Source organism: Strongylocentrotus purpuratus, unplaced genomic scaffold (genome assembly GCF_000002235.5).
Source record: "Strongylocentrotus purpuratus isolate Spur 01 unplaced genomic scaffold, Spur_5.0 spur5_scaffold_2, whole genome shotgun sequence".
Lineage (NCBI taxonomy): Eukaryota > Metazoa > Echinodermata > Echinoidea > Camarodonta > Strongylocentrotidae > Strongylocentrotus > Strongylocentrotus purpuratus.
In genome coordinates, this window is record NW_022145605.1 from 41,654,273 (window position 1) to 41,716,330 (window position 62,058).

A 62,058-nucleotide genomic window follows, 5' to 3' on the forward strand; every position below is an offset into this window, starting at 1 on the left:
GTTGACAAGGATGCCTCTTTGGACCGGTTTGCCTAGCTTCCAGTCTCCCTGTCTCCTGTAGAGGATATTTATTGAATTTAACAAAAGGAGAAAGATGTTAAGACTCTAAAGATACAAAAAATAAAGGCGTGCAACATAGGCCTAAATAAATAAGCATGAAGATCCATTCAGTATAAATATCGAGTTCATAGCGTTTCTTGCGACCAAATTATCATTTCAACATAAAATAGGTACCATGTTTCCCTTCCCCATATTTTGTTTCCTCTGTACGGACCCCACTGTCTATAAAAATATGTCTCATGTCCTATGTGGTAGAAATCTGCGTCGAGTTTAATCAGCTAATTAACTGAGGTGTCCACCTATTTACACACGAATGACATTTTATTTATTACATGGAGGGAGGGGGAATTGTGGGAACGGTACCAACATCATTGAGCATTAAAGCCAAAAAGGCGTTATGTAAAAGTGTCGTATGTAATGGTTTTATACCCCTTGGCTTTTTTCTTGGTGAGACTGTATTTATTTAACAATCAGGACCTCTTCATGGGGCATTACGCAAATTTATATTTCATAAGTCACATCAAGTGCCACATTCCAACTATTTTATATCAATTGCGATGAAAACTAACCAAAAAATAATTGCGTACATTTTTGTTATGATCTATCCTTCTCCCCGGATGTCTACTCAATTTAAATGAAGAAAAAAGAAGCTACTTTGTATTAATACGTAGTACACAATGATTAAGGGAGGGTGTCGCTGTATATGGCATCTTGGAGAAAGGATAACAAGATATTACACAATTGCTGATAAAATTATGCGTTTCCCTCATGGTGAGACTGAATTCTCAAGAGTTTTCTTCCTTTTTAAATTCCTCTTCATCTGTTTTTGGTTTTTCTACAGACAGCGGTAACGCTTTTCCCGACGGCTTACGAATCTTGACTACACCCTTTGTGGAAGTTTTGAAATTCATAAATTTAGAGTACCACATAGCGCTTATAACAAGTTTTCAGTTCTCGTGAGTTTTGAATAACATGAATACTTATATTTGTGAACAGGATGTCAAGGGCGATTGCTGTTTGACTCCATTGGTGAACCTGATATTAAATTTTATTTCAAGTATATTTCCCAAAACCGATTTAATAGATCGGGTATTTGGGGTAACAAATTTCGCGTAAAATTGTGCAGACATCGACATCAACACTCATGTCGTCTGTGATGTTCTTGGTCATATTCTCCTTTCATAACCTACAATATTCTCCTCTTAACCTATCGCACATTCAATAATCTGGCTCTATAATTCATTTTACTAAACACCCAAATCCAAATGTCGTTCTGGTTCACGTTTCGTCTAGTAATATAAGGCTTACGGAAATCCAAACTAAAAGAAACGGGGGGGGGGGTAAAGCATTTGTGCCAGCAGCTCCTTCTCTATTGAATAATTTCCCCCTTTCTCTTCAAACATCCAATACCCTTCAAACTGTTATAACCATTCTTAAGACCGTACACTCGCTGGTTACAAGTGAGCTTCCCTTGTTGAACAATGGATATTGAATTACTATGGGGCTTTTATTATATATATAATATATATATATATATATATATATATATATATATATATATAATATATATTATAATATAATAGCCTAATGGTCCACTCCAAATTTATTAAACCGAAACGGAAATTCTTTTTGCCCAATTGATCGTGAGCCCGGCAGCCACTGAGCAGCGCCAGATCGACGTTGCTCTATTTAGAATCGAAATTAATTTATGAGGCACCTTGAGCATTTATAGATATTTTCATTATCATTATTATTTAATATATCATCATCCTTCTTGTCAGTTGCAATTGCACTTGTGCAATTTCTTATTTATTAGTTTATCTGAATAAACTGTTGTTTAAAAATGTATTTGCTTTCTCATGTTAAGTTTTGAAAGGTCCCTGTATTTCCTGCGTTAAAGGTACTTAGCCCATTTGCAGGCCCCCAAATGAAAAGGTTAAATTCCAATGGCATTTGAAAGATAATACTAATTTAGAACTCCCCTTAAAAAGGGGGGGGGGCTTGAAAATGTCTTTAAGTGGGAAAATAACGACTATTAGTTGCCAAATCGACTTACATGTAGGAGCTATAGAGCCAATAAGTAATAATCTTGATTTTCAGACCATTGTACCGCATGGTCGTACGTTTTATGCTGCGCAAAGATTCAATCAGTTTAGTTTTGGCCATTACAAGAGGTAGGTTAAAATTGATGTAGACAAATCCTTTACAGCTCATTTTATGTATGTTATTACCAAAGAAGAAAAAAGCCAGTCACTCACTCAATACTGACAATAGTGTCTGACAGTGAAGTCTAGCAAGTAAACGGGTTTCCTCGCATAATTTGAATATTAGGACACTGCTAACGTTTCAATTTCACAGATAGGACATACATGACATATTCATAATTCCTGCAAAGTCCGACAGAATTTGAGGTTGGCTGCAAAAGGGACATAGTATCTTTAATGTGCTGTCGTTAACAACAACACCAATGGTATAGCTCCGGAGGTGCATATCGAAGTGTATTAAAACTGAATTATGTTTTCAGTTCATAAAATGTTATTAATTACATGAAAATTATCGTTATTAACATATTTTTAGTGGAGCTTCTCAATGATTCGTCACCACTTAATGTCTACCTTCGAAGTGGACTAGTGGAGTAGTCTTGGAACGTCATTTTGAATTCAATGACTGTAAAGAAGATAGGGCGAATGATTCAGGAAAGGTTTTCCGATCTAGGTCAAAAGGCCAGTAAATTTGCTTTCATATCATGTACAATATATCTGAAGTGCTTTGTGTTTCTCTAATGGACATTCGACTACCACTTCATAGAGACAAGACTCTTGCACCGCACTTATCAAGCCTTTCAATGTCATTAATCTAAGTAATATGTTACAATGCATGAAGCTTTTTCTTATCATATACGATTGATGAAAATATGAAAATAAAAAATTGTTCTATCGTTCAACTAATAGGGGACTGAAAAAACAACAACTTCTGTTTTTACATGTACGGTAGTTATACACCATTTTGTACATATCTATCGAACAGTCTTAAAGGCATCGTTTAACAATGTAAATCTAATATGCATGGCCCTACGTGTTATCAGTGCATGTGATATGGTGTAATATTGAAGCCCTAACAAAATTGTGCTTCAAAATGATCATGACGTGCCTCAAAAAGGTAAAATCTTTGAGTGACCGGTTTTCATTTTTCCCAATTGACTTTAGTGGTATAAAAACCGTTGGGAAAACGGTTTTTTGAAATTTCAATTTCCAATCATAAATATCTTGATAATCAGACAGGCGATCGGCTTGTAAAAGTCAGGAGATTCCTGACTGACCCAAATGTTTATAAATATGATTGCAGCATGAGCTAAATCCAGGATTTCGTTTAGAATATGAGGCAAAGATACCCAATCCCTTTAATCATTTTTTTTTATCGCTTGCATAATTTTTTTTTAATTGGAACTCTGACATTTATGTACATGCAGAACTAACTATGTACATCTGTTTTATGATACGTTTGTTTTCATTGTCGGGGCACGGGATTGATTGAGTTTCCGTTGTTTATAAGGCTTTGACAAATTCTTTTCTTATTACATTTAAATGAATATCGAGGAACAAATTGTTCGGTCAAGCCCGGATCCGCCTTCTTAATTACGTACATTCAAAAGGTTACAATAAAAGTTCACAATCAAATGATCACAACATATCTCATGATCTCAGAGAGCCTGCAATCTAAAAACAAATAGGTAATTACAGGTTATCCCAACCTGTGCCGCAAATCTCAAGTGTTCTATGTTCTCCTAATGGACATGTGGCACTCCATAGACATGGTAGAGAAAACACTTAGGCTTCTATCTACCATAGGCAATTAATTACATTGGTGTGACGTCAGTTAAACATTTCGTATTTAGAGAGAGAGAGAGCCAGCCTTGTACCATATACATGTTGGCAATGCTGTTTGCCAGTTACCCTGGCCACGCAGCCAGTTGCGGTTCTGTGGTGGGAAGGGCTCATATCCCCAACATATCTACACGCCACCCCCCCCCCCCCCCTCCAAACAAAAATGTATCGAATACAAAAGAAATTAAGTAAGAGACGTGTATAAAATGAATGCAAGAACTCTAATATCCCCATCCCCTCCCCCTTCCAGAAAAAAAAATCCTAAAACACCGCTCCTCTACACAGGTGATATTTCATAATCTTAGAAGAGTATTGGCTTCTTTGTTTCCCCTTACTTTTTGTCTCGTGTTTCTTCTTCTGTTGATGATGATGATGGTGATGATGATGAGAAATAATAGAAATTCTATCAGAATTTCCTTCAACTTTTATTTTCTATCATTCAGATGCCAATTTATCATTTTAACTTAAGTTGAAAGCCCATATTTCAGTCTCACAGATGCGAGTTGATTCTTCTTGTGAATCATACAATCGGTATATTGACCAAGCCCCCCCCCCCCACCCTCCAACCCAAAGCTGATTATCAACATGTTTCCATCAAGCCAATTATCAGTTGTGAAGTAAGAGTTCATGGGGAACCCCCTCCTCCCTCCCCCTCACACAGATGCCATTAAATAATTTGAATTTGAAACAAGCTAGCGTTCCAGAGTTATCCCGTGGGCTGAATTTTGCCCTTTAAGTTGATCCAAATTTGAAAGTCGTCTCTTTTCTTTTAGTCACGTAACATTTTCAAAGACCTTAGTGTACCTTGAAACACTTTAATGTTATAAGATTCGTAGCTCAACATTAGCGCTCATAAATTTCTGCTTTGTGTGTTTTAGCGCCTCTTCCTCCCAAGGCCCTCTTGTCTGGTTTTCAATCCAATTCTATTTATAATATCACTTGTTAATTTCAGGGTTGCGAGTCTAACAGACTTTTACTGCTTCATTTAAGAGGCTCTTACACCCAAGGGAACCCATTTGTGCAAGTCTTGCATCAAGCAAAATCGAATCGCTGAATTTTTTTCATTTGAATCTTTTGGAAACTGTGAAAGTGCCGGAAAATATAACCGTCTATTGTTTGAATATTCACAATGGCAAACTTCGAAACAAGAAGTGGCACAGTACATTAGCTTTTGAAGACAATACATTGAAAAAAACTCAAATTTGCTATTATAAAGTGCAAAGTACATTATACCGTAGCAAAATAGCAAAAGAATAAACAATCTTTTTGTTTACTGTTTAATTTTATTATTATTATTTAATATTAGTTAACTTCCTATGCTCACTCGCAGGCTTTATAGTTTTTCTTTCACATTTAAATAATCTATTGTCACGGCAATGGGTGACGCAAAACAGTCGTTATATTGCGATTATAAACCGTTCTTGTCTTCAACTACAATGTTGTAATAATGATTTGAGATTGATCAACACAGTTATAAAAATATATACACGTTATCCATCAAAAATAAAATATTTGTCACATTCATTATATGCATACAAATATTTATTTTTTCTTTAACTCTATGGGCAACAGTGTTTGTGTGTTGATGCGTACAATCCAGTCGCTTACCTGCAATACTTGAAGAGAAGTATACGTTTGAATGTCACTCTGAATAGCGGCTTGCAGCAGATGTAAATGATTGGATTAAGGAGACTGTTGAGATAGCCTAACCAGAGAACGAACCGATCAAGAGACTTGGGTATTTGGCAGTTGAGACAGAATGGCTTAATAACGTAGAGAAGAAAGAAAGGAAGCCAACAAACCACAAACGCCCCCATGATGATTCCTAAGAAACAAGGGGGAAAAAGATAGGAAAATTGGCATGATTAATCAGTGTTAAAGGTACTATGTCCCATTTGCAGGCCAAACAAAATTAAAAGGTTGAATTCCAACGGCATTTGAAAGACAATACTAATTTAGAACTTCCCTAAAAAATCAAAATAAAACAAAACAAAAGGTTATCAACATTGATCGTTTCCTTTTTACTACAAAACTATCTGACAAGGGGAAACAAATAAGTTATTCCGATTTTACTTTCTATACTTATTTCAAAATTCTCTAGCTAGCAAAAAAAAAACAATTTAAAATCATTATTTCGGAGATGGAAGGCACATTTTCGGACTTCTGTACTAGGCATGTTGCCTAAATCAGCCTGAAATGTGATACATTTCAAAGAATAATTGATATGATTCCTAAATACATTCGACTAAGAGGCAATAAAGAGAGGATCTGATAACAGAACTATGCTAAGACTTAGATTTGTCTGGATGAAAATCTTGACATTTCCCAGTATCATATAGAACAAGCTACAAAACACTTTTATACGGGATATAATTGTTATTCAAGACCTGTCCAGAAAGAAGAGAAATGGAAATTAAGTGCTCATATACGATTTATAGATAAAATCAGGGATAATTATTCCCTCTGCGGCACGTTTTCCCACCAGTTCTTTAATTTGGACGCACTGCTCAATCACACTGCCTATTACAATATGAAAACGTATTTGATACAGATTGCTTTTAAATTAGTTTCAAGAAGGTCTGAATTCCATGAACTTTTAAATTATTTTGCTCAATCAGGTGAGATGTTAAAAAAAGGTGAAAATAACCTTTTCTTAATATACACGTGTTGATCTATTCAATTTTTTATTTATTTATTTATTTATTGTGGTATAAAAAACATTGTACATGGCAGCCTTTCGGCTGAATTGAGTGCAATTTGCATAAGTAATAACACAAGGATACTGCACAAAATACAATAGTATTAAAAAGTCATTAAAAATAGTACATTCATAACAAACAATTATAGGTACACCTTAGATCAAAGAATATTGATGGTGGGATAACGGAAGTGGGTAATGGATGTGGAAAAATAAGTGTTTTATGATATGACTTGAGAAAATTCATAGGAAGAATATAATAGTTGAATAAATTATGATCAGTGCAAGGAAAAATTATCTGTTTTGCAAGCTTCAAAGTAGGCCTATAATGTCATGTGAGCAAGGTACATGTATATGGAGAACAAAATGGACATATAATTCACCTAAGACGAATGGAGAAATTATAGTTTCACTTCCTATTATTGGCTAATAGAGAATATGGTTGGTAATGCAATATTGAAATTAATATCATCCGTATAAACAAAACATGTACCTTCAGTAAACAATATCATTTTTCATTCAAGCACATCTATAAGATAACAATTTGATTTACGTAAATGCTTAGCATTAAGAACAAGAGATCTGTCTTTACATTATTCCAGTTTTGAATTGAGTAACTTCACAATGAAGGGAAGTGCGCTCTTTCTGTAGCGCTCATTTTTGCATTTTATTTCTGAATAGTCTTTAGCGTTGCGCAGGTTGCGGGAAGTGCGGGAAGCTCGCGTAGGGGGGAGCCAGTGGGACGTTTCCTTTGTGAGGTTACTCGCAAATTTCTTTGTTAAGTGCGGGTAGGCCTATTAGATTTAACACGTGTTTCAATGGGATGACGGTTTAGTGAAGGGATGCACTGGTGTCACATAGCTGATTACTCAAATGGATCGTTTATTGGACAGGAAAACAGATTCATACAATTTCTCAAAAATGGGAAAACAGTTGTTAACCGTCTGTGTCTTTTCTTCATAATTAATTTTAGAAGTATGATATTGAATTGATTTATTCTCAATGATTTTAATTCCAGTGGTAATGATCATGGTGTTCGCGATGTTCGATGTTGACGAGCAATAATTAATTGTGTTAATGATGATTAATGGGAGCTCTACTAAAATGGTGGGGTCTAGGGAGACGCAAAAAGAAGATGACGCCCCTCTTCCAAACCCTCCCGTCCTTCGATCGAAAGCCTTCTTCTGTAGCATTTCATCCAGCGATCACCCACCCCAAACCCTAGTCTACAGGTGTAGACGTACCACAGTTCATGAAACCTGGAGCAGAGCTCTGCTCTGTCAGTCTAATCATTTTTCCCCTTCTCTTTTCTGCTTCATTTAAAATCGCTAATGCAATTTGAATTCGGCGTAATTATTCATAACTGAATGATATACGCCATAAAAGCTAAAACAGCAACAGAATTAGTAGGTCCGTGGTCTGAGTCAGAGCGGAGTAGTCAAGCCTCTCCGTTTCCGTGTCGCGCACCCATGCAATTCAGCTGATAAAATAACACACCCTCAACGTTGCAGTAGAACTTGCCATTCCTCTCATTCTGTGCCCCGATAAAGCACAGAGCCTATGAAGGATGCCTTCACAATATTCTAACAATGCTAACAGTGTTATGCACAACAGTTGATAAGCTAGGCTTTGTGCCTGCAATATATCACCATGACATCAGTACTCTCCCCCAATGACTAAATCAAACCCAGACTACGTCATCGACTACAGCAATGTATTTGTTGGCAACATTGATGGTACTACATTCCATGTGTTCTTTAATGAAGAAAAAAAAACTATTTGTTATCAACCCAATGCTTCCATGGCTGTTCTTATTCATCTCACTATGATGTGTAACGAAGCTTGAGTTTTAGCTTTTCATGAGCCAGTGAACGTAACCACCAACCAAGAGCACAGTGTTTGCATAACCATCAGAGGTGAATCAAAGGGGGTAGGGGGTTTAACCCCCCCCCCCCCCGGGCTGCCAAGTGAAAATGTGATGTGCATAAAAAACGGCATCATATGTCCAGACCCACACAGTAGGCCCATTAGTAGATGTTAGTATATGCCACTTACTTACGGGGTTTCAAAATAGCAAAAAGAAAATCGCGTCGCCGCTATGCGGTTCGAACCCCCCCCCCCCCCCCCCCACCTAAGAAAAATGCTAGATTAGCCCCTGACCATGACAGCGATAATTTTGCTGCCATCACTATTTTGATACGACTTTGTTACCGTGTTCATTCGGGAAAAATGTAATAACAAATGGATTAAAGCCCTGTTAACAAATGCTAATCGGCCAATACATACATATATAAGCTCAATTTACATTTCACCTTAATGAGTATGAGCCTCTCCAGTATCCAGTATGACGAGGGCCATGTTTCACAAAGACTGAAATCGACTAAAGTTAGAATGGAACTATGACAGGCCGGTCATGGCACTGGTTGTTATCACCATCTTTCAGGGACGTGCACACCATGATTACAAATCTAAAGATATTTATTTTTGTGGATAGTTTATTGTTGAAGACAAAAAAAATCATCTGAAGATTTTAATTTCTCGCGCAATTTTATATCTGGTTCAAGATTAAATATGTTATGGGGCATAATCAAGTTTCCTTCCATGGTATGAATTCAAAGTCATTTTTTTTTTCTTCCACACGATATAAATGAAGGAAATGTCAACTCCGGAGATTTGTGACAACGATTTACTCGTCCCTTGAGAGACAAATTGCGGGAGCAACCAACGGCATGAAAGGCCTGCCATAGTTCAAGAATTGTTTTCCTATGAGTACTGCAGGAGACATTTATATATTAATCGTCGTCATAGTATGCCGGGTTATTCATTGACGATAGTGTATCTGAACCCTGTCGTCAGGGACTGGGGGAGGGCATGACACCTTGTCAAGTAAATAGGACACTCTGCTCCTCATGTCTTTTGTGCAGAGGCGACGCTCGGTGGGGGGGCACAGTAATCCAACAAAAACAAACAAATTAAACGGGAAAAACAAGAGAAAAGAAGAAAAACAGAGAGAAAGGAAGAGTTGTGAAATAACATGAAGAGAAAATAATTTAGCTCTCCCCAATCCTTCCATTGTAACGGTATATATGATGCTCTCGCAATTCATTATCCTCATATTTCCATTGCCCGGGGGCCTAGACCTACGCTTCGCCTCTGTCCTATGGAAAGTATCAAAATTTGTCGCCCCCCCCCCACCTGCTCCAACCCTTACCAAATATAGGCCTACATTGAGCTAAAATTGTTAAATACATTACGTGGGCTGTAACCTCCGACAATAGCTTAGATATAAAAATTATCGTCCAGCGATTCTTCTGCACGCATTCATTAATTCCACTTGTGTATAAACAGCGTTCATAATAGGTCCATGTTGTAATATTTGTGGACTATAACAACCATTGTTAAGAACTGGCCTTTGTGATTATGAAAATATGGTATGAATAACATAAGTAAATATGTTCCTGGTTGTCTAGTGCATGTGACTGGGGATTACCAGCGCACCGCTAACGTATTTGCACAATGGCATGTATAGCTGCTTGATGAGAAGTATATGGATTACAGTTGTGGCGGGGAATCCCCACACAATTTGTATAATATATATATACTCATGTTTTTCTACTGTAGTTATTCTCAGAGCCAGTGGCAGTTAGCGACTAGAGTTGTGTTCTTATAAGTCATGCGGTGTTGTCTTAAATTGGAGGCCTTTAGACGAAATCTTTGATAATTAGCCTATTAGAGACCAAATCACATTTCTAGTTTTGATCGAAAGTCACAGGATGGCTGCAGCAAAATCTGTTGAAAAACTTGAGAAGGAGCTGTGTTGTGCGGTCTGTATGCAGGTCCTTACCAGCCCAAGGCATCTCTCTTCATGTGATCATACATTCTGCGAGAAATGCTTGGAAATGGTCGTTTCTTCAGAAGGAGAAGCAAACTCGCGCTTGAAATGTCCGATGTGCCGGAAAACATCGACTCTACCGGGAAAAGGTGTATCAGGCCTCAAGTCTGACCCGCTCACATGTGGAATCCTTGAAGCCCTGAAGACCAAACTGGACTCGAGTAAAAAAGGATGTGATAGCTGTGGGGATACTGAAACTCCACTGATAACCTACTGTAGAGATTGCTTTGAATTTATCTGCCAATCGTGTACCGAGTCCCACGAAAGGATGAAGCTCAAGTATACGAATCATCGCACTGTCCTGCTCTCGGACATCCACAACGGGAAGGTGAAGGTTAGCCCTTTGGAGGATTCTGAAAAGAGGAACCCATCCAAGTGTGCAGAACACTGGGAGTTGATGAGCTACTACTGCAAAACCTGCAAACTTCGCATATGCAGAGACTGCGTTGTTCTAGAACACAATGGGCACGACTGTACAACGTTGCGGCACATTTTCAATGAAATGAAAAAAGAGATAGGACGTCTTCGGGATAGGTGTCAGCAGCGGAAGGAGGAGATGGAATGGAGCATGAATAAGGTCGAGAAGAAAGAGCGAGCCGGTGCAGCTAAAACATTCCAAGAGATGCGAGAAAGCACTGCTGCTGCCACGCTTGCAGCCACGTCGTATCTAAAAGAGGCAGAGGAACAGCTTCTCGCAAAAGTAGGCAAGCTCGAAAGGGCATTCAAACGAAATGTACAGCTCAGCAGAGACCACATTTCAGAGATTACAGACAATATCGAGCGTGTGGTATCACAAGCAGACAGTATCTTAGTAACAAATGAAGCACCTGAGTTTAGTGCTCTACCCGATGACCTCATCAAGAAAATGGAGGAACTCTTAGCAAAGGAATCCAAAGTGGCGGCTGTAGATGACATCTTAGCTCTGAAAGGTACGTCAATACAAAGCCATCATCTTTCACTGACAATGTCCTCCTATGCTGATGTTGTGTTATCTGGAGTTTGGCAAGTAAAGTCCACTCTTAAACTTGGCTCCAAGTCTTCTGCGCCCCGCGTTTTCTGTAACAACAGTCATGTCATCTTGCAAACCAGAAGAAACGTGTACAAAAGACCTCTTGATGGCCAGGAATCTGGATGGAATGACAAACTTCTTAGTGTCCAGAACAACCAGTCTGTCGCAGAAGTGGCAGTTTCGTTTCAAGACCAGGTGATGTATATATCATTTCGAGACAATCTCGAATTGGGAATACGTATGGTACAGCTGTCTGAAATCAACGGCAGAAATGGTAACTACTCTTCTTTTGAGAATATGAAGTCAGTAACTCCATCTTCTTGGTCCACTGACACAGAAATGATGACGACGGATTGCAAAGGACGGATTATCTATGTAGGTAACCAGATGGGACAGACACCACCATTCTCGACACTTTCCAAATCACCACCTGATAAGATCCAGAGAACAGCCAATTTAGCAGGTGCAACTTTCACCGGATATCGTATAGCGTCAGCTGTCCCTGTCCCTGTCCCAACGTCCTATATGTCGACCTGTTTAACTGGAAGTCCGACACTGACCATGGGCATTCCAGGGTCAGGTAAGAAATATATTTGAAAATATAAAGACGAGTACATGCAATTGCAATGTAAAAAAAAACTGTGTGGAAGTGTTTGGAAAGCTAGATCATGTGGTTTACATATGTATTAGTTTGGAATCATCAAAATGATACGGGGGGGGGGTAGTGAGCACTAATTTTTTTTCCCCCAGACAATTCGAAAATCGCATCCCTCACCCTTCCCCCATGAGCACCAGGGGAGGGGGCCCGTCTTTAAAAAAAACAATGAAAAAGGTAAATTTAACGTGTTTTACCCGTTATTCCCCAGGGGTGCCCCCCCCCCCCCCTCTTGATCCGCCTTTTGCTATGAAGTGTTTTAACATGAATACTAAAATGTTAAATTTTATGAGATCAAAGACCGGCAAACATTTCAGATCATAAAACAAGGGAGCACTTAAAGTCATATAGTTAGAATTATTGATGACACAAACAGCACGTTTTTGAAAAATATGAATTTTATAATAATAATAATAATAATAATAATAATAATAATAGTGAACATTTATGATGCTCCATGTCTGTAAAAAAATGACACTCCTGGCGAATAAAATATGTCTTGTAAGTATTACCCCATGTAACATTAATTTGAGAAACAGAAAGGGCTATAGTTTTTTAACAATACGTGAAATTTTTATCGTTAAAGTTAGTAAAACCTATATAAAAGTAATTTTGTTTTTCGTACTGTCCATTTATCATTGTAAGGCTTGTCGTCACCTGATGTGCGAAAGAAAGTTCTAGGAACCGGAAAGAAAACGTCAACGTCAATAACGAAAACAGAACAGAAGACACATTTTGCCGGAAAAAAACGCCTTTTTATTCCAATCCGCAACAGTATACCGACATCGACCCAATAAACATGAGTTTCAGAGATCATATCATGATCCACAAAGTGATAGCTTCGAAGTTCCTTTCGGGGTTGCAAGCGTTGCTGCGGCGAAGACTGGTCAGCTGGCGTTTCTTCGAGAGGACAAGAAAGGCGTCATCATCACTGATGAAGACGGTAGAATCCAGCATGAAATCAAGGAACCTGGCAGGATGTACTTGTCTATCTCCTGCACAGAGAGTGACGCCCTCTACGTTCTATCCTCCTCCTGTGGAAGCCGCACCTTCACGCTCACCAAGCATTCTTTGGATGATGGTGGTCTCCTCGAGTACGTCATCGATCAGCTCGACGCATCCGATGGCGTTACAGTTGATGAAAGGCAGATCATGAGCAATTACGGCGATGACCGTGTTATCGTGATTGTCGGAAAGGAAATTCTGATCTATTCGAGAAAGGAGTGGAGAGTTATTGATGATTATGATAATTACCTGTCTGATGACAGCGACCTGTAGGATTTACAATTGAATACACAATATGGCCTCAAGAAGTGCTGATGAAATCATTTGAGCAAAGTAAACTGTGTGAGCTTGACCAAAGCAATTGAACACTATAAAAGATGTTTTTATAGCACATTTGATTGTAAGAACCAGTTCGTAGAAACAATCTACGTATGAGCAGAATAAAGATTATTTGTACCAAAATTGTAAACACCAACTACTGTATACGTACTCATGAAGGTTATAAAATCATTATGTATTTATGCACTGACAGTACGTTCTATGTATTCAAGAGGGAGCAAACAAAAGCTGGTCATGAAGAACCTCCATCACTTTGACAGTGATTGTTATAAAATGCTCAAAGGGAAATCTCAATGTTTAAAAAGTCTGTAGATATTTGGTGTCGAATTTGTACTAGGTGCTGAATACGAAATGATAATATTAAATTATATTATAGAAAAATGTATTAACAAATCTATTAACATGTATTTTTAACATTTTGTTAAACAACAATTACTATATAGATATCAAATAATAAATCAAACATATCCAAAATGTCAAATATCTTGTTAAAATACATAATTCCAAATGTATATACAATTATACCGTGAACATCTGTATAACACATAAATATTGCATCGAAATATTTCGAGGCAGATTAGATGTGATTAGAAATTAAAAGATTGAAATATTGTGGACTAGCTATATTGTTTCCCAACTGGAAAGACAAAAAGTTTAAACAATCTGACAAAATGAGTGATATAGAGAGGAACACTGCCATTTTTGTTTGAAGTAATTTACAAAGTTAATTTATTCTAAATAATATCAACTGATGCTGTACTTAGAGAGGCAGCAAATTACCCAATTGCCCTATCAGAGTTGTGCTGGTTCCGCACACTGACAAATTGTATGTTTCAAAAGCAAAAATAGCAATAGCCCAGTGGCAAAGCAGTGGTCTCGTAACACGGAAGTTCTGGGGTTGAAGCCAAGTCGATGCTAATGCCCTTTGGTAAAGTCTTGGGTAAGGTATTAATTCTCATTACCAAGTCGGAAAGATCTTAAAGCCGTTTTCTAGCCTAGTAGTTTAATTACAAACACGCACATGCTTTTTGGAGTCTAGAACAAACTATGTTTTCTGGTTAAACGTCAGTCCTTATTGTATGATTATGGGATTTTCTTGACGTTTCACCATTTTTACTGATACACTATCTTCTTTGCTCCTGTCAAGTATTGTTGTATGATAATGGCAGTGTGCTGTCCGTTTGGGGTTGGTCACGTTTAAACGTGTACGTATTAACACAGAGTTAGCGCCCATCAGGCTCTTAACAGACGATATTCTAGCTGCTTTGTCACTTTAATATTATATATAACCGTGAAGTGGTTATGGCCACTATATTGTATTGAACTGACATCTTATATTCTACTTATATATGCATTGGTTCCATTATCACTGTCATATTATAATGTTTGCAGAATAGTGGTACATTTACCATATAACCATTTGCTTATATCCAGGAAATGGATTCAAGATTCCAACCTCATTACACAATACTCATCGTACATTTACATATGTGTGAATAGACCTGTATATACTCAGGTTTGTTCCTACATGCATGTTTTAAACTGGTCATAATTTATGTCAAATTAATTAATCCTGTTTTACTAAGTATGTTACGAGTGCTAGGACAATTACAAAACTTTAAACCCTATTCACTTATACCCCTCCCAGATATATTCCCAGTGGCAATACCCCTCTTACAATTGTTTATAGTTATCTACTTTTAAACATATTATATTTTTAATGTTTTGTTTTATAAATACAAAATTTCTGGTTCTTCCTCCTCTTATAAGTGCTTAATTGTTTCAATATTTGTATCGTGTTTGTATGTTATTCATTCAATGCAGGACTGATACTCTATCATTTCATGATTGTAATGCTTCTTTAATAAGCGAAAAACAACTGTCATGTAAATGTCCTCAGATAGGGGGTGCTTTCAAAAAGAGGAAACAAGCATTATGCGTACCCTAAATAACACTGGTTGGGGGCGGGGTCTGGCTGTTTTATAGGCTCTGGGGATCTTTCCACGACCCCTCTGCGCGCCTGGCCTCTCAAAGCAGTCGATTTAATATTATAAAGCATTCAAGGAATTTCTTCCTACCGGGTACCAGTTTACTTCACCTGAATCGGGAGTGGAAAAGGTAGAATCATTCCTTGTCAAAGGACACTACATTATATATAAAATATTAAAGGGGTGTAGCATGACGAGATTACGTGTCCGTCCCGTGGCCTGACTTGTGACCAATCGGGTATTCACGTGCGTGCAACATACGCGAAACAGAAGCGTGAGCTAGGAGAACTTCGGTCTGCTTCGCGAACCCTAGCGCGCTGACCGTTAATCAAGTCCATTCGTTTACGTTCAGTTGTCAAAAAGAAATCGAAAATGGCGTTAACCAGTATTTGCCGTGCTACACCGGCCCGTTTAATATGTCTCTCTTTATTGGTCAGATTTCAATTTAAACTTTCGCCATTTTTCCCCTCTTATTTATCTGCTTTCATACAAGTGAACTTACAAGGGTTAGCTATATATTCATTAACTTGAACAACTATACATGTATAACGTGAAAAATAAGTTGCTCTTTAATAGCCCCTTAAAATGTCGTAGCCAACTTCTTGTATATGTATATGTTTGTTTCAAATTACGTTTAGTTTTTATATCAATTTAAGGCTGACTGACACAATACATGAAGAAATGTTAATAAAATCATGTCAATTTATCTTCATTTCATCATTTTTTTTTCATCCACATGTATTTGGAACTTTTTACTTCTTTCCGAGTTCATCACTTTAATTGTTGAATTGTAATACATTTCATTAAACAGTGAGTATTAGGTTACTTCGATTCAATGGAAATTATTCATCATCAATTCATATATAACTCAAGATTATCTTTAAATATTCATCTCATGGTAACCATTGCGACAATATGACACATACCTCTGTTTCCTGTTTGTCAACTCTAGCATATCAAGTTTGGAATATTGCGAAATTTGGCAGGGGTTTTCAACAATGGAAGGAAATGAGAGTTCAACAACGAGCTTCCTGTATAAGGGAACGAAAATGTGGGTAACTGCATCATGTATATTCCTTAAGAGAAAGAACATACATATTTCTGTACATGACACAACTGTCTAAAGTGGTTAAAAACACTACGAAAGTCCTCCTTGTTAATTGTCTCTGTACTACTAGTTCAATTAACAAGGAGGACTATCGTAGTATTTTAATCATTTCAGACTTTAATGCTGTTAAAGGGGAAGTCCACCTTGATATTGAGTTGGTTTTTACAGGTCCGCACTGGCGTACTGGTGGGGGGGGGGGGCTTGGGGGCGCCAGCCTCCCCCCTCCCAAATGAAATTGAACCATGACTTATTTTCAATTCCATATACAGGGAATGTATAAATGTTCGTGATATCACATGATTTTCAACAAAATGCGTGTTTCTGTTGCAAACTGACACATTCCCAAATGGCCAGGAAGAGCATATGGTTTGTTACAGTCACTAAGGGGCCGTGGTCACTAACAGTAACACTAGTAAAAAAAAATCCTATCCGGAAGCAACTGTGACAAGCACTACCGGGCGTTCCATACATACATCATGTAACACTGCACATGCACAGTTAAGGGGCCCAGTGGGGAAATTGAATTCAGACAAGATTAAGAGGAGTGAACGGTACAACGAATCGTCTTCTTTCTTTAATAATTTAATGAAGTGTCAAAGCTTCCGCGCTTTGCGCGGGAGGGGAAACTGAATTCAGACAAGAACACGTTACAACGAATCGTCTTCTTTCTCTTATAATTTAATGAAACGTGAAAGCTTCCGCGCATCGCGCGGGATGGGCGAATATGAATTCAGACAAGGATTAAGAGTAAAAAATTAATGAAACGTCAGAGTTTCCGCGCATCGCGCGAGATGGACGAAAATGAATCCAGCAAAGATTAAGTGTCGGAACCGGTACAATGAATCGTCTTCTTTCTTTATTAATTTAATGAAGTGTCAAAGCTTCCGCGCTTCGCGCGGGAGGGGAAAACTGAATTCAGACAAGAACACGATACAACGAATCGTCTTCTTTCTCTAACAATTTAATGAAACGTGAAAGCTTCCGCGCTTCGCACGGGATGGGCGAAAATGAATTCAGACAAGGATTAAGAGTAATAATTTATTGTAACGTCAAAGCTGCCGTGCTTCACGCGGGAGTGGGGGGGGGGGGAATTGGATCCAAACAAGAATTAAGAGTCGAGAACGGTACAACGGATCGTCTTCTTTTCCTAATAATTTAATGAAGTGTCAAAGTGCCGGTGGACATTAATGCGCCAAATATGGTTCTCAAATTGCAAAAGATCCTACTCTTGGAAGGGGTAGGAAAAAGCAATTTTACGTCATATTACTCAAGAAAGTGCCTGAAAATGCGTCTAATGTGGTTCTAAAATTGCAAATGCTTCTTACCTTGGGAGGGGGCCAGAACCCCCTCCCAGACCCACCCCCGCTTGGTTGCTTCGCTCCCTCGCCGCTAAAAGCCTCATTCTGTCGCTTCATCGTTTTACATATATTTAACCCCATGCCATTTTGTGCCCCCCCCCCCCCCGGTAAGAAATTCCTGGATCCGCCACTGCTGCCCATGCATGTCAGAGGGGTGCTGCGGATTTTTCTTTGTCAGCCCCCCCCCTCTATACATTACATAACATAACATAAACTTTCATTTTCTTGGTTATTGATGATGAATTAGATTTGTTTTATAGTATAACAAACATATTTGCAACAATTATATCTAGGGTGCATGTACCACGGGAAATTTTCTTTAGACCAAAAATATATATTTCTGGATTTTTATTAGATAGGTCACAGGGTTGCCAATTCGTGTCTGATTGATAACAACTTCAAAAAATTCATAACTTCTTATTTGTATTCGGAATTTGCTTCCAACTTTCACTGACCTGTTCCTCTTGCTTTTCTGCTTCTATTGAAACCACCTTGATATTAGGGTGGACTTCCCCTCTAATGTTAAATTTGAGGACAATAATTACATTGTAAAAGAGACTGTCTGGGGCTCGTTCCTAGAAACCAACGACAAGACAGTCATCACTTTATCCGCCAACTACGGAGATGTCTCTGATCTTCCTAAACCGTTTCACGAAGAGCTTACTAGCTAGTATCTCGTGAGATCGATACTATCGGCGAGAAGAGGAGCCCAAACTTAGCCTTAGTCGCAATACCACCGGATTATTACAAAATTAATATTAGGGAAAATGCAATTATTTAAATGAATTAGTAATATAAAAGATTGAAAATGATACCAAGAAATAAGAGATGCAATATACTTCCAAATGTATGTAGATTGTACAATAGAAGTACTTTTAACATATAATTGTGAGTATTTCATTATATGACCGGTGAATCAGTTTGGTTCTTGAGATGGGTACCCCCCGGATATTTTAGTTTGATAGTTTATAAAAATACACCAATATATTATTTTTAGAAAAATACGATGTAATGAACTTTATGTCCAATGTTTTAGGTATCAGTTGAATAATCAATTGACAAAACTTCAACATTCCAAAGGTTAAAACACATGTTTTAAACTGTGCATTTTACACATTTGAAGAAAAAAAAGCAATATGGGTCTGAAAACTAAAGAATACACTTCAAACTATGGCTTGCATGCTGTGGCAAAATAGCTATCCTTTCGACGATTTTACAATGTGAAAAGAAACGCGTATTATCAGTTTATTTAAGTGGAAAAAACCTAAAATATAAACATGGCATATTTTCAACAGATTCTCTAATGTAAAAAATGATAACTTCCTGTTTAAGTGAATGTGTTGATAAATCATAGTTGTAGGATTTATTGTCCTTTTTTGCCAGCCATAGTCTACCCAATAAATGACATGTGATGGCGCTGCCCATCGACTAAATAGTTATGACAGAGATACGACGGTGTCAGAGGCGTCATAACTCCTTAGTCAGGATGTTGTCGTTGATCTTGGCAAAGAGGGCTTGGTGAAACACGTAGCGGACAAGTTGCTCACTAACGCTGATTTAGTCGAGAAGTTAGACTTATGACGGTTTGTAGGAACGGGCCCCTGGGAGGAGGCAACTGGAAAAATGTTGATTATGCAATACATATGGAATACTATATCATGTAAGGTTTATGAATGATCAAGACAGGCGCGGACCCAGGATTTCTTAGGGTTGGGGGACTAAATTTGAAATCAATTTGAAATTAAGTGTGCTGAAATTTGAAATCGTGCCGGGCAATATTTTGCACAGGGGGGGGGGGGGGGGGGGGGGGGGGGGGGGGTTAGTGAACACTATTTTTTTTTTGACCCTCGAAAATTTGAAAAATCGCAGCCCCCCCCCCCCCCCCCCCCCCCCCCCCCCCCCCCCCCCCCCTCTTGAGCGAAACATTGCCCGGCACGATCTTGAGCACCAGGGGGGGGGGGCTATCTCCATAAAAAAGGTGAAATTAACGAGCCCTCAGAAGCACAGGGGTTTTATACATCAAATTATCGTCAGATGTACATATTTTATACCGTATTTGTGACACTGGCAGGTCACGAATTGGTGTGGGGTCCAGGGGGTGGAGCCCCCGAAAGCTCAGGGGTTTTGGGCAATAAATTACTGTCAGATGAGCATGATTTTATACCTTAGTTATGACACTGGCAGGTCACGAATTGGCGTGGTGTCAAGGGGGCGGAGCCCCAGAAGCTCAGGCGTTTTGGGCAATAAATTACTGTCAGATGAGCATGATTTTATACCTTAGTTATGACAATGGCAGGTCACGAATTGGCATGGGATTCCAGGGGGCGGAGCCCCGGTAGGTCAGGAGTGTTATGCAATTTATTACAGTCAGATGTCAGATGAGCATCTAGGGGCCCGCCTTAGGGCCATTGATTGGGTTCGGGGGGGGGGGCAAAGCCCCGGAAGCTCAGGGCTTTAGGCATTTAATTACGTCAGATGAGCATAATTATACCTTATTTGTGACACTGACAAGTCACGAATCGGTGTAGGGTCCAGGGGGCGGAGCCCCCGGAAGCTCAGGGGTTTTGGGCAATAAATAACGGTCAGATGAGCATATTTTAAACCTTATTTGTGACGCTGGCAGGTCGCAATTTGGTGTGGGGTCCATGGTGCAGAGCCCCAAGAAGCCCAGGGGTTTTGGGCAATAAATAAATGTCAGATGAGCATGCTTTTATACCTTATTTGGTGACACTGGGAGGTCGCGAATTGGCGAAGGGTCCAGGGGAGGAGCCCCAAGAAGCTCAGGGGTTTAATACATTAAATTATCGTCAGATGAGCATATTGTATACCTTATTTGTGACACTGGTAGGTCACGAAATGGCGTGGGGTCCAGGGGAGGAGGAGCCCAAGAAGCTCAAGGGTTTTATACATTAAATTATCGTCAGATGAGCATATCGTATACCTTATTTGTGACACTGGTAGGTCACGAATTGGCGTGGGGTCCAGGGGGCGGAGCCCCCGGAAGTTCGGGGATTTGGGGCAATAAATTATTGTCAGATGAGCATGATTTTATACCTTAGTTGTGACACTGGCAGGTCACGAATTGCCGTGGGGTCCAGGGAGCGGAGCCCCCGGAAGTTTAGGGGTTTTGGGCAATAAATTATTGTCAGATAAGCATGCTTTTGTACCTTATTTTGTGACAATGGTAGGTCGGGAATTGGCGTGGGGTCCAGGGTGCCGAGCCCCAAGAAGCTCAGGGGTTTTGGGCATTAAATAACGGTCAGATGAGCATATGTTTATATCTATTTGTGACACTAGCAGGACACAAATTGGTGTTGGGTCTGGGGGGAGGAGCCCCAAGAAGCTCAGGGGTTTTATCCATTAAATTATAATAATAATAATAACTAGAAATTTAATTCGTCATGGGGACGAATTAGGTGGTCTGTCTTCAATTTTCATGATCATTGACAAGTCAAAAAGTAAAACAAAATTCAAGAAAAAAAATTGTTGGAGACGCCCGGACTCGAACCAGGGACCTCGAGGTCGGAAGTCAAGTGCGTTACCGATATACCAAAACATTTCCCATGGAGATTACACGTAAACGGAAAATAGTTCTCAAATCCCACTTTGTTCGTGAAATATGAGCATGATCCCGGCATCTGATCGAAAGATAAAGGGCATACCATTGATAGCTCATTGTCTCAGCTACAACATACTCAAAGCTCAGCGTAAACAAAGATAAAACGACGGAGATATTGCTCGCGAAAGACAAGAATGTAGAATCCAGTTTTGAGAAAAAGTCATGTCCCGTAGAGAATACACGCAAAATGTAAAAGATTGACATGCCTCCTTTAATCGCAAAAATACGCCATGATGCCTTTGTCAAAATGAAATATCGTGGTGACTGCATTTGTAGAGAATATTCTAAGGTAGAACATATCAAAATTTGAAAGAAAATTGATCAATATTTGCAGAGATACAATCAATTTTCCAAAAATCTGCTGACGTCATAATATGAAAATTGAAATTTTGAGTTCGGAGGCCATTATGATGACGTCATGAGTTAATTGAGGGTCAAATGAAACATGAAATCATATCTCCGATTCATACTCTATCAAAATATGAAAAAAAACTTGGGGTCACCTTGCATCCTAAAGCGCTACAATGGATTTTGTACAGGCATGTTTTTGCCCATGTATGCTATGTATTACAAAAGCTCGCGCGCACGGTAATTATCTTAAACGGACGCTCATTCCGTTATTAATGGGCAGAAACAGTTGAACAAGGTATCAAAATGCTTGAAAAAATGTGCCAAATATGATGACAGAAAAAATTTGGCGATTCTATGTTGGAAGATGCAATTACGCGCGAAAACGCGCGCGCATGTGCGTGCGCGCGTTTTTTTGCAAAATGCTTAAAATGGCCTGAAACGTATGCAAAATTAATTTGGAACGAATTTGAGCATTTTAAAATTTTAATGCGCGCGTACGTGCGCGTCGAGGTGCGCGCGCGGAATTTGCTAACATTTTTAGTTGACCTTTGACCTGAAGTTGATGTATACCAAATATGGTTGATTTTTGATGACTCGTTATCGAGATATGATAATGACCTGATGTTTACAAAATGGCGCCTGGATGACGTCACGATGACCTAATGACCTTGAAAAAGTAAATTAGACTTGAAATCATAGGGCTTGATGACTGACAAAAATTTGAAGGAAATTGACTATGTCGATTTCGAGTAAACGTGTGCACAAAAAAGTGTACGGAAGAAATAAAAATAAAGAAAGAAAGAAAGAAAGAAAGAAAGAAAATTCTAGCGAAATCAATAGGTGATCTGTCGTTGACAGACCACCTAATAATAGCCTAATAGTCCACTCAAAATTTTATTAAGCCGAAACGGAAAATCTCTTTTGCCCAATTGATCATGAGCCCGGCAGCCCACTTAGCAGCGCCAGATCGACGTTGCTCTATCCCTTATTGTTGAACGCCAAACAAGGTAGCAACAACTCCCATCTTTTAACGTCTTTTGGTATGACGCGGCCGGGGTTCGAACCCACGACCTCCCGGTTGTGAGGCGGACGCTCTACTGACTGAGCCAACATTATCGTCAGATGAGCATATTGTATACCTTATTTGTGACACTGGTAGGTCACGAATTGGCGTGGGGTCCAGGGGGCAGAACCCTCGGAAGTTCAGGGGTTTTGGGCAATAAATTAGTGTCAGATGAACATGATTTAATACCTTAGTTGTGACACTGGCAGGTTACGAATTGGCGTGGGGTCCAGGGGGCGGAGCTCCAGGAAGTTCAGGGGTTTGGGGCAATAAATAACTGTCAGATGAGCATGCTTTTATACCCTTTTATACGTTAAATTATCGTCAGGTGAGCAGATTGTACACCTTATTTGTGACACTGGTAGGTCACGAATTGACGTGGGGTCCAGGGTGCGGAGCCCCAAGAAGCCCAGGGGTTTTCGGCAATAAATAACGGTCAGATGAGCATATGTTTATATCTATTTGTTACACTGGCAGCACACAAATTTGTGTTGGGTCCAGGGGGCGGAGCCCCAAGAAGCTCAGGGGTTTTATAAATAAATTATCGTCAGTTTAGGCAAGTTTAGGGGTTTGGGGCAATTAATAACTGTCAGATGAGCATGCTTTTATACCTTATTTGGTGACACTGGGAGGTCGCGAATTGGCGAAGGGTCCAGGGGAGGAGCCCCGGAAGTTCAGAGGTTTTGGGCAATAAATAACTGTCAGATGAGCATGCTTTTATGCCCTAGTTGTGACACTGCCAGGTCACGAATTGGCTTGGGGTCCGGGGGCAAAGCCCTCAGAAGCTCAGGGGTTTTATACGTTAACCTTTCCCTCCTCTCCTCCAGTGTGGGAAGGTCAAGAACATTGAGGGCATCATCATAACTCGTGTATCTTTGGCCAAGCATGAGGCGACACGCTCGTTTCTGAATTCTCTCTATCAGTTTCTTGTCTGCCCAAGTCAGACCTGAATGCAGTATTCGACTTTCGGGCGCACGTACGAACAATACACAACTTTCAGATCCTCAACAGGTAGCCGAAAACCTTTCAAGATACGCATCATGTGCAGCCTCATGCTTGCCACCTTGACCATTTCTGTGACATGATATGACCATTTTAAGTCCTCCTGTACAAACACACCCAAAAGTTTAACTAGTTGTACTTCACTCATTACCAGGTCACCAATTTTTACCTTTGGGACGATTGCCTGGTTTCTCATGAACTGAATGTTTATGACGACACATTTTGCTAGGGTTCAGTTTCATGCTATTGTCTTTGGTCCATTTCTCAAGTTCATTTACCACTTCTTGGATTTTGGGTTGATCCGTTGCCTTCCTACATTCAAGCAGGGAGAGGTCGTCGACGTATTTCCAACACTGAACATCACTGTCCTTGAACACGTCGTTGATAATGCAGAGAAAGATAAGCGGCCCAAGTCGAGTGCCCTGTGGGGCACCTGATGAGACTCCATCCAGTCAGAGAGCTGTGACATGTAGCGCACACATTGTTCTCGATTGGAAAGGAAGCTGGAAATCCATGCCACCAAAGACGGGGATGCCCCCATTTCGAGTAGTTTCCTAACCGTTAGTCCATGATAAATCCTGTCGAAAGCTTTGCTGAAATCTGTAGCCACCAGTGTTGTGACCGTTTTCGGATTTTCGGCATTCCGATGGATGGTATTTAGTATATCTATCAGATAATGTGCAGTCTATAACTATACAATACATGTGTTTAAACTGCTGTTTCTTGCAGCTTTCATAAATTTTGAAATTCATAGTGTTTTTTGAAATTGTATAAGGTTTTACTCTGTGAATTGTATCATTAAATGAAACATCTTTACTCAAGATGAAATGTTGTTCAATGATTCTTCTACTTGTACCTTTTTGTTTTATCTTAAATGAATATTTAACACAATTCAAAACTAACGTAGTTTTTCATATTTATATAACTGTACATAAACATACTAGAATATGAAAAGGAAATTATTACATATTTAAATTTTGTATAGATATTTCACGCTTCTAATTATGTATTAACTACAGTAAAAAAAAAAATATATAAAAAATGACGCACTTTTTACATTCTAGCATGTCAAACAGGTGACATTAAGTGTGGGCCTCTTCACATGTTACACTGTTCATATCTACGTCTTCATCAATTCACTATTTTGAAGAAAAATATTCTTGACATTGACAACTTCCATCAGACCTAAACAAAAAGCAGGTTGTATTGCCCTTTGCGACCGACCCAAAAATCTTAAAATCTACGGTCGTTTTTTTTTAACCGTTTTTTATAAGAAAAAAATTATTAAAGCATTCAAAACTGAGAAACATCAGCCCAAAGACGGAGTGGGAAAAAAAAGTTTAAAAGAGTGGGGAAAATAGATTTCCGACCGACCGACCAATGTTTTAGCACCTAAAGGGCCTCATATAATAGTGGTGTATCAAACGATTTAAAAAAGGGGATGCGATTCCTTGTTCATCGCACACGTTCATTAATCCCTAATCGTATTTTTTTTTCTTGGGGGGGGGGGAGCAGCGGGCATCAAACTTCGACTACAGTCTTTATGGATATGTCACTGTTTCTCGTATCTAAAAGATGAGTTGTGATGCTGAAATAAACTTATAAAATACAAATTGTTAGAAATTACTGAATATACACTATTGCCTGTCACTCTTCCTGTGAGGGGAATCGGGTTGTTATTGAAAGTCGCATTAGAATGATTATTTTCCTTCCGAAATGGCGATGAATCAGAGAGAGGGAGAGAGAGTGAGAGAAATAGAGAGTGAGGGAGAAAGAGAGAGTGAGGTAGGTTGAGAGAGAGAGAGAGAGAGAGAAAGAGAGGGGGAGGGAGAGAGAAAGAAACGACGAGGCAATGAGTGTTCGTGGGAAAAACCAAGCGCACAATCCCAGCGTTTTAAGGTATAGACCAGTTCTGGTCATGCGATTGCATTGTGAAAGAAACGTTGTGTAATCGATCAGAAAAGGTTGATCATATAGCTCTAGCATACGAGTATTGGTGTGTACTGCAAGGTTCTAGAATCATCAAAATGATACGAAATTTGACCCAGTCTTGGTAAAGTTACAAGCACTGTACACATAAAGATGTATATGGGACTAGGCGATATCTATCCAGTCCGGATGGATATAATAATTTACCAAATATACCGATTAGTAGGCGGTTTCCCGGCAAAATTTGTATCATCACGTATTATACAAAACATTTTATTTTACATGATTGGTAATAAGAGCTTCCATTTCATTTTTTGAGAGGGAGGCGTTTCCAAAACTGGTCTATACCTTTAACGAAATCGGAAGGTACTATTAGGTCGGAAGTTCAATTACGTACATGTATATCTGCTGTGATACTAAATGGTATTATCATGTGACAACAGAACAAGTGTGTACTTTACAACAGACTGTTTTTCGTTTTGCCCATTGGCCTACAATGTTTACATTTCTATATCTCACATTTGGACCCTGTGTGCCTATAGCTAGCAGGAGTTAATTAGACATTAACAAGTTGCTTGATCATAAAATATGCACACGGTGATGTAACGAAGGGAGCATTTTGAGAACTGAGATATCTAAATCGTTGAACTCCATTACAGGGTTCCTCAGACACTGCACATGATGTGAGTATAATGGGATAGAATGTTGCTGACTTCTTGCTAAAGGTTAGGTGCCATGTTTTGGACCAATGTTGTACAAGAGAACATACGTGTCGTACCAACAATAATATCATTCATGTATTGTAAATAAATGCGTGGGACTATGTAGCTACTATCAACATCCTTTAGAGTAAAATCTTGGGTGTCAAATTTAGTGTAATTACACATTTTCTTCTCTCAAACTCTGCTCTTTTTCTGAACTCATGCTGAAATTAACTCCTGCTCTCAAATAACAGCTTAGTGTAATTAAAAGAAGACAGGAATAAGATGATGCCTTTGGTACCGGGAAAGGGGGTTTAATAGAAGCTGAGCATGTAATACATTGTTCATGTGTATATTTAATATTCTGATTATCATTCAAAAACTTACAATAAATATTGATGCATTATCATCATATCGGTGAAGGAGATAAATAATCTAGTAAACATGATATACTTGTGTATTATCTGATCAGGTATTCCACATTTCGACGGTAGGCTGGGTGAATCAGATTCTATAGATTTTGTTTTTAATTGTTATATTACCGGGCCATCGCAATAGTATAATTAACACACTTTGACAGCTGTTGACACTGTAAGAGTTAAAATTAGACTCATTCCCTACTTGTATTTGTCACAATACGCCATTTTCGTAATGTAACGAAATTTAAAGCATACGTCTATGTGAAGTGCCTCAATACAAATTATTTCATTCACCTGATAAGAATAATATTAATTCAATAGACAGAATCCAAACTGCATACATTAGTTGTTGTCAGGTTGGACAAACATTATGGATTGACCTACCTAGCAACACTTATATATATGCAGTTGCATTCTGCCTATTGAAATACTATTATTCCTATCAGGTGAATGAAATAACTTGTATTGAGCCACTTCACAAGCACTTATGCATTAAAATTGGTAACATTACGAAAATGGCCTATTACTATTTGTTTTTCTAGTCTCCCCATACATATTCATTTCACATCATTTGCATATTTAATTCATCCATTCATCTCCACCATGCGTTTTATTCATTTCACATCATTTGCATATTCATTTCATCCATTTATCTCCACCACATAGCAACTCTTAAAACAGGTGGTATCTTCTCTTCTCATTTACATATTTCCACGTTTTACTTGTCATTGGTTCTCTTCTCCTTTCCTTGAATATTTCGTTTTAGTCTTAAATCCTATTTTGATATTGGTTGATAATATATTTTTAATTTGAATATACTTTGCATGAGGCTGCACATGGACAAAATGCTACATGTACAATTAAACACATTCATAGCTGGACTGGACTTACACTGTGTGAGAGGTATCAATTTGGAGCTCTATATGTTAGAGACTTAGGAGAGAGGATTTGTGAGTTTAGGCCCGGTCCCACTGCACTTACGGATGCAAAGAGGATGTAAAACGTAAACAAATCTTGCCATCCGTTGGAAAAACGCTATGCATCCGCTGTGTACTCATTGCATACGTGTTTCATACGCTCTATCCTTCGAGCATCCGTCCACTGTGATTTCATCCGCGCAAAAAGTTTTGAGCTGCACAAAACTTTTAGAACGGATGAACTTCCGCCGTGTACGATGTAAATCCGCGACAAATACGAGCAACAAACGTTCTATGTCCGTTATCATCGGTTAAACGTCCGCTATATCCTCTCTGCATCCTCTGGGCATCCTTGCAACTCACATCCGCTGCAGCTGAAAACGGAAAGAGGGAGGAAAGATAAGGTACATGGAACGTCTATACATCGTTAGTAGCACGGAAATAGAAAGGATGTAAGCGTATGCATCTCGTATATAAAGTATTCAAAGCTGTCATCCACTTCCATCCGCTTTCCTCCGCTAGGCTTCCGATGAACATCCGTTTAACATCCCCGCTACATACTACCTACGTCCGTTATTTTCCGTTCTGTTTTCGCAAATTTTCGCAAATTTTGTCCATTTCTAGAGCGGATGAAAACGGATGGAGCCACCCGCGAAATTTTGCTCGTCCGCTGTGTCCTTTATGCATACGTTTTGTGTCCATCGGCCAGTGGGACCGGGCCATTTGGCAGTGGTCTGTATGATTGGTGTTTAATACAGTGATTGATTGACAAGAGATTATTTATTAATTTACAGCACATTCGCTCATTTTACGGATTTCTTTGTTTCCTACTAGACACGTGTCAGCATTATGGCCTCTGCAAGGAAACATCTGAGAGACAGTCTGATATGTCCAATCTGCATGGGTCTTCTTACCAAGCCGAAGCTTCTACCTTGCTCACACACATTTTGCGAAGATTGTTTAACCGAAGTCCACTCTACTCAAGCTTGGCCCGATCAGATACCGTGCCCTGTGTGTCGCTCTGTTGCACCTGTATCCTACAATAACGTATCCTACTTTCCGACCAATCAAATTGCCAAGTCCCTTGTAGAAGTTTTCAAGGGGGGATCGGACAAGAGGAGAACGGCCTATTTAACGAATGGCGCTTCTTCTGGCCAACGTTGCACCGTGTGTGATGCTGATGATCAAGAACTTGCTACCTTCTACTGTCAGCATTGTTCAGAATTCCTCTGCGATTATTGTCTTGAGCAACACAAAAGGTTTAGGAAGAATGTCTTCCACGAGCTTGTTAGTGCTAGAGACATCGCGTCAGGGGAAATCAGAATACAACTTGCGTGTCCAGAACATCCTCGAGAACTGCAGCAGTTCGTGTGTATCACAAAGTCATGTCTGGTTCGTATCTGTAGTAGGTGTTTGGAAGTGGGTCACCAGCCTGGCAGGCATAAGGTCATTGGAATTGAAGAGTATGAAGAGGGCCACAAAGCAGCAGTTGATTCTTTGCAGGAAAAAATAGAACAGAAAACTGCTTTGATACAGAGACAATCGTCTTTTGTGGAGGAGCGGATTGGCAAGGTTGAAAATATTATCGGTCAACGAAGGCAAGAAATCAAGAATGTCTTTGAGGGCGCTGTTCGGCGAATACGACGAAGGAAAGATCAACTGCTTGAAGAGTGCAACACCTATCAGAGATCGCTCTGCGAAGATCTGGAAGGAATCATCCAGTGCCACGATGACTTCCTTGAAAACCTATCAGCCAATGCTTCTGTAGTCACTGAAGAGTGTACTTCTCGACGCTCAGACCAGTCGTTGTCTGAGCGTGTCGCACGAGTTGGTGAGCTTGAGGCTCTCGTGAAAAGAGACAACCCGGATGCATCTCTTGCTGAATCAATAGCACGCCGTGCTAAACTCCTGACCTTTCACCAAGCTGCAGAGTCCGTGGGTCTTGACCTTGGAACTGTTCGGGTCAAGAACTGGGAGCTTGTGAGATTTTATGAAGGTGTGACATGTTTGGCCGCGCGCCTGTGGCAACTTTTGTGTGATCTCTTTCGATTACTTGCTAAATTTGTACTTTTCATTGTAATTTTAAATGTGTTGTTATTTTGTTTTATGAATGTCCGTTCTGTTTAGATTAGAAATTATATTGTATATTGTGATTTTGAAAATGCACATCAATATTTTCTTTTATTTTGTGTGTGTCTTTTATCTCTATAGTGAAGAAAGAAGTATATGTAATTAGTAGTAAATGTTGAAGTGAAGGTCTGGAATGAGCCATATTAATGGCAGGGAGTTATTATGCCAGCTATGCCAGGGATTATTGTGCTGGCAAAAGTATTATGTTGATAAATAGGATGGTATGACTAAGCACCTGTTTCGGGTTCCACACATTTCGTGTACATAGAGGGTTGGTACAGTCTGAGACTTTGCCACACCTCAATTTTGAAGCCAAGAGGCATACAGGATTTGGTTCTGCTCTGCAGATATTGCGGATTTGTTTATGATTTCCCCTTGGGCAGAAATTGCTGAGTTTCTTTTAATGTCAAGAGACAGACGGTTTGGGTTCTGTTTAGCAGAAATGGCTGATATATTTGAGTGTTTTGATAATGCAATCATTGGTAAGCGATTTGAATGTTATATTTTACATTGTATCACTTAGTTATTTGTTAATGTATGATGGCATTATATAAATGTCAGGGAAATATAGCTATGAAGCTGTGAAAGATAGTTTAATTCCAGTCGTTCTATGTTAATACAATGAATAAGTATATATATATATATATATATGTCAATTAATGTTTAGAGTATGAACACTGACTAGAAAATGTATGTATGCACTCTGAAATTAAGATAGCGCACGATGTTGGGACCACGTCCGACCTCGAAACCTGGTAGCATTTATTTTCCGTTTGATTAAAAACAAACATTACAATAAAAGTATATACAAAAGTATGAATGAAACGGCTGGATAACCAATATACAGCTATGCCAGGCACGACACTACTAGTCTTCCATGGGGTCCAGAAAGAGCCAATTGTTTTAGTGGGCTGTAAAGTGCCTGGAGCTTATTAAACCTTTCGCAAGAACGTACAGACATTTGGTTCAACGTCACCGGCAATGACTAGGGAACAACTAATGGTGAGCTGTATCATACCATCTTGATTTTGCTACAAATGAAACTTTTGAGACATACAGCGAAAGAAATCGTGGAAAAGTAGTGACGACGACATGAGTTATAACTACAAGCGAAATTGATTGTCATTATTGAATGATATACGCGTTGGATGTGTCGAATGTCCTGAGACGTCTTACGGTTAAATTGGTTAATATCCGAAGAGTATTTGGATTGCCATTGACTGACTTGAACATGAATTAAAGAGAGGCATGTTTAATTTTTCTTAGAGACTCTCTGAAGCAGGGGAGATTTGAATTCACTTTTGGAAATGACGTTGGTCATTTTTTTTTTCTTCTTTTCTTTGTAATGACAAATGTACATTATTGTAAATTGTAATTCTAATATTTTTGTTTGTTATTATAATTACTCTTTTATACATGTACTATCTTGTGTTTACTATGTCATTTTTTCTGTAAAGCGCTTCGAGCAATTCGTTGGATGTTGCGCTATATAAAAGACAATTGTATGTATGTATGTATGTATTGTGTTTTTTTTTTAAATGAAACAAAAGTAGTTTTGAGTTGAAAAGAAATTTAATTAAGGAGGTACATATTTTTGGATATTGACATGTATCTACTATACAGGTCTGTGCACGTTAAAAGAGCATGGGATGCAAAGTGAATTATTGGGGGATATATCGAGGTTACTGCAGGACCTAATCCCAGTGAATTGAGTTTATAAAAAGAAAAGCTACAGAAGTGTAGGGGAATGTAGGTCAATTACAGAACCGAGTTTCAGATAGTCAAAGGAGGAGAGGAGGAGTAGTAGAGTTGCAACAAGACTTGCAAGTCTAGAGTTAATAATCTGATTTCCATGTTATATTTGAAGTGTAACCCCATAGGTTAACTCTGGGGGTAATATTCACATATTTGTGTTGGGCTTGTTTATATTTTGGTTGAAATATCAGAACTTATTGTCTTTGTTTTTTCAAAACCAGAATAAAGTGAGGGTATTGCTGTTTTCATCATTTTAAGTACAGTTCAAATGTCCGAATGTTCTTTATCATGATTGTAATTTTCAATATCCTGGCATTGATGCCATTTTCAAGCTATTCTATTATGCAACTGATTATAACAAATTGTACATCCATACATATTACACTACAGTATATTTAATTAGTGGTGCTTCCTTTGTAGTCTTCTGACTTTTGTCCTGAGTTATTTAGACAATAAAACCGAAGTCTGATTGATTTGAATTCTTCGTCTATTCAGTGTCTTTATTTCTATAGCCTCTCCTCTTTATATTCTACACAAGCATACACCTCCCCCCCCCCCCCCCCCCCCCCCCCCCCACCATGGGTGTCGATCTGTAACTAATACCTATTCATCAGGGGGGATGATCTATTCATTCACCCCCCCCCCCCCCCCTGATGAATAGGTATTACGTAAGGATCGACACCCATGCCCCCCCCCCACACACACACAACCACACACACACACGCAACCCACATCCATGCGTCCCCGAATATGTGTGTCCATTGGCCGATAGTTGTCGCTTTCTATGCAAATATCTAAAAATACAAGTGTATTCCTGTTGGTGTGCTGTCCTGCATACATATTGTAAGATACTAATCTCTGTTTGTGAGGACATTTTTGTTTTAGTTGACGATCGGAGTATGACGTCAGAAGCGATGTTTTTTTGGTTGAATTTTTGGTCTGCCGAGTGGGGGCGTAACAATTTAGCTGCAAATGATTCTCAATTTTGGGAAAAGTCATCCTTCTGATTGCGATCAATATTTAGTATTTCCAGACAAGCCCAATGTTGTGAGTATAATTTGAACATATGATGTTGATAATTGATAACTAGCCGTCAGTTTGAGTTGGGTGTTGGTTTTATACAGTTCATAGTTTTCAGATAATTGATGTATAAAATTTGTTATGAAAGTGATTCGTACGCACAGTAACTTTTATGATGCATTACACGTGCAGTTACATAATACCGTGCATGTGTGTAGTGCTATGGGGATAGTCTGTTGTACAGACCGTGTTGTGTTATTTTAATATCATTTATATATAGGCAGTTGTATAAAGTGACAGAATGTAGATAAATTCTGGTAACTGTAGACATGTATATATATAGAGGAATATAGGGTAATATGTGTAGAGCCAAAAGGGTTAGTGTTTTATCATGCACACAAATATTAGTGAACAAAGGAAATTGAAGCAGCCATATTAGGGTATCTTAAAGGTTTTTATTCATCTGCTATAAGGAAATAGAACATACTAATTAGTGGGCATTGATATTTCATTTTGGAACAGTATAATATGTAATTTCAGTAAACGTGCATTAATCATATAACTCATTTGATGCAAGATTATTTGTAAACACAGTTGAAAATCGACATATTATTTATGATTGTTTATAATTCTGATTAAATTTCAGGTTGAACCGCCTTTTGTGAACGGTATCGCATCATGCTTGAAATTGTCGCTATTTATTGAAGTGCAGTCAGTCCGATTGGTTGGTTATACGCTACATTAAGTTCAACAACAGTGCTTTAAGTCAACATGAGCGATATGTCCCATCAAGAGTCCGTCAAGCCCGGGGATTCAGCAAGCCAGACTGGCAAGAGCAGCACGAGCAGTACCTCCAGAGCTAGAGTCAAAGCAATGGTGAAGAGAGCGGCCTTGGCAGCCCAGGCAGCAGCTCTCCATCAACAACAAGCTCTTGAACTGGAGGAGTTTAAGCTGAAGCAGAGAAGGAGTAAGCTTGAGCTACAGACAAGACTCAGCATGGCAAAAGCTGAGGAAGAGGTTTTCTCCCAGCATGGAGAGAGCATGACTGCTGCTGCAAATGAAGATGTCTCCCAACAAAGAGGGGCCTTGACGACGGAGCCTAGCGTGGCTATAGATTTAGAGAAGGCTGTCTACCAGCTGAGACAGCCCTCAAAGGTGCAACCTAACAGGGTCAGCACTACAGACAAGGACTTCTCCCAGCATGGAGAGAGCATGACTGCTGCTGCAGGTGAAGATGTCTCTCAACGAAGAGGGGCCTTGACGACGGAGCCCAGCATGGCTACAGATTTAGAGAAGGGTGTCTACCAGCTGAGACGGCCCTCAGAGTTGCAACCCAACATGGTCAGCGCTACTGTAACAGACAAGGACTTCTCCCAGCATGGAGAGCCCTTGAAGTATGATACCACCACTAATCAGAGTGAAACCACAGAACAGAATGGCTCCATACTAACTGGGTCAGAAGCATGTTATGGAATCGCCATAGGGGCCGGTATGCGATGTGTACTTCCCATAGGTCCAGTGCATGTTCAGGCAGCAGATGGAGATAGATGTGTTCTTACCTACGCTTTACTGGAGTCTGATTCGACCACTTCCTTCTGCACAGAGAGCCCGGTAAGGAAAGTGTCATCACAGGGGGAAGAGCGCATACTTTCCATATCAACCTTGGACAATCCTGATGGAAGGATCCAGATTCAAGATGTGAGTCGTATGGTCGACACAGGTCTCATGACAGATAGAGTGAAGCTTCAGAAGGTTTTCACGAACAGGAAGACCGACATATGCAGCAACCACATGGCCAGTATGCGAGACTTAGAAGGATGGCAGCATTTCGAAGGGCTGGATCTATCATTTGCCTGCGGACAAGAAGTGGGACTCCTAATAGGGCAAGATGCACCATTTGCTCTGATGCCCTTAGAGGTTCGTAGAGGAAAGGGAGAAGATGAGCTGTTTGCTATACGTACTGTACTTGGATGGTCCCTGCATGGCCCTGCTGCTGCTATTCCAGACAATAAAGGAATGTCGGTGAAGGACAGAAAGGCACTTGACATACAGAATGAAGGGAAGTGCAAAGAGATGGAACAGTACCAGTTTCACATACCCTTCAAGGAGAAACGACCTACATGTAGCTTGACAGACAACCAATGGGTAGCAGAACAAAGGTTGCGGAGTCTCAGAAGGAAGCTAGGTAGAGATCACGCTCTGCACTACAAGTACACTGAAGGTTGTGTCGAGGAGGTGGAAGAGCAAGATTGTCAACCAGGTGACGTAACATGTCGATACCTCCCTCATCATCCAGGTTTACGATTTGGTACTGTCAGTCGACGAGCACTCACACCGCAATGTTTGGCCTTTGGGAAGAGTCCTTCAGACATGGCCAGAAGAGAAAGGCTTCGATCGACAGTGTGAAGTGAAGACCTGAACCAGCGTACTGAGGGGAGACCGGTTACAAAGCTCTATTTAATTTGGAGGCAGATTCTTGAAGACATTTTAGTGTTTCTAAGATGAGGGGTCAAGCCTAGCGCTGTCCCGTGCCAATTGTAGAGGTATTTGTGTTTTGTGTTCTTAAAACCAGAAAGCGGAACTGACATCGATCCTTTTTCGCTTATTAGAGTATCATTGATCAGTCAAGAAATTAAGGAATTTTTGTGCTTCAGCATCAGGGACAAAGTGTCAACATTTGAGCAACTTTCAGAGAATTTTTAGAGACTTTGGTTAGAAATTTGAGGAAAGGACAGCGTTTCAGAAGAAGTTCTAAGTAAGAGAAAAAACTGTTGTCAGACAAAGTTGATATTTAGTCATAAGAGGAAATACATATTATTCTGATCCTCTAATAACTCAGAGAATGTCAAAGAACAAGATTTTAGACGAAAATGGATTATACCATTATGCAGGACTGACATGGTGTAATTTATGTTTGCATGATATTGGAAAGTAAATGTTTTTGTTTTTCAATCTTCTAAACAAACTCTATATTCATTAGAAATGGTAAATGTGATTTTCCTTTATATTCATATGATGAATGCATTTGTATATATGTATTCTATATTAGGTTCATTTCCAGAGGAGAAAGCTTAAAGTTGCAGAATACATTCCAGTTATACGTGTTGATGATATGTCGTTTATTACTGTTTCCATGACAACCAAATTACATGGCGTTGGCTATTTGGTAGAATATGTAATACCAGAATCGATAATGTCATATATGCAGATTGTGCATAGAAAGATTGAAATGGTATATCTAGATTTATGTATTTGTCTATGTAGGGACTTGGAAGTTTCGACTAGGAAAATTTATATTTTTAGCAGATAATGTCTTGTGAAGTTATATTTGGGTACAACAACATGACTCTATGTGTACTGGAATTGGTATGTGAATTCAATTCAGTTTTAAACAGTATCTGTGAAATCGTACATAGTGTTGATTACAGAATCAATATTTCCTTTTATTGGGTGACACATAACAAGATTTCTCTTTTAGTTTGTATGGGATTGAAAGAAGTGGTTGTAGTGGTAACAGTTGCCAACAGAGATTTTTTAGAGTGAAATTTTGGTTTTCATATTTTAATGTGAGAATTTATAAAGTTAATTTATTGAAGCATGTTATACATTGATACAGGTAGTATGGCAACCAACTTTGTTGTAAGTTTATTTGAAAAGGAAGTTGTAGTCCTTTTTGGTGTTGTAACAAGGAAATCTAGACATGAACAACTTTTTTCTTTTTCGTTTGCAAAGAAAGTTGTTTGGTTGCTTAGGTTGTTCATGAAAATTAATGTAAATTAGTTTATTTGTTAATTGGTGCATGAAGGCATTCAGTATAGATAGCTATGTTTTAAATTTTGGGATTCTTTTGGAATTTTGGATAAATATATACCTGTAAGTCCAGGTTGAGAATAAGAAGAGATTAGAGAAGTAAATGTTCAGTAAAATCTTCACATTTAGGGGCCGGAATGTAAGATACTAATCTCTGTTTGTGAGGACATTTTTTGTTTTAGTTGACGATCGGAGTATGACGTCAGAAGCGATGTTTTTTTGGTTGAATTTTGGTCTGCCGAGTGGGGGCGTAACAATTTAGCTGCAAATGATTCTCAATTTGGGAAAAGTCATCCTTCTGATTGCGATCAATATTTAGTATTTCCAGACAAGCCCAATGTTGTGAGTATAATTTGAACATATGATGTTGATAATTGATAACTAGCCGTCAGTTTGAGTTGGGTGTTGGTTTTATACAGTTCATAGTTTTCAGATAATTGATGTATAAAATTTGTTATGAAAGTGATTCGTACGCACAGTAACTTTTATGATGCATTACACGTGCAGTTACATAATACCGTGCATGTGTGTAGTGCTATGGGGATAGTCTGTTGTACAGACCGTGTTGTGTTATTTTAATATCATTTATATATAGGCAGTTGTATAAAGTGACAGAATGTAGATAAATTCTGGTAACTGTAGACATGTATATATATAGAGGAATATAGGGTAATATGTGTAGAGCCAAAAGGGTTAGTGTTTTATCATGCACACAAATATTAGTGAACAAAGGAAATTGAAGCAGCCATATTAGGGTATCTTAAAGGTTTTTATTCATCTGCTATAAGGAAATAGAACATACTAATTAGTGGGCATTGATATTTCATTTTGGAACAGTATAATATGTAATTTCAGTAAACGTGCATTAATCATATAACTCATTTGATGCAAGATTATTTGTAAACACAGTTGAAAATCGACATATTATTTATGATTGTTTATAATTCTGATTAAATTTCAGGTTGAACCGCCTTTTGTGAACGGTATCGCATCATGCTTGAAATTGTCGCTATTTATTGAAGTGCAGTCAGTCCGATTGGTTGGTTATACGCTACACATATCATAATAATGTTAACTTCTGACTTTGTTTCATAGATTTTTAAATATTTTTTTGAAATATTTGTTTTTCAAACTTGCTAAGCTCCACCCCATAAACCTCAAGATCTCATTCCCCTTGTGACATCATCTGTCAGTCATCAATGAGCTAACTTGAGAAAGTGGCATGTAACTTTGCCAAAGTTGACCACCTGTTACAATACCACGAACAATAGCAACATATAAGTTGCTATGTCAGACTTGTCAGACTAAACTAATATTCTAGAATAGACAATGGTATGTTATTTCCCCCAGCTTAGCACACGTTCATTTAATAGAATTGCATGCTTCCATACATAATATGTACAATACATCATCATTGCCTTTATCTTCCTGGTGATGCTACAGCATGTCTGACATATCAAATTGCATGTTGCTATTGTATAACATATCTAGGAAACTACTTGCGTACAGAGATTAATACTTTAAAACTATTAATTAAGAATAGATGTTTTCACAGAGTGATGTGTACAAATCTCGCCATTCTAGGGCTCATATAAAAAAAAAAAAAAAAAAAAATCTTGGAAAGCTGGCTCATAAGGGTTATCACAGAGAAACCAATAAGTGTTTGATGATACCCAAAATGTGTGTATCTTGTCCGGTGACCTCAAACGTCAGCGTTTCTTTTACTTTTCAGATCTATTAAAGCTTATACTTGACGGCAAGATGGACCTCACTGTTAAAGGTTCGGTGACTTTGATGTGCAGTGCTGCATACAACTTATATTCCGTTATTCAAACATATGTATATATTTTATAGATTTTTAAATAATTTCTTTAATAAATTTCTCAGATCAGCTGAGTTCCAGCCGAAGAAAAATGCTCCAGATTTCATTAACCTTGTGACATCAGCAGCGGGCTTTAAACTTTGACTACAGTCTTTATGGATATGTCACTGTTCCTCGTATATAAAAGATGAGTTGTGTTGCTGAAATAAATTTATAAAATACAAATTGTTAGAAATGACTGAATATACATTATTGCCTGTCACTCGATCTTCCTGTTAGGGGAATCGGGTTATTGAGAGTCGCAATAGAATTATTATTTTTCTCCTGAAATGGTGATGAATCAGAGGCAGGGAGAGAGAGTGACAGAAAGAGACAGTAAAGGATAGAGAGAGAGATAGATAGAGATAGAGAAAGAGAGAGAGAGAGAGAGAGAGAGAGGGGGAGAGAAACGGAGAGACAATGAGTGTTCGTAGGAAAAACAAAGCTCACCATCCCAGGGTTTAACGAAAGCGAAAGGTCGGAAGTTCAACGACGTACATGTATATCTTTCATGATAATAAATGGAACTATCATGTAACAACTACAGAACTAGTGGCTACTTTTACAACATACTGCTTATCCCTTTGCCAAAACAATGCTTGTATTTTTATATCTCGCATTTGGACCCTTTGTGCCTATAGCTAGCTGGAGTTAATTAGAAACTAACGAGTTCCTTGATCACAATTATGCACACGGTGATAACCGAGGGAGCATTTTGAAAACTGAGATAGCTAAACATTGAACTCCACTACATGGTTCCTCAAACACTGCACATGCCGTGAGTATAACGGGATATAATGGTGCTGACTTCCTGCTTAATATGAGGTGGCATGTTTCAGGTCAATGTTGTACGAGAGATATGCGTTAACGTACCAACAATATATTTCATAAATGTAATGTTAATGCGTGGGACTTTGTAATGCAGGAAGTATATGCAAATACATAGTCTCCTCGTCCCTTGACAGCTTAAAGGTACTATGTCCCATTTGTAGTCCAAACAAATTATAAGGTTAACTTCCAACGGCATTTGAAAGATATTACTAATTTTATAGAACATCCCTCAAAACAAAAGGGCTTGAAAAGGTCTTTTTATGGGAAAATAACGACCGTTAGTTGTCGAATCGAATTTAGCGAGCGCGCTCGTTTAATTAAATAGTCTGATCTTCAGACCCTTGTACTGAATGGTCGTACGTTTTGTGCTGCGCAAAGATTCATTCATTTAATTAAGGCTATTCCAAGAAGTGTGTTATTGATGTAGACAAATGCTCATGTTCCCTTTACAGCTCATTTTATTTATGTTATTACAAAAAACAAACAAAAAGTCAGTCAGTCACGCAATACTGTCTGACAGTGAAGTCTAGAGAGTAAACAGGTACCATTGTATAATTTGAAGTCTAGGACACTGAGCACATAACGTTTAAATTTCACAGATAGGACATACATGACATATTCATAATTCCTGCAAAGTTCTACAGAATTTGATGTTGGCCTCAAAAGGAATACACTATCTTTAATGTCACTTCCACGGTGAAAAAGTACAGTCTCCTTATTTTAGCCACCATCACTATCCTTTAGAGTAAAATCTTGGGTGTAAACTTCATTCAATGTAAAGTTGTGAATTTCCTTCTCTCTAACTCTGCTCTTTTGCTGAACTAATGCTGAAATCAACTTATAAACTCTTGGTCTGAAATAAACAGATTAGTCTAATTAAAAGAAGCGGAATTTTTTTTGAAAAAGGTGTCTTTAGTACCGGGAAAAGGGGTGGTTGGAGGCTGAGCATCTAATACATTGTTCATCTTTGTTTTGTTTTTCTGGTTATAATTCAAATACTTTAACAATAAATATTGAGACATTATTATCTCATCGCTAAGGGAGATAGAACTAATCTAGTAATAATATTGGGCTTGTGCATTATCTGATCAAGTATTCCACATTTCGACGTGATGCAAAGGTTACTGTTTTTCATTCTCGGATGTGTGAATCAGAGTCATGAAATTTATTTTTTTATTGTTATATTACCAGGCGATACAAATTGTATCATTAACGAACTTTATTGAAAGGGAAGTGCATGTCATTGGCACATTCGCTCATTTCAAGAATGTCTTTGTTTCTTACCAGACACATGTCTACATAATGGCCTCTACAAGGCAACACCTGCCAGACAGTCTGCAATGTCCAATCTGCAAGGATCTTCTCACCAAGCCGAAGCTTCTACCTTGCAAACACACATTCTGTGAAGGTTGTCTAACCAAACTCCACTCAACTCAAGCACTGGGCGATCGGATAATGTGCGATGTGTGTCAATCTGTAGCACCTCTATCCAACAATAAAGTATCCAACTTTCCAACCAATGAAATTGCCGAGTCCCTTGTAGAAAATTTTAAAGAGAAATCGGACAAGGTTAAGGGTAGGGCATTTTCCAGGAAAAAATAGAACAGGAAACTGTTGTGATACAGAGCCACTCGTCGATCCTTTGAGAAGGAACATTATTGGCATGGTTCAAAATATCATCGGTCAACGAAGGCAAGAGATCGAGAATGTCTACTGGGCGCTCTCAAACGAATAAGACACAGAAAAGCTAGATCAACTGCTTGAAGAGTGCAACATCTACCAGAGATCGCTCTGCAAAGATCTGGAAGGTATCACTCAGTGTAACGATGACTTCCTTGAGAACCTATCAGCCAAGGTTAATGTAGTCACCGGAGAGTCTACTGCTCAACGTTCAGACCAGTCGTTGCCTGAGCGTGTCGCGCGAGTTGGTGAGCTTGAGGCTGTCGTGGAAGGACTGCATCTCTTTCTGAATCTATTTTCAAGACAAAATGTGATCGTCCTATTTAAACTACCCTATAGTCACACTGACAAGACCGACAAAAGACACATAACAGAACAAACGAACAATTTTAACTCCGTGAAAGGCTAAAAATCTGGGATGTAAAGAAGTTGGGTGTGAGCAGAGTCGTCATGGTGGTTTGTAGAAATGTATTAGGTCTTGAAGACATAATCGTACGGTAATATGTTGTGACCCAATGGTTCTAAGTCTCTAGTTAACGAAGCGTGACGTCATACGGGCCGAGTCATCAATGTTGCTGGTTCCAAACAATTTTTTTGCTAAACATTGGTTGGTGATCACAACAGCCCCAAACATTGAACTCGCCCTGCTCCAGCCTGTTGCTTGAATGATTTTGCGGTGAACCTCATGCACAGGTTGTTGTTTAGAACCAGTAACCGGGACGATGAGCGAGTATGACGTTAGTACTTCGGTACTATATTGTCTGAGTGTCGTTATTCTTGTTGGTATTACCGATAATGCTAAAAGAATCGGTTAATCACTTGCATGCATCGCGCAACGCATTTGTGCACGTATGTGACCGCGGGCAATTAGAATACGTCAATAACGTAAAATCTCAAGACACGAATGTACTGTTATGAAGATAACTGAACTGGAATATCTAGCCTTAGTAAGAGACAGATTGCCCGTAAGTGATAAGAGTTTGATATAATGCGTGCATGCACAATATGATTATCGGTAGTATGTCTATCATCCTTTACAAACCAATTATCCCTTCTCAAAACTATATTTCCGGCTGATAGTCTCTCATTCTCTGTGTGTATCTCTCTCTCTCTCTCTCTCATGATTTTAATTCTTTCAGTACTATCACAATACGATTAGAAATGATATTATGATTACATATACCAAAGATATCAATTTTTCTTTTTTTTTAATACCGTTTATAATGTAGATTTTACCTTCCCCACTTTTCAGTTTCAGTTTTGGCTCCTATCAATGAATATATTCCTTTTGCAATTTATTTCATCATTTTCAGTACAGTTCAAATGTCCGAATGTTCGAGCTACTCTAATTATATACTGATTATTACGAATTGTACATCCACATGACTGTACTACACTACAATCTATTCCAATAATGGTGCTTTCATTGTAGTCAGGACAGCATTGGTCTCATTGCTGTATTGGTCTTATTGCTTGTGGGAGAAACTACCCCCCCCCCCCCCCTCACATTCTCTTCAAATGATGGTTGATTTTATTCTACCTACTTGAAAAATATCTTAATCTTCTGTAGCTATCCAGGTTTATGCATATCCATACTTATTATGAATAAGGATGCAAATTATGGTATTTGAAGCTTAGATATTGGCTGGATCATTAAACCTCTTGACTTTCAGGGCGGAGTTCGAAATGATGGTTTTGGATCACAATGAGTATGGATCAATGCACACTCGACACAACTAAATGTTTTCATTCAAATAACAAAAAAATCTGTCAAAAAAAATTCGAAAACTCGAGTTGTTATCAATGGCCTACGCAACGTGTACAGATGGAGGCGTTAACAGAAAGAGAGAGAGAGAGAGAGAGAGAGAGAGAGAGAGAGAGAGACGGGTAGACAAGGAGTGCTCCTTGGGGAAAACCCAGCGCACAATCCCAGCGTTTAACGGAATCGAATTGTACAATAAAGTCGGAAGTTAAATAACTTCTATGAAAATAAATGGTTTTATCATGTGACAACTACAGAACAGGTGTCTACTTTTGCATTAGACTGCTTATCGTTTTGCCCAACCAATGGTTATATTAATATATCTCGCCTTTGGACCCTTTGTGCTTATAGCTAGCTGGAGTTGATTCGAAATGAACAAGTTGCTTAATCATAATTATGCACTCGGTGATTAACGAAGGGAGCGTTTTGAGAACTGAGATAGCTAAGCCAGTGAACTCCACTACATGGTACCTCGAACACTGCGTATGCTGTGAGTACCCAACTTCCTGGTATAAAGGGATATTACGTTGCTGACTATGTGTTAGGCCAATGTTGTACAGGAGCACAAACGTTGACGTACCAATAATATTTATCATAAATGTATTGTTAATGCGTAGGACTATGTAGTGTATGGAGTATATGCAAATACATAGCCTCCGCGTCCCATGGCAGCTTAATGTCACTTCCATGGTGATAGAACTACTGTCTTCTTAATCTTAGCCAACATCACCATCCTTTGATGAATCATTAGATTTATTTATACATTTTAACCAGGTCAAAGAAACTGTATAATTAAGGACTTTTCGATTTGCCCGTCGACAGCTTTGACTGCAACGTGTGACGTTATTTTAAGGCACTGCGCATGCGTCACGTCGTCTCAGTCGGCGATCGAGAATGCGTCAACCTTGATTTTCCTAAATCTAGTACGGTACAAGTATATGCCGCGTTCGCTTAAAATATACAGTTCCTCAGGTAGACAAAGGAAGATATCCCTTCCCTGCTATTATGTAAAAATGTGTAGAACAGGTGTCACATGCATATTCACCTATTCTACACATTTTTACATAATAGCAGTGAAGGGATGTTCTACCACAGCAACAGACCAGTTTCGTAATGTAACCAAATTTAATGCATACGTCTTTGTGAAGTACCTCAATACAAATTATTTCATTCACCTGATAAGAATAATAATATTTCAATAGTCAGAATGCAACTACATATATTAAGTGTTGCTAGGTAGGTCAAGCCATAATGTTTGTCCAACCTGGCAACAACTAATGTATGACGTTCGGATTCTGTCTATTAAAATACTATTATTCTTATCAGGTGAATAAAATAATTTGTATTGAGGCACTTTACAAAGAATTATGCATTACATTTGGTTACATTTCGAAAGTCGCCTATTGTTGAGGGTAGAATGAGGAACTGTATATTTTGTCCTCTTTCTTTGTTCGCCATGTTCACAGTGTTACTTCCTGCATGCATGTATATCGTCGAGTGCAATCTAAAAGATTTCTAATTGTAGTCAACATGGGCAGTTGAGTACGTTGACACGCATGATCAGTCGGCGTTCGTCGTGTTCTCGTCTACTCAATCTAAAAGTCCCTATTAATAAACTTCATTGACAGGGTAGTGTCGTTGGCACATTCTCGATTTTTTTAAAGGATTCCTTTGTTTCTTAATACCAGACACATATCAGCATAATGGCCTCTGCAAGGCAACTTCTGATAGACAGTCTGCAATGTCCAATCTGCAAGGGTCTTCTCACCAAGCCGAAGCTCCTACCTTGCTCGCACACATTCTGTGAAGGTTGTCTAACCAAACTCCACTCAACTCAAGTTCTGGGCGATCGGATAACGTGCGCTGTGTGTAGCTCGGTTGCACCTCTGTCCAAAAATAACGTATCCAACTTTTCAACCAATCAAATTGCCCAGTCCCTTGTAGAAGATTTCAAAGAGAGATCGGTCAAGAAGAGAATGACCGATGTAACGGATGGCGGTTCCTCTGGCCAACGATGCACCGTGTGTGATGCTGATGATCAAGGGCTTGCTACCTTCTACTGTCAGCATTGTTCAGAATTCCTCTGCGACTCTTGTCTTGAGCAGCACAAAAGGTTTAAGAAGTATGTCTTTCACGAGCTTGTTAGTGCTAGAGACATCGCATCAGGGGAAATCAGAAAACAACTTGCATGTACAGAACATCCCAGAGAACTGCAGCAGTTCGTGTGTATCACATGTCAGGCGCGCATCTGTTGTAGGTGTTTGGAAGTGGGTCATATGCCTGACAGGCATGATGTAATCGGAATTGAAGTGTATGAAGAGGGCCACAAAGCAGCAGTTGATCTTTTGCAGGAACAAATAGAACAGAAAACCACTGTGATACAGAGCCACTCGTCCTTTGTGAAGGAGCAGATTGGCATAGTTCTAAAAAGTATCGGTCAACGAAGGCAAGAAATCGAAAATGTCTTTGAGGGAGCTGTCGAACGAATACGACGAAGGAAAGATCAACTGCTTGAAGACTGCAACACCTTTGAGAGAACGCCATGTAAAGATCTTGAAGGAATCATCCAGTGTAACGATGACTTCCTTGAGAACCTATCAGCTAAGGTTTCTGTAGTCACCGACGAGTCTACAGCTCAACGCGTAGACCAGTCGTTGCCCGAGCGTGTTGCACGAGTTGATGAGCTGGAGGCTCTCGTGAAAGGAGACAACCCTGATTCATCTCTTCCTGAATCTATAGCACTCCGTGCAGAATTCCTGACCTTCCAACAAGCTGCAGAGTCCAAGGGTCTTGACCTTGGAACTGTTCAGTTGGCTATTGCAACCAGGAATGCAGACATCAGAGATAATGCACCCCTGTGGAAGCTTGCGTGTGAGCTCTCTCCTTTCCTTGTAAGTTGCGTGGCATATTTCTTTTTTTCTTATTGTATCGGACATTGGTCAAATTGTCCTTACCTCCCCTCTCTGGGATGTGCTTTTTTCAACAGTTCTTATTTTGCCTATGATGACTCTTTTATGGTCTTCACAAAAGACACATCCAGCAAGCATGAGCCACTATTCAACGGAAGAACTGATTGTCTTGAATAATCGGATTCCAAAAAAACAATAAGAAAAGGATTTTCCCTCTATTGATGCATCATTTAAGGTTCTTAGGTACAAAGAGAATACCAGCCACATGAAGAGGGTTCGGGCTGGAAGGACCAAGGGTCGCCCTTATCTTCAGTCTCTGTCACTCTAGCAAGTCATTAAGCCGGCCGATGAATGCAATGTTTAATTTGGATTTCTGACGGCCCGGTGGTGAAATTTTTATTCCAAAACAGGTTTGCAATTTCTTATATATCCGTTCTTCTCAATGGCTGATATGTTCTACGTCATTAGCAGCTTTGATTTTGTATTGCTTTGCCTCACTATTTATAAAGGCAAAAAACTGAATAAACTGTGACTTGAACACACAACTCTAAGATTGTATTACGCTGACCTTAGCGATTGAGCCAACGATGGGTTAATGAAAAGTGATTCTGCATGATTTCTATAACCCTATCTTTCACCCTAACGGTTACGTCATTGCTAATGACGTAACATATCAGCCAATCAGATGACCGGAAATATTAGCATTGGCAAACCTGTTTGGGAAGAAAAAAATTAGCGGCCCGGTGTGTTAGGACAAAAAATTAAATCATGAATGTATATTGCCATTTTGAAAATGCACATAATTTTTTTTTATTTTAGGTGTGTCTTTGATCTCAATCGGGAGAGATATGTATTAAATTGAACATAGAACTATGTGAATGATGAAGTGAAGATCTGGAATGTGTCATTGATGGTAGAGAGTTAATCAATTCAGCTCTGTCAGGTATTATTGTGCTGGCCTTATCTAATATAGTGGTGATAGGAAAGGCAGCCATGCAACTCATGTTGATCTAGTTTTGGGATGAACCGTTTAAATGAATTGACCGTATTTGTAGCTGGGAAGATTACATTTCAGAGTGTTACTTGTAATGATTTGGTTTCGGTGAAATCTGACCGCCCATTGTTACAATCTAGGCCAGGCCTTCTCAACTAGTTAAATAGAAGTGCCAAAACAAAAATGTATTGAGGTTGAAGTGCCAACCTGTTTGTTTGGTGACTGTGTTGCGAGGGAGCGTAGCGACCGAGCCGATACTGGGTGGGGTCCATGGGGCGAAGCCCCCGGAAGCTAGTGGATTTTAGGGCTTATTTAAGGCCCAGATGTGGCATTTTAAAACCTTTTTGTTCCATAAAACATCAATCATATTTTCATATTGATTTGAAATAATTAGTACAATTCCGGGCTAAAATCTACACTGGAAGTTAAGTTAAGTTAATTTATATGTAGTTATTTTGGTGCAATAAACACGGAAAATGTCAAAATCAAGTGAAAATCAAACAAAATGGCTTACTTACATTTTGGGCTCAACTTCGACTACGACTTTTGGATTTGCTGAGTTTTTTAATTTTGAAATATATTTTTTAAATTTTTTTCTTTCTTTAATTTTTAATTTTTAATTTTTATTTATTTTGTATTTATGTTTGGAACAGCCACGCGCCTTTCCGACTGACCGCAAGCGCCACAAGTGGCGCGCGCGCCGCCAGTTGAGAAGGCCTGATCTAGGCAATGATTATAATTCACATTTTTAAAGGTCACATACACATATACCCGTTTATCATTGTAATAAAACAGTTTATTGTTCTTTGCAATGTACCCTGCAGGATTTAGGAGTGGGTAGCGGGAGGGGTTGGCGGGATCGAGAGGGTGACAGGAGGGGGCGGTGAGATTAGGGGGAGATCGATAAGGAAGATATTGCATCTGTATATTACTATGATTGAAAATTGATATTGTATGTAAATAAATATGATTTTTCTTGGCTTTTTGTACCATTGGAAGAAGAAACCATTTTGAAAATGGTCTTGAAATCGGCTATTGGCCAACCGTTTGTCTATACTTTACACATTTACTTACTTTCTTATCATTTGAAATGTGTGTATATGTATGTTTTTATAACTTGTTTGTACTCATGTATTTCGGGATAAAACAGTCAAAAAACAATATTACTTCCATTGCCTCTTGTACAGTAGAAATAAAAGCAAAAGCAAAGTTATTAGCAAAAAAAAATGTACCTTTATTGTTTGTATAATGGTTGTTTTGTGGCTGATGGTATTGAAAGCCTATACGAATCATTGTTTTTATTGATGTATTTACATGCTTTTGAACCACTGTCTATTCAGGAAAACCTACTTGATATGGTATACATTCTTTGTGGCTATTCTCGTAAAGTGCACTAGTCGCTAGTCGTTTGATTTTCTTGCTTCATTTATCTCTGTGGGTTTTTTGCCTGGAAATTAAATAACTGAATAAATGAAATCACCTTTTTCTTTACAATTAGGCTTGTCCTACATGTCGAGTTTTGATTGTTTAACACGTGTTGCTTCCCATTATATTCTTTTGTGATATACAAAAAACTTGTCCCCATCTCATCAAGACCGATCAGAGACATCAATCTGTAAATCCTGTCAGGGTATATTGAGTCAAAAAGAGGTGACTTTGAGAGTAAACATCTTTAAGGTTGATCAGGAGAGGAAGCTCTGAAGAGATGGCAAGTCAATGCTCACGCAAAACTAGCCACTGTCAGACAGGTAGCCTTTCTAGCCAGGTCCTACAACACACATTTCTTCCTATAGGAAACAATTGTGGTGGTGGTGTGTGTGTGTGTGTGTGTGTGTGTGTGTGTGTGTATTTGGATGTTTACAGACGTATATCAATCAGATATGATTATTTACGACCTTTAACGTCACAGTCCGAAAGACGCGACTCAGATTTAAACCGAGGTCGTCTGAGCCAGCTTGTAGGCGGCTGACCAAGTGAACGTGCCGCTAGACCAACTCAAATCTCCCTATTTCTGTAGAAGATGAGTTGCCTGATGCTGAAATAAATTTACAAAATACATGTACAAATTGTTAGAAATAACTAAATATACATTATCGGAGAATCGCGTTGAAAAGAGCCATACTTAAGCTTGTCATCTTGCACTCATCAAAGTAAAACGCAACAATGAAACAGAAAGCCGAACTCGAACAATATAAACGGAAACTAAATATACATTATTGCCTCTCACTCTTCCTGTTAGGGGAATGGAAACAAATTTGACATTTGAGCTTTTAAAACTGCTGGCTTGCTGGGATATGAATATAGACGAGACTCAATACCTAATTATATTTAGTTTGTGGGAGAAACTATTTTTCACCATTCTCAAATAATGGATGATTTTATTCTACCGACTTGTCAAATATCATAATCTTCGGAAGGTAGTATACCTAATATAGGATTATGCATGCCCATGGCATTATGAATATAGATGCGCATTATGCTATTTGTAGCTTATATATATAGGCTAATACAATACAAATATTTGGCTTTCAGGGCAAAGTCGAAATAACGATTTTGGATCACAATGAGTACGGATTCATTCACAATCGACACGATTACTTTATCAATTTAATAAAGAAAAATAATCTGCCAACAGCCCAATAACTTTGAAAACTCGAGTCGTTACCAATGACCTACGCAACGTGTAGAGATGGAGACGTTAACTTATAGAGAGAGAGAGGGAGAGAGAGAGGGGGAGAGAGAGAGAGAGAAGGAGAGAGAGAGAGAGAAGGAGAGAGAGAGAGAGAAGGAGAGAGAGAGAGAGAGAGAGAACCGGAGACACAATGGCCCGAATTCACAAAGGAGGGCCGTTGAGAGTTCGTGCATGGGGAAAACCACAATCCAAGCGTCGAAATTAATTGGTACAATAAAGTCGGAAGTTCAATAACTTACAGGTATAACTTCATAATAATGAATTGTATTATCATGTGACAACTACAGAACTAGTGTCTACTTTTACATCAGACTGTTTATCGTTTCATCTCGCCTTAGTACCCTTTGTGCCTATAGCTAGCTGGCGTCAAGTTAATTAGAATTGAACAAGTTGCTTGATCATAATTATGCACACGGTGATAACGAGGGGAGCTTTTTGAGAACTGAGATAAAATATAGCTAAACCGTAAAACATGCTGTGAGTATAATGGGATATATTGGTTCTGACTTCCTGCTAAATGTTAGGTGCCATTTTAGGCCAATGTTGTACGGGAAAACATATGTGTCGTACCAACAATATATATCATATGTATTGTTAATGCGTGGGACTATATTATAGAGCAGGGACTATATGCAAATACATAGTCTCTTTGTCTTATGGCAGCTTAATGTCCCTTCCATAATGGTATAAGTACGGTCTTCTTAATCTTAGCTACCATCACCATCTTTTAGAGTAAAATATCGGATGTAAACTTTAGTGTAAACATCATCCAGTGTGTGTGTTCTTCTCTCAAACTCGGCTCTTTTGCTGAAATTCATGCAGAAATCAACTTAAAATTTCTTACTCACAAATGAATAGCTTAGTCTAATGAAAAGGAGACAGAAATAAGATGATGTCTTAAGTACCTGGAAATGGGGGTGGGGGGGGGGGGGGGCTGAAGGCTGAGCATGTTATAGATTGTTCATCTGTATATTCAATTTTCTGATTATCATTTAAATATGTTAACAATAAATATTGATGCATTATTAACGCTGAAGAAGATTGAAATAATCTAGTAAAAATGTTAGACTTATCTGATCAAGTATTCCACATTTCGACGTAATGCAGAGATTACTGTTTTTCATTCACGGTTGGGTGAATCAGAGTCGTTAGATTTATTAATTTATTATTATATTACGAGGCCATAACAATTGTATCAAAAATGTTATTGAAAGGGAAGTGTCGTTGACACATTCGCTCATTTCAAGAATTTCTTTGTTTCTTACCAGACATATGTCAGCATAATGGCCTTAGCAAGGAAACATCTGACAGACAACCTGATATGTCCAATCTGCATGGATCTCCTCACCAAGCCGAAGCTTCTACCTTGCTCACACACATTCTGTGAAGGTTGTCTAACGCAACTCCACTCATCTCAAGCTCTGGGTAATCAGATAAAGTGCGTTGTGTGTCTCTTTGTTGCTCCTTTGTCCAACAATAACGTATCCAGCTTTCCAACCAATCAAATTGCCCAGTCCCTTGCAGAAGATTTCAAAACGAGATCGGACAAGAGGAGAGCGACCAATACAGCGGGTGGCGCTTCCTCTGATCAACTTTGTACCGTGTGTGATGATGTTGATCAAGGACTTGCTACCTTCTACTGTCAGCATTGTGCAGAATTCCTCTGCGACTCTTGTCTTGAGCAGCACAAAAGGTTTAAGAAATATGTCGTCCACGAGCTCGTTAGTGCTAGAGACATCGCGTCAGGGGAAATCAGAATACAACTTGCGTGTACAGAACATCTTCGAGAACTGCAGCAGTTCGTGTGTATCACATGTCAGGTTCGCATCTGTTGTAGGTGTTTGGAAGTGGGTCATATGCCTGACAGGCATGATGTAATCGGAATTGAAGTGTATGAAGAGGGCCACAAAGCAGCAGTTGATCTTTTGCAGGAGAAAATAGAACGGAAAACTGCTGCGATACAGAGCCACTCGTCCTTTGTGAAGGAGCAGATTGGCATGGTTCTAAAAAGTATCGGTCAACGAAGGCAAGAAATCGAAAATGTCTTTGAGGGAGCTGTCGAACGAATACGACGAAGGAAAGATCAACTGCTTGAAGACTGCAACACCTTTGAGAGAACGCCATGTGAAGATCTTGAAGGAATCATCCAGTGTAACAATGACTTCCTTGAGAACCTATCAGCTAAGGTTTCTGTAGTCACCGAAGAGTCTACAGCTCAACGCGTAGACCAGTCGTTGCCCGAGCGTGTCGCACGAGTTGGTGAGCTTGAGGCTCTCGTGAAAGGAGACAACCCTGATTCATCTCTTCCTGAATCTATAGCACTCCGTGCAGAATCCCTGACCTTCCAACAAGCTGCAGAGTCCAAGGGTCTTGACCTTGGAACTGTTCAGTTGACTATTGCAACCAGGAATGCAGACATCAGAGATAATGCACCCCTGTGGCAGCTTGCGTGTGAGCTCTCTCCTTTCCTTGTAAGTTGCGTGGCATATTTCTTTTTTTCTTATTGTATCGGACATTGGTCAAATTGTCCTTACCTCCCCTCTCTGGGATGTGCTTTTTGCAACAGTTCTTATTTTGCCTATGATGACTCTTTTATGGTCTTCACAAAAGACACATTCAGCAAGCATGAGTCACTATTCAACGGAAGAACTGATTGTCTTGTATAACCGGATTCCAGAAAACAATAGGAAAAGGATTCTCCCTCTATTAATGCATCATTTAAGGTTCTTAGGTACAAAGAGAATACCAGCCACATGAAGAGGGTTCGTGCTGAAAGGACCAAGGATCGCCCTTTCACTCAGTCTCTGTCACTCTACCAAGTCATTAAGCCGGCCGATGAATGCAATGTTTAATTTGGATTTCTGACGGCCCGGTGTGTTAAGACAAACAATTATATCATGAAATGTATATTGTCACTTTGAAAATGCATATAATTTTTTTTATTTTTGGTGTGTCTTTGATCTCAATCGAGACAGATAAGTATATATTGAACATAGAAGTATATGAATGTTGAAGTGAAGTTCTGGAATGTGCCATTGATGGTAGAGAGTTAATCAATTCAGCTTTGTCAGGAATTATTCTGCTGGCCTTATCTAATATTGTGGTGATAAAAAGGAAGATAAAGCTCTCTAACTGGATTCTATCGGAGTCACACCGATGAAAATACCGATTGAATTTTCCTTATGTTAACAAAGGTGAAACCGCAGTTTTCCCTCTGTCACTTTCTAACTGCCGGTGAAATTCACTCGCTGTGGCGCGCCTTTGCCGGAAGTGAAGAATTATTGCGTAATTATGAAGCCCGCGCTCCATCTAGCTAGCATGCAGCATGTTCAACCATAAGTCAACAAACACAGCTGGTTACGATAAAGCGTGCGTATACTGCGACCTTTGACCGTTTTAATCGCTGTTTTAATCGCCCTTTTCTCCCGAACGCTTTCTTACTGGCCGTTTCATCGGTGTCACACCGATAGAATGATAATTTCTCTTCTTTTCATCGGCTATTTAATCGCCTTTTTCTCCTCTGTTGCTTTCTAACTGGCCGTTTCATCGGATGCGTCCGGATGCATCCGATGAAAATCAGTGCAGTTAGAAAAGGGTTTAAGCACCTGTTTTAGGTTCTGCACATACAGTGTAGAGGGTTAGTAGGGTCTAAGAGCTTGCCACACCTCAATTTTGAAGCCAAGAGGCAAAAAAATGTTGGTTCTGCTCTGCAGATATTGCTGATGTTCTCATGGTTTTCTTCCTGGGGAGAAATTCCTGGGTTTCTTTTAAAGTCAAATGACAGACGACTTTGGTTCTCACTGCTCAGCAGAAATGGCTGATATTTTGGCAAAATTGATTGTCATTGTTGGATGATATACGCTTTGCATGTGTCAGTTGTCCTAAGACGTCTTACGGTTTAATAATTCGCATCATATCCGAAGAGTATTTGGATTGCCATTGACTGACTTGAACATTATTTACAGAGAGCCATGCGTAACATTTCTTAGAGACTCTTTGAAGCAGAGTGGACTTGAATTCTATTTTGAAAATGATATTGCCCATTTTGTGTTGTTCTTTTTTTTGTAATGACAAATGTACAATATTGTGGTTTCTTTTAAGATGAAACAAAAAGAGGTTTCAGGTTGAAAAGAAATTGTACTGAAAAGGTACATATTTTTGGATTTTAAGATGTGTATCAACTTCAGGTACGTACAGGTTAAAAGAGCAAAGGATGCGAAGTGAATCATTTGGGGATATAACTAGGTTAGTTCAGGACCTAATCTCAGTGAATTGAGTTATGTGTGAGACATACCAAGGGAAGCTAGAGAAGTGTGGGGAATATAGGTCAATTACAGGACCAAGTTTCTGAGAGTCAAAGGAGGAGAGGAGGAGTAGGAGTTACAACAAGACTTGCAATTCTCGAGTTGATAATCTAATTTCGATGTTATATATTTTGAATTGCAACCCCAGAACTTTTAGTGATATTTACATATTTGTGTTGGGCCTTGTTTATATTTTTGATAGCAATAACAGAACTTATTGTCTTTGTTATGAGCAAGGACTGGTGTATTTTCTTTTAAAACCAGAATAAAGTGAGGGTATTGCTGTTTTCATCATTTAAAGTACGGTTCAAATGTCCGAATGTTCTTTATCATGATTTGTACTTTTTATTTTACTGGCGTTTCATTTTCAAACCATTCGGATTACATGCAACTGAATATTACAGATTGTACATCCACATGTATTACACTGCAATAAATTCAAATAGTGGTACTTCTATCGTAGTAAGAACAGCATTGGTCTCCTGACTTTTGTCATGCGTTATTTTGACAATAAAACCGAAGTCTGGTCGAATTGAATTGATTTGATTTGATTTATTGGTTTCTGCATCTTTTTTCTTTTTTTTCAACATACATTTTCATGAACATAATATGGTTTGATACAATATTTAAGTGTATATAATTTTATACATATAATAAACGAAATAAACAAATATATTGAATGCGAAATTAACATACATTAGATGCAGGAGGGCTACAGAAATAAGCAAAGTAGCTTAACGTGCCGGCAGCCCTTAACTTAGATACAACAATTTATTTTTAAAAAAAGAGTGACTTCCAGAGAAGAAAAGGAAAGAGGAGAGAAGGAGCGTTGGTAATAATTCAATAAATCTAATACATCTGCTGATTGAACGCAAGTTCATTCACGGATGGATAAACGATGCTAGGTCATGGACGATTACACATTATTGTTGAATGTACAGTCACTGTACACACGAACATGAATGCAGTAGAATTACACACGGCAGGATCAATTCTCCCTCCATTCATTATTTCTCTAGCCTCTCCTCTTTATATTCTAAACAAGAATACACCCCCCCCCCCACACACACACACACACACACACACACACACACACACATAACCCACCTCCACGCGTCCCCAAATAAGTGCCCATTAGCCGATAGTTGTCACTTTCTATGCAAATGTTGAAGGGCCTGGCCTCGAAGACGTACCATATGGGTTTTTCAGCGAGATTAACCCCAATGTATTCAATGGTATTTGGCCAGGTCTTTAATCGACATGAATTGACAATATTGGCTTAAATATTGCAATTTTCACAGAGGAATTTCCCCATTATTCTCATTTAATGAATATCACGTATTGTTGCAAAATAACAACGTTCCGATTATATTAAGAGCAATAGACTTTTGTCTCAATATTTGTTTATTCATTTAAGAATTCACTCTGGTATAGTTACGTAACAATGAGGTGTCACAGAATTTGTAGCAAAAGTGGTTATCTAGAAATACTGATATTACCATTTGTACCATAGTGCCATAATTGTTCAGTTGATATGTTTTACTCTTAAACGATTCTGTCACATAACAAACATTATTTATACATGTAGTTTCAAAAGTAGCAATACAAACAGTTCATGAATTATATAGCTTTTATGTAAATATGAATAAAAAAATATTTTATTCAATAGCACAGTGCCACTGTTTCTACCGTCCGTTTGATTTCTTAGGAAGTTCTCATTTATGATAATTGCAAGCCTGATCAAAGTTTACATCATATTTGTTTGCCATGAAGATGAGAATCAGCTGTCATATTATAATTTCCCTTTTGTTTCGGTATCAAGATTTTAATGCAAACACGGGAGTTTGATAAAGTTCAGGGGGCTTTAAACACACAATCCCAGAGATAGAGAGAGGAAAAGACAGAAACTGAGAGACAATAAGTGTTCTTGGGGAAAACCAAGCGCTCAATCCCAGCGTTTAACGAAATCGAAACATACAATTAAGTTGAAAGTTCAATAACATACCTGTATAATCGTCTATGGTAAATAATGGTATTATCATGTGACAACTACAGATCAAGTGGCTACTTATACAATAGACTGATTATCGTTTTGCTTAAACAATGTTTATATTTCTATATCTCGCCTATGGACCCTTTGTACCTAAAGCTAGCTGGAGTTAATTAGAAATGAAGAGGTTAATTGCTTGATCATAATAATGCACACGGTGATAACCGAGGGAGCATTTTGAGAACTGAGATAGCTAAACCAGTTAACTCTCCACCACATGGTTCTTCGGACCATGAACATGTTCGGACACTGCACATGCTGTGAGTATAACGGGATATAATGTTGCTGACTTCCTGCTAAATATTAGGTGCTATTTTTTAGGTCAATGCTGTATGGGAGAACATACGTTGACGTACCAACAATAAATATCATGAATGTATTGTTAATGCGTGGGACTATGTAGTGCAGGGAGTTATGTAAATGCATAGTCTCCTCGTCTCATGGCAGCTTAGTTTCACTTCCATGATTATAGAAATACGGTCTCCTTAATCTTAGCCACCATCACCGTTCTTTATAGTAAAATTTTGGGTGCAAACTTAAGTGTAAACACCATCCAGTGTAAACTTATAAATGTTCTTCTCTCAAACGCTGCTCTTTTGCTTTACTCATCCTGAAATCCCGGCCCCCCACTCAGGTTTCGAAATTACCGCATGCGTGTTGCCAAAATGTCCGGTAAAGGGGTACTTTTCGTGCGACAAAGTCCGGCCCGAGAATTGTAAAAAAAGGGGTGTATTTGACTTTTCACCCAGAGATTTTTTAAAAAGGGGGTGTTTTTCTCTTTTTTTCCTCATCTCTTTGGAATCCTGAGAAATTATTCCGAATTTAGGGGGGTACATTGAGCATTTTTCCCAATTTAGGGGGGTCTCCAAGGCAGGACAAGCCCGCGAAAAGCCCGCGAAAGGGGGGTTCGGAAATGTTGGCAGTCCTCAGATAGGGGGTGCTTTCAAAAAGAGGGAACGAGCATATGCGTACCCTAAATAACACTGAGTGGGGGGGGCTGGGCCTGAAATTAAGTTATAAACAACTTAGTCTAATGAAAAGGAGACGGAAATAAAGTGATGTCTTTGGTACTTGGAAGTGGGGGTGGGGTTGGATGCTGAGCATGTAATACATTGCTCATCTGTATATATATATATTCTGATTATCATTCAAATACGTTATCACTAAGTATTGATGCATTATTACCATAACGCGGAAGGAGATAGAAATCGTCAAGTATTCCCAATTCGACGTGACTCAGAGAATACCGTTTTTCATTCACGGTTGGATGAATCATAGTCAATGGATTTATCTATTACTTGTTATATTACCAGGCCGTAGAAATTGTATAATTAACAAACTTTAATGACAGGGAAGTGTCGTTGGCACATTCGCTCAATATCAAAAATTTCTTTGTTTCCTACCAGACACATGTCAACATAATGGCCTCTGCAAAGCAACATCTGACAGACAGTCTGCAATGTCCAATCTGCAAGGATCTTCTCACCAAGCCAAAGCTCTTACCTTGCTCACACACTTTCTGTGAGGGTTGTCTAACCCAACTCCACTCAACTCAAGATCTGGGTGATCGGATAACGTGCGCTGTGTGTCGCTCTAGCGCACCTGTGTTCAACAATAACGTATCAAACTTTCCAACCAATCAAATTGTCCAGTCCCTTGTAGAAGATTTCAAAGAGAGATCGGACAGGAAGAGAACGGCCGATTCAACTGACCAACGTTGCACCGTGTGTGATGCTGATGATCAAGGACTTGCTACCTTCTACTGTCAGCATTGTTCAGAATTCCTCTGCGACTCTTGTCTTGAGCAGCACAAAAGGTTTAAGAAGAATATCTTCCACGGGCTCGTTAGTGCTAGAGACATCGCGTCGTCCGGGAAATCAGAATACAACTTGCGTGTCCAGAACATCCTCAAGAACTGCAGCAGTTCGTGTGTATCACATGTCTGGTTCGCATCTGTTTTAGGTGTTTGGAAGTGGGTCACCAGCCTGACGGGCATGAGTTCATCGGAATTGAAGAGTATGAAGAGAGCCACAAAGCAGCAGTTGATCTTTTGCATGAAAAAATAGAAAAGAAAACTGCTGTGATACAGAGCCACACGTCCTTTGTGAAGGAGCAGATTGGCATGGTTCAAACTATCATCGGTAAACGAAGGCAAGAAATCAAGAATGTCTTTCAGGGCGCTGTCGAACAAATACGACAAAGGGAAGATCAACTACTTGAAGAGTGCAACACTTATCAGAGATCGCTCTGCGAAAATCTGGAAGGTATCATCGAGTGTCATGATGACTTCCTTGAGCACCTATCAGCCAAGGTTTCTTTAGTCACCGAAGAGTCTACTTCTCAACGCGCAGACCAGCCGTTGCCTGAGCGTGTCGCTCGAGTTGGTGAGCTTGAAGCTCTCGTGAAAGAAGACAATCCTGATGCATCTTTTGCTAAATCTATAGCGCTCCGTGCAGAATTATTGATCTTTCAACAAGTTCCTGATTCCAAGGGTCTTGACCTTGGACCTGTTCAGGTTAAAGACTGGGAGCTTCGAGAAACAATGAGTTTTGATGGAGGTGTGACCTGTTTGGCTGCGACGCCCGATGGACATTCGGCTATTGCAACAAGGAATGGAGCAACCGGAGAGAATTCGTCTCTGTGGCAACTTGTGTGTGATTTTCCTTATTTCCCTGTTGTATATCTCTTTTTTATTGGAATTTTATATTGGTCGAATTGCCTTCCGCTCTAAAATTCACTGGGTTTATATTTTCTGAGTTTGCACTTCGGGATTGTGTAGTTTGATAGATATATTTTGTCTGTTGAATACATTGTCATTGTTGAATGATAAACGTTTTGGATAGATGTGTCGATTGTCCTAAAAGACGTCCTGCTGTCAAGTCGGATTATATCCGGAGAGTATCTGGATTGCCATTGACTGACTTGAACATAATTAACAGAGAGTCATGCGTAATATTTCTTAGAGACTCGCTGGAGCAGAGTAGACTTGAATTCTATTTTGAGAAAAAGGGAAGGTAGAGAAATGTGGGGGAATATAGGTCAATTACAGGACCAAATTTCAGAGTGTCGAAGGAGGAGAGGAGGAGTAAGAGTTACAAGGACACTTGCAATTCTCGAGTTAATCTGATTTCAATGTCACATTTGAAGTGCAACCCTAGAGGTTAACTTTTGGAGATATTTACATATTTGTGTTGGGCCTTTTTTAAATATTTTTAGGTTTAAATATTAGAACTTATTTTGTTTGTTATAAGCAGGGACTCGTGTATTTTCTTTTAACAAATGCCCCATTTCCATTCTCACAAGTGCATGTCTTCATCTCTGTTAAGTGTCCCTTTTCAGGTGCAAGAAGTGTCCCATTTTCACCTCTGATCATTGCCCTTTTTTACTTTGACACGAGCACCTTTCTGTTCTAATAACTGTCCTTTTCCCTTTTGATGTGTGCCTACTTTTCTGTACTTTTACTTTCTCCATAACATGCAACCCTAATTCAAAGCGACTTAGGGCCCCTTTATTTTTGATTTTCCCTCGCCATTTATAGTTATTATAATCATGTTGTTTATAAAAGAACTGTTTAGTCTGTCTGCATTAGACTGTGCTTTAAACTCATCGGGTTTGTTTTTTGTCCTCTTTATAAGATGCTCTGCGACCCACAACTCTTGAAGAAAATGTGCCCGCTCGCTTCGCTCGTTCCTAAATTGACAATTAGACCATGACACCCAACTGCAAAGTATTTTGCCTAAGCAGTGCCTTGTACCACGTAAAGAGATATACAAATATTGATGTCATCCCTTGTAGTGTAATCACAATCACGACTATGTAGGGGTATATATCAATGTCCCAAAATAGTGTATGTTCACTTGGAGGTTTCCCGTTGTAGGTGCCCCCTTTTTTTCTCTCCAGAAAGTTTTGTCGCCCCCCCCCCCCCACGCTTTGCCGCCTCTCACTACTTCTACTACTGCTTCTACGTATTATTTAAAAACTGATTTCCAGATTATAGGAAAGGCAGCCATGCAACTCATGTTGATCTAGTTTTGGGATGAACCGTTTAAATGAATTGACCGTATTTGTAGCAGGGAAGATTACATTTCAGAGTGTTACTTGTAATGATTTGGTTTCTGTGAAATCTGACCGCACATTGTTACAATGTAGGCAATGATTATAATTAACATTTTTAAAGGTCACATACTTATTAAGTGTAAAAATGAAATGATTTTTCAGTGGATGCATTCATCATATGTTTTTTATATTAATATAAATACCCGTTTATCAGTGTAATAAAACTGTTTATTGTTCTTTGCAATGTACCCTTCAGGATTTGGGAGTGGGTAGCGGGAGGGGTTGGTGGAATCGAGAGGGTGGCAGGAGGGGGTGTTGAGAAAAAGGGGGAGATCGATAAGGAGGATAGTGCATTTTTAAATTACTATGATCGAAAATTGATATTATATGTAAATAAATATGATTTTTCTTTGCTTTTGGTACCATTGGAAGAAGAAACCATTTTGAAAATGTTCCTGAAATCGGCTATCCAATCGTTTGTCTATACGTTACACATTTACTAACTTTCTTATCATTTGAAATGTGTTGTATAAGTATGTTTTTATAACTTGTATGTATTCATGTATTTCAGGATAAAAACAGTCAAAAAACAATATTACTTCCATTGCCTCTTGTACAGTAATAATAAAAGCAAAAGCAAAGTTATTAGCAAAAAAAATGTACCTTTATTGTTTGTATAATGGTTGTTTTGTGGCTGATGGTATTGAAAGCCTATACGAATCATTGTTTTTATTGATGTATTTACATGCTTTTGAACCACTGTCTATTCAGGAAAACCTACTTGATATGGTATACATTCTTTGTGGCTATTCTCGTAAAGTGCACTAGTCGCTAGTCGTTTGATTTTCTTGCTTCATTTATCTCTGTGGGTTTTTTGCCTGGAAATTAAATAACTGAATAAATGAAATCACCTTTTTCTTTACAATTAGGCTTGTCCTACATGTCGAGTTTTGATTGTTTGACACGTGTTGCTTCCCTGTGTCCATATATTCTTTTGTGATATACAAAAATCTTGTACCCATCTCATGAAGACCGATCAGAGACATCAATCTGTAAATCCTGTCAGGGTATATTGAGTCAAAAAGAGGTGACTTTGAGAGTAAACATCTTTAAGGTTGATCAGGAGAGGAAGCTCTGAAGAGATGGCAAGTCAATGCTCACGCAAAACTAGCCACTATCAGACAGGTAGCCTTTCTAGCCAGGTCCTACAACACACATTTCTTCCTATAGGAAACAATTGTGGTGGTGGTGGTGGTGGTGTGTGTGTGTGTGTGTGTGTGTGTGTGTGTGTGTATTTGGATGTTTACAGACGTATATCAATCAGATATGATTATTTACGACCTTTAACGTCACAGTCCGAAAGACGCGACCCAGATTTAAACCGAGGTCGTCTGAGCCAGTTTGTAGGCGGGGCGCGTTCATGCTTGATTTTGACGGCCAGAATCAGGCATCTGTTACGCGTTTAGTTTAAAACACGCTTGCGTTCATGCTCACTTTTGTAGAATCACCGAAAAACGGCGATCACGATCGCCGATCGTAAGCTCACAAAAAGATGCGTTTACAATTTGTAAACGCGTTTAAATGGGGTCAACGCACTGACCTCTAGTGGGTCTACGTAGCATGCACAGTGAAGGTTTGCGAATCCAGCTGGAAGACCAATTAAGGCCACACACTGAGAATTGCCTGGGGGAGCCAGAGAAGTAAGCATGAACACTACATCGTGGAACTGCGATCACGATGAGCGTTTACGATGAGCGTTTCAGATCGCTCATTCTGCCTTCAAAATTTAAGCATGAACGTAGCCCAAGTGAACGTGCCGCTAGACCAACTCAAATCTCCCTGTTTCTGTAGAAGATGAGTTGCCTGATGCTGAAATAAATTTATAAAATACATGTACAAATTGTTAGAAATAACTAAATATACGTTATTGGAGAATCGCGTTGAAAAGAGCCATACTTAAGCTTGTCATCTTGCACTCATTAAAGTAAAACGCAAGAATGAAACAGATAGCCGAACTCGAACAATATAAACGGAAACTAAATATACATTATTGCCTCTCACTCTTCCTGTTAGGGGAATGGAAACAGATATGACATTTGAGATTTTAAAACTGCAGGCTTGCTGGGATATGAATATAGACGAGACTCAATACCTAATTATATTTAGTTTGTGGGAGAAACTATTTTTCACCATTCTCAAATGATGGA

General features: G+C 38.9%; 4 protein-coding genes across 4 annotated transcripts; all 4 read left to right on the top strand.

Moving 5' to 3' along the window:
• The first annotated feature begins 10,415 nt into the window (after positions 1-10,415).
• On the top strand, positions 10,416-13,348 carry LOC100892573 (probable RING finger protein 207 homolog). The gene is made up of 2 exons (XM_030991309.1): positions 10,416-12,123; positions 12,844-13,348. Exons 1-2 carry the CDS (start codon positions 10,416-10,418, stop codon positions 12,993-12,995), a joined length of 1,860 nt encoding a protein of 619 aa, XP_030847169.1. The 3' UTR covers positions 12,996-13,348.
• Positions 13,349-26,408: 13,060 nt separating this feature from the next.
• Positions 26,409-31,487, top strand: LOC100891687 (E3 ubiquitin-protein ligase TRIM56). Its single transcript, XM_003730128.3, has 2 exons — positions 26,409-26,643; positions 28,832-31,487. The coding sequence occupies exon 2, from the start codon at positions 28,847-28,849 to the stop codon at positions 30,122-30,124; it is 1,278 nt and encodes a 425-aa protein (XP_003730176.1). The 5' UTR covers positions 26,409-26,643; positions 28,832-28,846; the 3' UTR covers positions 30,125-31,487.
• Positions 31,488-32,752: 1,265 nt separating this feature from the next.
• Positions 32,753-35,308, top strand: LOC115926522. Its single transcript, XM_030991310.1, has 2 exons — positions 32,753-32,929; positions 33,549-35,308. Exon 2 carries the CDS (start codon positions 33,674-33,676, stop codon positions 35,306-35,308), a length of 1,635 nt encoding a protein of 544 aa, XP_030847170.1. The 5' UTR covers positions 32,753-32,929; positions 33,549-33,673.
• Positions 35,309-44,670: 9,362 nt separating this feature from the next.
• On the top strand, positions 44,671-46,182 carry LOC100890682 (E3 ubiquitin-protein ligase TRIM33). The gene has a single exon (XM_030992469.1). The coding sequence runs from the start codon at positions 44,823-44,825 to the stop codon at positions 45,930-45,932; it is 1,110 nt and encodes a 369-aa protein (XP_030848329.1). The 5' UTR covers positions 44,671-44,822; the 3' UTR covers positions 45,933-46,182.
• Positions 46,183-62,058: the final 15,876 nt, after the last annotated feature.

Bases quoted from the DNA above. Each gene is read 5' to 3' on its own strand.
- LOC100891687 (XM_003730128.3), top strand. From the start codon at position 28,847: ATGGCCTCTGCAAGGAAACATCTGAGAGACAGTCTGATATGTCCAATC.
- LOC100890682 (XM_030992469.1), top strand. From the start codon at position 44,823: ATGACCGATGTAACGGATGGCGGTTCCTCTGGCCAACGATGCACCGTG.
- LOC115926522 (XM_030991310.1), top strand. From the start codon at position 33,674: ATGAGCGATATGTCCCATCAAGAGTCCGTCAAGCCCGGGGATTCAGCA.
- LOC100892573 (XM_030991309.1), top strand. From the start codon at position 10,416: ATGGCTGCAGCAAAATCTGTTGAAAAACTTGAGAAGGAGCTGTGTTGT. The intron at 12,124-12,843 runs GTAAGAAATATA...TATCATTGTAAG, and splicing joins CATGGGCATTCCAGGGTCAG to GCTTGTCGTCACCTGATGTG.